The sequence below is a fragment of the Carica papaya genome, chromosome 6, assembly GCF_054855325.1.
Source record: "Carica papaya isolate Zhongbai chromosome 6, ASM5485532v1, whole genome shotgun sequence".
NCBI classification, from domain to species: Eukaryota; Viridiplantae; Streptophyta; class Magnoliopsida; order Brassicales; family Caricaceae; genus Carica; species Carica papaya.
Window position 1 is genome coordinate 22385134 of NC_142314.1, and position 72089 is coordinate 22457222.

Below are 72089 nucleotides of genomic sequence, written 5' to 3' on the forward strand. Positions count from 1 at the left end.
AGGAGTCCTGTGCTCCAGCAAGCTAGCTTGGAGTGCAACGACCGGACACTGCGACCTCAGGTAGTGCATCGTCGTCACCTCTGGCGACGAGCTGCTATCGTCGGTATATGAGGCCCCCCTCCCTCATTTTTCATGTCGAGCATATTTTTTTCCTCTCTCTTCACCGAATTTCACGACTTGGCCTAAATTTGACAATTCTAAAATTCTATGAATAGGTCTTCCCCTCTCATTCTTCCCCACACTTCCATTCTTCCATTTTTCAAGACTTAGAGAGAGAAAAAAGAGAGAGTAATCTAGTGAGAGGAGGAAAAGAAAAGAAGAATGGTGAAAGAGAAAACATCAAGGTTTCAGTGAGAAATTTAATATTTCTTTCGACATCTTAAGGGATTTTTTAGATAAAATAAAATTATTAAACATAATGATTGTGACTTTTCTTATTTTGTATGCTTTTGTGTTTATAGTTCAGATAAGTCGAATTGTTCTTATTTTGAAGCATGCTATGTGAATTATAGACACTTGATGATTTGCATGTAATAAATTATAATATGAAATCGACATTGTTACCTGTATTGACATGCATATTGCATCAAATGTCTCATTAAACTTTATATCTCTGAGGGGTATCTATTCTCCTAGCCCTTCGGGGTATCTATTTTTCCCTCCCCTATCTAGTCTGAAAAGACATAAGAGTACTACTCCTAGTGAATGGCAGTGTACCCTCTGACAAGAGTGGTAATGCGAATATTTGTTAGGGGTCACTTTTGGCTATGTACTATCGTGACTGTAGATATCTTATAGGGCCACTATGGTTGGTACGGTCGTGGTCGTAGATCATACCATCGTTTGGCCAACTTAAAATGGGCTTGAGCAAATTGTCGTATCTGTATCTGATCTGATCATCCCACTTGGGTAGTTAAAAATCTATATCTATCTTCAAAGATGGAAGTTGTAACGACTTTGCGAAGCATGACACAAAAATCTGAACATTTCTTGATTTATTTGATTTTCTCTATTATCTGGCATGATGTATATTTGTTCTTGTTGTACTAACGTGATGTTTTTTCTAATAAATAAATTATTTTCATAAGGTAAGATAGGTCTATAAAGTGACCAAATGGTAAGTATTTATGCTAGAATAATTCACTTTTAAAAACCTTACAAACCGTACCTACACTGGAAGGTGATCTTTGGAATATCTTTTTCATTGACTTTCAGCTGATGATATCCCGTCCTGAGGTCAATCTTTGAAAAGACTGTGGCTCCTTGCAATTGATCAAAGAGGTCGTCAATCCAAGGTAAGGGGTACTTGCTTTTAACTGTTACTCGGTTGAGTTTCTAGTAATCCACGCAGAGTCTGAGGGAACAATCCTTCTTTCTCACGAACAATACTAGAGCGCCCCAAAGAGAATGACGAGGGTAGATAAACTTCCAGGTAATTAGTTCATAAGTTAACTTTCTAGCTCTGCAAGCTCAGCACAACTTATACGACAGGTGAGCTTCGAGATTGGCTGGGTTTCAGGCAGCAATTCAATTAGGAACTCCACTACTCATGGAGGAGGCAAACCGAAAAGTTCGATGGGAAAGACATCTGGAAAGTTTCAAACAATTGGTATGGAACACACAACAGGATCAACACCCATGTTCTTATTTATTCAATTGTTAGGAAAAATAATAACAATAATTTTATTCCTTTTTTGGGGACTGTAAGGTTAAAATTTTACTTTCACAATCGATTATTACTCTATACTTTTCTAACCAGTCCATTCCTAATATTACACCAAATCCTAAAAAATATAACAGTATTAGATTCACAAATACTTCTATTTCTAAATCTTTTATTTTACAATCTTTATATACACAGTGAGCTTCTAATAATCTCCTAGAGGGAGTTTTTACCGTTAATGTTTTTGCTAAAGGTTCTGGCCTAAAATCAAGATTACAAGCAAATGCACAAGAAATAAAAGAATGAGAAACACTTGTATCGATCAAAGCATTGACAGAAGTATCATAGATAGAACTATCATGAATGACACAGGTAGTACACGCGACCTTAAGCTGCAGGCCTAGCCACATCTTTTGGTCGCTGGGGGTAGTTTTTATAAGATATTGGGTGCTTCCGCACTGATAGCAGGCATGATTGATATGTCGACAAGGTAGGTCACAATGCGAGTGACCATAATCCTGACAAGGTTGGTTAGGTTAGGCGGTTGAACGATAGGTGGAGGCAAGACAGGGGGAAGAGCAACTCTAGTTCATTTATCAGGGTGGCTACTTACTGGATTGGGCAATCTCCTCCTAAGTTGTTGGGGTTGTTGTTGGGTACGAACTTGGACAATGCGTTGGTGTTTGGCTGAGATAAGGTCTTCGAAAAACTCGGTATGTTTTAGCACCTCTGCATATGAGCTGGGTCTTAATATCGCGACCTGGTCATAGATGTCAGCACGAAGCCTCTTTAGAAACTTTTTAGTTATTCGGCTTTTAAGGGTGACCATTAGAGGGGCAAACCTATATAGTTGGACAAAATGAGCTGCATACTGAAAAACCGTTAGATTTCCTTAACGGAGGTCCTGAAATTCCTCCTCCTTTTCTCGGACATAGATAGGGAAAAAGTTATTAAAGAATGCATCCATGAAAACTTTCTAGGTGCTAGGGTTAGGTAGGACTTCCTTCTTAAGTAGCCACCAGTGTTCAACTTCATCGTTGAGCATAAAAGCTACTAGGAGAACCTTCTATTCCTCAGTCAGTTCTAAGATAGAGAAAAATTTATCTATCTGTAGGATCCATGCTTTGGCTACTAAGGGGTCAAGACCACCTTCAAAATGTGGCGGGTTAAACTTCTTAAACTTTGTTATGTTATGAGAAATGGACCTCTTGGCTATTTGGTATTTGGGGGCAGGAGGTGGATAAGGGTTGGCTTGATTTTGTCCTACAGCTGCAATCAATCCTTGGATGGCTCAGATGAGTTTGGCAACTTAAACCCTGGTCGGGTGATCCAGGGCTTCAGGTCGCTCAATACGCTCTACGAATGGTCTTCCATACGTCATTCCTATAAAAGAAAGGAAGAGATGAGTTAGTCATTTAATTTTTTTTATAAGAGGACTTATTCTTTCTAAGAACATCTAAGGATCTTTCTACCTAAGCCTTAGTGTAAGTGATTTGATCTGCGTTATTCTGCTCTAATATCATTTGTGATATCCCAAATGCTAATTAAGGCAAATGGGTGTTAGATGCAGAAATAGAGTAATAAGTGCATGATAAAATTTTATGCAACGAGACAAATTAATACAAATCCCTTATAAATATATTTGAGTTTCAATTATATACATATAACTGAGGCAAAGTGGCTACAAAATACAAAATCAAAATGCAAAAGAAGGAAACTTCTTTCATTATGCTATTGGACTAATAAGAGTGCAGGAACAATCATGCACTCAAGTTTTGTGGATCTAAGGGATCCTCATAGACTTCAATTGGCAGGTCAGTTTACAGTTCCTCATTTTCTTCCTCATCTGAGGGGCATAGAAAAAGTGAGGTCTATATACTCAATAAGAAAAACAGTATTTAATAATATTGTAAGGTTTTAAAAGTGAATTATTTTAACAAAAATACTTACCAAACAAACATACATATGCCAGATAATAGAGAAAATCAAATAAATCATGAAATACTCATATTTTTGTGTCATGTTTCACGAAATCATTACAACTTTTATCTCTAAAGGCATATATAGATTTCGAACTACCCATGTGGAATGACAAGATCAGATACAGATAACGATAATTTGTCCAGCCACAATTTCGGCTGGCCGAACCATGGTACAATCTACGACCACGACCGTACCAACCATAATGGTCCTATCAAATATTACAGTCAAATAATAGTTAACCAAAGGTGACCCTTATCAGATATTCGCATCACTACTCTTGTCAAAGGGTACATTGTCATCCACAAGGAGCGATCCTCTTACGTCTTTCCAGACTAGATGGAGAAGGGGGATACAGATAACCTAGATGGGGTTAGGGGAATAAATAACCCAGATGGGGTTAGGGGAACAGATACCCTGGATGGGGTGAGGGGAATAGATACCACACAGAGATAAAAAGCCTAATGGGACACTTGATACATTATGCATGTCAATGCAGATACATACTTCGGACCATTCATTCTTCATTCAACTTTCTTTTTTTTTCTTTTTTTTTCTAGTTAACAATACCGAGTTCATATTATTTTTATTACATGCAAAACATCAAGTGTTTATAAATCATATGGCATGCTTGAAACAAGAACAATTCAGCTTATTAGACCTACAAACATAAAAGCATGCAAAACAGGCAAGATTACAATTATCATATTTAATGATTTTTCTTTTATCTAAAACTACTCCTTAAGACATTGAAAGAAATACAAAATTCCTTACCAAAACCTTGATATTTTTTCCTTCACCATTCTTCTTTTCTTTCCCTCCTTCTCTCTCTAGATCACTGTCTCTCTCTTTTTCTCTCTCTAATTCTTGAAAAATGGAAGAATGGAAGTGTGGGGAGGAATAGGAAGGGAATACCAATTTATAGAAAGTAAGAACTGTCGAATCTGTGCCAAGTGGTAAAATTCGGTGAAGAGAGAGATGAAAAAGATGATCTGCACAAAAAAACAAGGGAAGAAGGTCTCTTCCGCCGACAACGGTGGTGCACTGCCCAAGGCGACAATGGCATGCCTGGCACACTGGAGGCTATCCTGCACACGCAAAGGCCTCCTGCCGCGCATATAGGGGCTAGAGTATACACATGTAAGCCCTAGGCGCTTGGGCCTACTTCGCGCAAGTTCTAGGCACACAGGGGCCTATTCGTGCAGGCCAACTGTGCAGATGGCGCGCACACAGTGTGTGGCACCTATCCGCGCAGGAGGTGACGTGCGGACAGCCCGCATGAGAGAGACAGGACGCGTACAGGATCTGACCCTGCGCTGTGCGCACAGATGGGACATTCGAGCTATGCGCACGTCCTGCACTAGCTCTGTGCACGTCCGTGTGCACAGTAAGCAAGCATCCCGCATTAGTAGCTCCCCTTCCCAGTAGGATTTTTCTGCGGGATTTTTCCCATTTTGCTATTTTTTTTTGCGAAATTTTATTTTTCATTTTTTTGTACTGAAATAAAATAAATAAAATTAACAAAATTAACTTAGAATTAAATTAAATTAAATTAATTATAAATAAAAAAATCACGAATTATGATAAATAATATGCAAAGTAAATTAAATGAGTTCAATACGACCTAAAGACCTGAATAAATAGGTTTCCAAATTAGTTAAGCACAGTGATGGGCAGGGTGTTACAGCTCCTATCAGATATTTTATAGTCACAACAGTACTTAGCCAAAGATGACCCCTAATAAATATTTGCGTCACCACTCTCGTCAGAGGGTACGCCGTCATCCACAGGGAGCAATCCTCTTACGTCTTTCCAAACCAGATGGGGGATGGAAAAAATAGATACCCCAAATGGGATTAGGGGAACAGATACCCCTTAGAGATAAAAAGTCTAACAAGACACTTAATGCATTATACATGTCAATACAGATACATAATCAGACCATTCATGCTTCATTCCACATTTCTCTTTTTTGTCTTGTTTTTTTTATTTTTCAGGTAACCTTACCAATTTTATATTATTTTAATAACATGCAAATCATCAAGTGTCTATAAATCACATAACATGCTTGAAATTGAGAACAATTCAACTTATTAAACCTATAAACACAAAAGCGTGCAAAATAAACAAAATCACAAATTATCAATTTAATCCTTTTTTATCTAAAAATACCCCTTAAGACGTTTAAAAAAAACTAGATTCCTTACCGAAATCTTGATAATTTCTTCTACACCATTCTACTTTTCTTCATTTCCTTCTCCCTCTAGATCACTCTATTTCTCTCTCTCTAATTCTTTAAAGGTGGAAGAATGGAAGTGTTGAAAAAATGAGAAGGAAGGGCCCGTATTTATAGAAATTGGGAGCCGTTGGATTTGCACCAAGTGGCAAAATCCAATGAAGAAATAGAGAAAAAGATGATCGGCATGAAAAATAAAGGAAAAAATCTCTTCCACTGGCAAGGGCATCGCACTGCCCAAGGCGGCAATGGCCCACCTAGGACTACAGGGTAGCCTAAAGGCGTACAACCCACCCTGCCATGCGCACAGGGCCTTGGCACGCTAAACACTGTGCGCGCGAGCCACAAGCGTACAGGGGCCTGTCTGCGCAAACCTGCTACGGGGACGGTGTGTGCACAGTATATGGCGCCTGTTCGCACGCGAGGTGATGTGGGGACGGCCTGCTTGCGTGCGACATGACGCGCGCAAGGTCAACCCCACGCCACATGTGCGGATGGGATGTGCAGACTGTGCGCACGTCCTGCGCCTGCTGTGCGCACGTGTGCCCCTACAGTCCACGGGCGCCTACGAGGCCAGCCCTTTCCCACGAGATTTTCTCCCGTTTTTCTATTTTTCTAAAATTTATTTCAAAAAAATAATTAGACTAAAATAAAATTAATTAAAATTAACTAAAATTATATAAAATCAAAATAAATAAATATGGCATAATTAAAGAATTACAATAATAATTTGTGGAGTAAATTAAATTAGTTCAAAATGGCCTAAAGGCCCGAATAAATAGAATTTTCCAAATAAATTAAGCACAATGATGGGCAGGGTGTTACACTTTTACTTAAGAAAATTAGTTTTGCTAATTTTGTGAAAGTTCTTCAAGTTCTTCATGATAGAGAGTTTTTGAAGTCTTATTGAGCTAGAGAATCAAGGATCAACTTATCAGGTAAGCCATGACGTCTCTCATTTTTATTTTTATTTTCTTAATTATCTAGTTTTTGAATTCCTTATTAATGGGTATAGAATCAAGTAAGGAGGCTGAATTAGGTGGTAAAACTTTTTGATTTTTTGTGGTATGAGGTTTTGGAATTATTACAATCCTTTCAAGTCCCTCTCCCATCATCTAAAACACATACTTTAGTTCCAACATGTAATTTTATTCAAATTTTTATCTAAAATTTCCACAAAATTATTAAATTAAGTCTCACAAAATGATCAAATTCTTTCAACATCCTTTTTTTTTCATAATTTCTCCCAAAAATATTTTTAAAATTTGTTTCCAAATTTTGGGGTGTTACACAAGTTAGTTTATGTTATTGGAAACATGTATTGTATATCTTTTTTCTCTTGGGTCAAGTGGAATTATAATAGGAGAAACAGATAAAACTTGGCCTTGAATTCCAATTACAAGGTTATTTGGTCAATTTATGAGGGTGATAAGTCTTTATCACATATTGGTTTGAAATGAATAACATAATTTATGTTTCAGACTAAAATAGCTATTTGGGGTAGCGTAATACCCTGAAACCTTTGTGCTTAAATATATTATATAAAACCTCTATTTATTCAGGCACTAAAGCAGTTAGGCAGTTAAATATATGTTTTAAATTTCTGTATAATTTTAGGTTCATTTAAAAATTATTTTATTTACATAATATTTTGATTTTGTTAACTAATTTTTAAAGTTTAAGAAAATAGAGAAAAAATGGCAAAAAAATCCCACGAAAAAATTGCGAGAAAACTTTCCCCAACTGTGTCGGTCCCGCAAGCCGTCCACACGCGTCCATGCGGACAGCCAAACGTGCGCCTGCGCGCACAACCTGTATACAGAGGGCATGAAGAGCGCAGTCTGCGCACATGACACTGTGCACCTATGTGTGCAGGCACCACAGCAAGCACGCACAATAGGCGCTGCTAGCGCATAGCAGGCCTTGGGCGGTGTGCCCCACCCCTTGGAGGTATACACCGCCGTTCAGTCAGCATGACGCTGTCATTTGGGAGGTGTGCACCGTCCTTTGGTCAGCGTGCCCTCAGCCTTTATGTCGTCATCACATCACCATCATCTCATCGACCGTCCATCAGTCGTTGCATCGGGTTGATCAACTCTTTCCCTCCCTTTCTCCTCATGGATTTGCACCACTTGGCAAAAATCCAACGATCCACTTTTCCTATAAATATGGACCCCTTTCCCACGCTTTCCTCACCACTTTTTCTTCATCTTCACTCACCAAAGTAGTTTAAAGAGAGAGAGAGAAGAAAAGCAAAGATAAAGAGGAATGTAGGAAAGCTACAAGCTTTCATTAAGGAAAATTCGGTATTTATTTAGATGTTCTAAGGAGTTTTTTTATATTAACAAATGAAATATTGTATGAATGTGAAATGTCATGATGCCTGCTTATTTTTTGCTAAAACTTAAAAATACACATGTGCAAATTCGATATTTATTTGGATGTTCTAAGGAGTTTTTTTTTATATTAACGAATGAAATATTGTATTAATGTGAAATGGCATGATGCCTGCTTATTTTTTGCTAAAACTTAAAAATACACATGTATAAATTCTATGAAATTTGCATGATTAGTAACCATTGCTTGAAAATAAATGACATGATTATAATGATATGTTAGTAAATGATACGTTATGATTCTTATTTGAGAAGTATGATATTATCTGACAAAATGTGTGAAATTGTACATTGAAATATCTATGTATGAAATTTAAATTAATATGATCCGTTAGGCTTTTTATCTTTGAAGGGTTTTGTTTCTCTCCTATCAAGTTTGAAAAGATGTGAGAATACCGCTCTTTATGGATGATGGTGTACCCTCTAACGAGAGTGGTTACGCAATATGATTGTAAGGGTCACTATGGCAATGTATAGTCATGACTATCCTCTATATGTAGGACCAATGTGGTTGGCACTACCCTGGTCATAGAACGTGCCATGGTTTGGCTAGCCATAAATATGCTATAGTTTAGTAAGTCATAAATGTGTTGAAAATGAAATGAACTTTGTAATTCCATAGTGGTAGTTAGGAATCCGTATTGCCCTCAATAGATATAAGTCGAAACGACTTCACACGTAGAATAAGAAAAAGGTGAAAAGAAGTCATAACATGATTTGTTTGATTTTCTTTATTTGATATATGATGTAATTCATGAGTAGAATGTTTTGATGTTAATGTTTTTATACTTAAAACCAAAATGTTTTCTCAATATTGAAATGAACTCACATGTTATGACCTTCAACAGTAAGTGATTAATGATACGTTCTTCTTATTTTAATGCACCTTTAAAATCTTAGCGATATTGTTTAAATACTTCTCCCTTTATTGAGTTTATAGAACTCACTCCTTTGCATGCCTTCCCCAAATGATGACAATAGTGAGGAACCACTCGTTGACTTACTTATTGAAACATTTGAGGATCCTGTGGATTCATGAACTGTTACGAGTGAATGTTTTATCCTGCACTCTGATGAGTCCATTCTTGGAGAGGCTTGTATTTATTTTTATTTTGCCTCAGTATTATGAGATTTGGAACTCAAATTTTATTTTATAAGGGATTGTAATATTTATTCCACTACATATAACTATTTTAAATGTGCTTGTAATATGTTTCTGTATTTGGCACCCTTATGCCACAATTAGTATTTGGGTGTCACAAATGGTATCAAAGCAGTTACACAGAATAATCTCTTATACTAAGGCTATGGTCTAGTAAAAACTACTTTAGATACTTAGAAGATTTCTTTTCCTAAAAACTAGACCACCAACTCGCTGTCTCCTTTTTCTTTTATAGGACCAATGAATCAAGGAGACCATCTGTAGAAAGAATTGAGAAACCCAAGGCCTAGGATCCTCCAACCAAAGCTGCATTTATCGAGTTCTTTCAAGCCATTCAAGGTCTAACCATAGTAGTAGGTCAAAATGAAGCCAACAACTACCAACATATTCCACCCCATGACTATCACCTTGCTGATCGTTCTATCTCCCATAACATTGCCGAGTTTAGAAAACTGAACCCACCCCATTTCGAAGGAGAACCCGGCCCTTGGCCGCATAAGCTTGAATCCCGCAAATAAAAAAGTTTTTCTCTATCCTAGACCTAATCGAAGAACAAAAGGTTCCCCTTTCCGCCTTTATGTTGACAAGTGAAGCTGAACACTGGTGATGACTTAAGAAGGATGTTCTACCCTCCCCTACCACTTGAGAAGTTTTTATGGATGCCTTCTTTGAGAACTTCTTCCCTATATACATTCGAAAGAAAAAATAGAAAAATTTTCGTACCTCTTCTAGGAAAATATGACCATCACCCAATATGCAGCCTGGTTTACCTAGTTGTCTAGGTCTACCCTTTTAATGGTTGCGTAGAGAGTCACAAGGCTAGGAAAGTTTATTAATGGTCTTCGTGTGGATATCTATGATCGAGTAGTGATGTTTAGACCCACCTCGTATATTGAGGTACTTGAACATGCTCAGTTGGCTGAAAACCTTATCTTAGCCTGGCACCAACGCATTGCTCAAATCCACACTCAACAGCATCATCAGCCACAACAGCAAAGAAGATGGCTACCTGATCTTGGCAACAATCGTCCCAATGAGAGACCATAATTTGTTCCTCCCACTACTATGCCCCCACCTAGAGGAAATACTGCCCAACCATGTTAGCCTTGTGGATGCTTATATAGTGATCAACCATGCCGGCGTGTGAACAACTCTTATTATAAGTGCAGAAGCACTCAACACTTTATGAAGGATTGCTCTCAAAGGCCAAAGGATATTACCAGACCTGTAGCATAGGGATGTGTCTACCATCTCGACGAGCTTGGTGCCCTTACCACTCCCGTCATTATTCAGGATATGCCTTCTATTCACAATACCACTACTTGAGCCTCGATTGATACAAGTGTTACTTACTCATTTATATCTTGCTCTTTTACTTGTAATTTAGATATTAAACCTGAATCCATCGAATGAAATGTTAGCAGTATAGACACCCTTTAGGAGACTTTTAAAATCTCATTGTGGGTATAGAAACTAAAAAATAAAAGCCTCAAGAACAGAACTATTTATAGATCTCATACTCCTAGATTTCTCAAGATTTGACATAATCCTAAGTATGAATTGGTTAGAAAAATATAGAGAAATTATTAACTATAAAAGTAAAGTTATAACCATTCACTCAACTAAAAAAAATAAAAACTCATCTTGTAGATATTTAAACTTAACAAAAGTTTTATGTATATATACTTTGTTTGCTTTTCCTAACCTTTTAATGAACAGGAACGTAGACACTGATCTAACAATTTATATAATCCCTGTAGTTTGTAACTTTCTAGAAGAATTGCCTAATCTACCTCCCCCTCAAGAGATAGAATATTCCATCAACCTATTTCTAGGATCTCAGCCTATTTCGAAGCTTACGTACCATATGAGTCGTTCTGAACCTAGTGAACTTAAATGATAGCTCTCTGAACTTCTGGGGCAAAAGCTCATCTGCCCCAGTCATTCCTTGTAGGGTGCCCTGCTGCTATTTGTGAAGAAGAAGGACGGTTCCCTCAGACTTTGTATAGACTGCATAGAGATTAATTAAGTGATGATAAAGAGTAAGTACCCTTTGCCTTGCATTGATGGCCTTTTTGGTCAATTACAAGGTACTATAGTTTTTTTCAAGATCGATCTCTAATCGAGGTACTATCAGCTAAGAGTGAAGGAAGAAAACATATTTAAGACATCATTCCCTTGCCAGTATGGTCAATTTGAATTCAAGGTTATGCCTTTTGAATTGATTAATGCCCCTGCCACCTTCATGGATCTAATGAATAGGGTCTTCTGGCATGCACTAGATCAATACCTCATCATTTTCATTGATGCCATCCAAGTGTACTCAAAGAATCATGAAGAACATGCTGACCATCTATTTTTTGTATTGGAGACCATCCGTCACATCACTTAGATGCAAAATTAAATAAGTGTTCATTTTTGTTGGACTGAATCTCTTTCCTTAGTCATGTGATTTCTTGTGAAGGAATTTCTGTCGACCCCTCCAAGGTCTAGGTTGTATATAATTATAGCCGACCAACCAATATCATCAAAGTTCACAGTTTTTTGGGTTTGGCTAACTACTACTAGTGTTTCATTGATAGGTTCTTTAAAACTGCAATTTCATTTACTCGCCTTACCAAGAAGGGTGTAGCATTTGTTTGGGATGATGACTGTGCGAACAGTTTTGATAAGTTGAAGCATTGTCTTATTATTGCTCCGATATTAATCCGCCCTAATAATACTGGATGATTTTAAGTTTTATGTGATGTGTCTCACGTAGGTATGGGATGTGTTCTCATGCAGCATGGTTGGGTAGTTGCTTATAGTTCCAGACAATTGAAACCCCATGAATGCAACTACCCCATTCATGACCTGGAGTTGGCTGCCATTATTTTTGCCTTAAAAATATGGCATCACTATTTGTATGGTTAGACCTTCGAGATTTACACTAATCATAAAAGCTTGAAATATTTATTTTCTTATAGAGAACTTAACATGAGGCAGAGACATTGGATGGACCTTTTGAAGAACTATAATTGTGAGATCCTCTGCCACCCCAGTAAGGGTAATGCAGTCGTTGATAATTTGAGTCAAAAGGAATCTGCTATGTTGGCCCAGCTGATGACTTCTAGTTATAAACTAGTTGATGTTATGTAAGCACTTTGCCTAAATCACTATGACAATGGAGAGCTCTACCTGACCATTTCATGAAGATTTGGGAAGCCAAGTCCACCAACCTCGAGATAACTCAAAACTCGGTAAGTTTACTTCTGACAAATTCTCTGAATTTAGGATCACTGATGATGTTTATGTCAATTTCAAGATTGTATCTAGATACTTGTTGCAGTCAAGATGGACATCCTAAAGGTAGCCCATGCATTTAAGTTGTCCATCCACCTCAGAAGCACCAAGATGTATCATGATTTTAGGCGCTAGTATTGGTGGCTTGGAATGAAAAAAGATATTGTTGATTTTGTCTCCTGGTACCTTACCTGTCAGAGAGTGAAGGCCGAACACCAAAAGCTTGGTGGGTTATTACAAGGCCTCCCCATCCCAAAGTGGAAATGGGAGCATGTGACTATGGATTTCATCACTTGTTTACCCAGAAGTAGCTCCAGCCGCAATGCAATATGGGTCGATAGACAGGTTGACCAAGACCGCTCATTTTCTTGCGAAAAAGACAACAAATTCCTCCATCAAATTAGCCCACTGGTACATCAACGAGATTGTCCAACTCTACGGCATTCCCTCTTCCATTGTTTCTCATAGATACCCCTGGTTCACTTCCCATTTTTGAGATAATCTCCAAGAAGCTATTGGTTCAGGTTTGTTCTTTAGCACTGCCTATCACTCCCAAATTGATGGACAGTCTGAGTTTACCATTTAGACATTAGAATTTATGCTGTGCACCTGTGTTCTTGACTTTGGTGACAATTGAAATGAGCTTCTTCCTCTATTAGTTTGCTTACAACAATAGTTATCATTCCAGCATTAGCATGGCTCTACATGAAGCTCTGTATGGTAGGCCTTGTCATTCCCCAACTTACTGGAATGAGATCATCAACATGCATCACTTGGGACCAAATTAAATCCAAAAAACTATCGAAAAAGTCTCCATTATTCGCAAGAATCTTATCACTGCCCAAAGTCATCAAAACAGCTATGCTAACAACTATCAGAGACCCCTAGAGTTTGTTGTTGGCGACCATGTCTTCCTCAAAATCCTTCCTTATAAAGGTAAAATGCGGTTTTGTGAGAAGGAAAAACTAAGCCCTTGATTTATGGGAACTTTTATGATCATGGAACATATTGGACCAGTGGCGTACCATCTTGTTCTACCTCTAGAGTTCACGGGTTTGTGTAATATTTTTCATGTCTTCATGCTTAAAAAGTACCACCATGACCCTTCTCACATTATTCCACATCAAGAAACATAGGTTCAAATAGATATGACTTATGAGGAGTTTTCAATCATGATCATTGATTAGACTGAGAACGTCTTGCACAACAAAAGGATCCCCATAATGAAAGTACAGCAGAACCACCACATTTTCTAGGAGGAGACGTGGGAGCTAGAAGAAGAAATACGAAAGAAATTTCCACAATTGTTTGTAACAAATTTGGAGGACCAAATTTTTTAAAGGTGGGGGGAATGTAACCCCCCAGAACCTTTGTGCTTAAATATATTGTGTAAAACCTCTATTTATTAGGGCCCTAAGGCTGTTAACTACTTAAATTTATGTTTTTGATTTCTATATAATTTTGGGTTCATTTAAAAATTATTTTATTTACATAATATTTTGATTTTTATTCACTAATTTTTAAATTTTAGGAAAATAGAGAAAAAAATAGCAAAAAAATCCTACAGGAAAACTTTCCCGCCCATGCTGGTCCTGCTCGACGTGCAAACGTGTGCTTGCAGCCAGCCAAGAGCACGATCTGTCCGCACGGGCCACAAGGCACACAATCTATGCACGCAGGCACCTCAACTAGTCCGTGTTGTAGGCACTACTAGTGTGCAACATGCCTTGGGCGGTGTTCGCTGCCCCTTGGGGGGTATACCGCTGCCATTTGGGAGGTATGCACCATCCCTTGGCCGATGTGCCCATGGCCATTGTGCCACCATCGTATCACCATCGTCTAGTCAGCTATCCATCAATCACATTTATCAGTTGTCTTGTCGCGTCAGTTAACTTTTTTCCTCCCTCTCTCTTCATGGATTTGCACCACTTGATGATAATCAATGGTCTAATTTTTCTATAAATATGGACCCTCTTTCCACCCTTGGCTCACCACTTCTTCTTTATTTTCACTCACTAAAGTTGTTTAAAGAGAGAGATAGAGTTAGAGAGACAAAAGGAAAGAAAAGAAGAAAAGAACATAGGAAAACAACAACCTTTCAATAAGGAAATTTGATATTTATTCATATGATTTAAGGAGTATTTTTATATTAACGAATGAAATATTATATGAATATGAAATGGCATGATGCATGCTTTGTTTTTGCTAAAATTTAAAACTACACATGTGCATAAATTCTATGACATTTGAATGATTAGTAACATACCATTGCTTGAAAATAAATGAATAAATGATATGATTATAATGATATGTTAGGAAATGATACTTTATGATTTTTATTCGAGAAGTATAATATTATCTAACAAAATGTGTGAAATTGTGCATTGAAATATCTATACATGGCATTTAAATTAATATGATCCATTAGGCTTTTTATCTTTGAAGCGTTCTGTTTTTCCCTCATCTGGTCTGAAAAGACGTGAGAGGATCGCTTTTTATAGATGATAGTGTACTCTCTAACGAGAGTGGTTATGTGATATGATTGTACATGGTCACTGTGGCGACATACGACCATGACTATGATCTACATGTAGGACCACTATGTTTGGCACGATCGTGTTCATAGAACGTTTAATGTTTTGATAAGCTGTAAATATGTTATTGACTTAATCCCAGGAGGGCGTTCTAGTTACCCAGGAGATAACCATTAGCATTCATGCCAATACAGAAACAAGGTCTGGGGCAAGCCTAAACTAAGGAAACGGAGTTGAGATTCGATGACAAGGCCCAATCCCAAGAAGCTCAAGGATCCAATTTGTGCAAGCTTAGAGCGGGTAAGATGGATCATCGATGCCATTAAGACTGAGAAGCCTTATGGGCTATTGAGACAACTGGCCCAAGAAAGCATCAACGACGATGAGTTGTGGGCCTTCGAATTGATCCTAGAAGACCACAGTGGTGTGTCCAAGATGACGCACGAAGGACAAATACCTATAGGCAGGCGACCCAAGTCACCCAGCCCGCCACTCAGCCCACTAGGCCTAACCAATGGCCTAGCAAGCCACGCACCCGAGAAGCACATTCGGTTCATACTGCATGCCCCTACAGGTGGCCAACTGAGGCCCATTGGGAAGACCTAAGGACCGAGCCTCACCCTGAGCCCGATCCAGCAAACCTGGACCTAAGAGAGAAGGAGTTGGGCCAAACAATTGGCCTAATAGCCCAGCCCAACAACAATCATGGGCCTAGCCAAGGAGGAACCTGTATTGGCCACAGACCCGTGAGGCCCAAAGCTCAAGCGCGCAAGCCCGACTCAAGCCGCGTGCACATGCGAGCTCCCCTAGCCAGTACGGATGGGATTTGTGTGGTGGTGAGTTTTTTTGGGATTTTTTTAAATGGCCCATGCGATTTTTTTTTAGCCCAAAATTTTCAAAATTCACATGGTAATTATCCCTTTAATATTTTATTATTATTTTTAAATTAAGGATTAACTATATAATATTTTAATCTTGGGATTATTGTAAGCTATTATTTTATTATATTTTTAATCTTTGTTATTTATCATAATTATTTTAATGTGATTTCCACATGTGATTTATATGGATTTCACATGGGATAAATATGGGCTTATTTTATATATTAAATTAAATATTATGTAAGTCTATCCCTTAGAATTATTAAATTAATTTATTTGAGATAAAATAATTATTTTATTTTGTAATTATCCTAGATAAAGATTGAATTTTATTTAGGATATTAGTTTATTAATTATCTCAAGATTTTTGTACTCATCCAGATTGCCCGAAAAATACTATAAATAGACATTTGCCCCTAGGATGTAAAACACATATTTGAGAATAAATTTGAGAGAATTCTTGAGAGTTTCGACTTGTCTTTCTTTTAGTATTTTTGCTAAAATTAGCTTCTTCAAGTTCTTGGAGAAGCAGGAGTCTTTAGAAGTCTTATTGAGCCAAAGAGCAGGGATCAACTTATCAATAAGTCTTTGACATTTTTCATTTCCTTGTTTTATTTTCCTAGTCTTTGTTTTTTCTTTCCTTTTAGGATTGTGGATTTAATTAGAGAGAGGGGTTCTATTTTAGGTGGTTATTGTTTCGGTATTACATACCTTGAGTGGGTTTCAAGAGTAGATTTGATCTTCCCTATACCCTCCAGCATCATCTGGTATCAAAGCTTTGGCTCTAGAAACCTAAATCTATCTTTATTTGCTTTAGCATTTTGTTCATTAACAATTAAAATTAATTTTTTTTTATTTCTTTGTATTGCATCCTACTTGAATTCATATCTATCTGTTTAATTCAAGTACTTCATGTTATTATTAAAAAAAATCATATATTCAAAATATAAAAATATCTCAATTGCACACTATAAGACAATTGGTACGTTGTTTGCATCTTGCATGACAAAAGTAGAGTAAACGCTTATTAGATTGTCGAAAAACCATCGAAAGGAAAAGCAAATCATCTCGTAGGTGCAAGTGAAAACTTTTGTGATCTTTCATTATGTCTGCATCATTCATACTATATTGCACATTCCATTAGTGCTTTCACAGTTTGGGAATCTAGAGTTTGTTAGGAACTTTTCTTTGTGTCCATTTTTTACCTAACTTGCAAGGACTCGATTAAGAGGATCCCAACTCCAACACTCAACTTGACTAAGAGAGCAAGTGTGGTAGTAGATACGAGTGTAGTAGGACAACATGAATTTTGGCATCGAGACATTAGTGCAGTTCCACATGCGTATGTTCCACCAGACCCCGGTACCATCCTAACACCTTCCACTACTTTTTAGCTTCCTTGTTGTACCTAGAATTGCTACGTAGTAGTGAGATGGATTTGAGGATTAATCTTTTTAAAGAAGGGGGAATGATGTGCCCCAGGAGGGCGTTCCAGTTACCTAGGAGGCAACCATCAGATTTCGTGCCAATACAGAAATAAGGCCTGGGAAAAGCCTGGACCAAGAAAATAGAGTCGAGATTCAACGACAAGACCCAATCCCAAAGATCTAGTTATGCAAGCTTAGACTGGGTAAGATGGATCATCGACGCCATCAAGACCGAGAAGCCTTATGGGCTATCGAGACAACCGACCCAAAGAAGCATCAATGACGACGAGTTGTGGGCTTTTGGATTGATCCTAGAAGATGACAATGGCATGTCCGAGAGGATGCACGAAGAGGAGATTTTCGCTGGAAGGTGACCAAAGTCACACAGCCCAGCACTCGGCCCGCCAAGCCTAACCTACAGACTACTAAGTCGCGCACCCGAGAAGCACATGCGGCCCATGCCGCATGCCCCTGCAAGTGGGCTGACTCGAGGATTGACCCTCACCCCGAGGCCCGATCCAGCAGACCCACATCCAAGAGAGAAAAAATCGGGCCAAACACCCGACCTAGTAGCCTGGCCAAGCAGCCCAGCCCAGCAGTAGGCGTGGGCTCAGTTGAGGAGGAACCCACGCGAGCTGAGGACCCGTGAGGCATAAAGGCCGCGCGCGCAGGCCCGACCCAAGTCGTGCACAAGTGCGAGCTCCCCTAGTCCGTATGGATGGGGATTTGTGTGGTGTTGAGGTTTTTTGGGATTTTTTTAAATGGCCCATGTGATTCTTTTTTCAGCCCAAAATTTTCAAAAATTCACATGGTAATTATCCCTTTAATATTTTATTATTATTTTTAAATTAAAAATTAACTATATAATATTTTAATCTTGGGATTATTGTAAGCTATTATTTTATTATATTCTTAATCTTTGTTATTTATCATAATTATTTTAATGTGATTTCCACATGTGATTTATATGAATTTCACATGGGATAAATATGGGTTTATTTTATATATTAAATTAAATATTATGTAAGTTTATCCCTTAGAATTATTTAATTAATTTATTTGAGATTGAATAATTATTCTGTTTTGTAATTATCCTAAAAAAAGATAGAATTTTATCTAGGATATTATTTTATTAATTATCTCAAAATTTTTGTACTCATTCAGATTGCCCAAAAAATACTATAAATAAACCTTTGCCCCTAGGATGTAAAACACACAATTGAGAATAAATTTGAGAGAATTCTTGAGAGTTTGGACTTCTCTTTCTTTTAGCATTTTTGCTAAAATTAGCTTCTTCAAGTTTTTAGAGAAGCAGTAGTCTTCAGAAGTCTTATTGAGCCAAGGAACGGGGATCAACTTATCGATAAGTCTGTGGCATTTTTCATTTCCTTGTGCCCTAGTCTTTGTTTTTGCTTTTCTTTTAGGATTGTAGATTTAATTAAAGAGCCTTATTCTAGGTGGTTATTGTTTGGTATTGCATACGTTGAGTAGGTTTCAAGAGTAGATTCGATCCTCCCCATACTCTTCCATGTTAGTTATGGTTTACCAAGCCATAAATGTTATACCCTAAATGCTAATTAAGGCATAAGGGTGAAAGATATGGAAACAGATTACGAGTGTATGATAAATAATTGTATGCAGCATAGCAAATTATTACAAATTCCCTACCAAAATATATGAGTTCCAATTATACATATAACTGAGGCCAGAAGTGGCAACAAAATACAAAATATCAAAATACAAAAATGGCCACTTTATTTACTTTGTGAATGGACTCATCAGAGTGCAGGACAAGTCATGCACTCAAGGTTTGTGGATTCATAGGATCCTCATTGACTTCAAGGGATAGATCAGTGACCAATTCTTCACTATCTTCCTCATCTCGGGGCATAAAAATTGGTGAGTTCTATATACTCAGTAAGAAAAATATTTAAATAACATTGTAAGATTTTAAAAGTGAATAATTATGTCATCAACACTTATCATCAAGGATCATGTTAGAGTCTTTTCTTACTTTATGAAAATAATTTATTTATTAAAGAAAACAGCAAATCCATCATATCATAGTCATAAAAATCAAATCGATCATGCTAATAATAAAGTAAATCAAATAAATCATGGAATGCTCAGATTTTCATGTCATGTTTTGTGAAATTGTTCCAACTTTCATCTACAAAGGGCATATACAGATTTCTGATTACTCATGTGAAATGACCAGATCAGATATATAACGATAATTTGCTCAAGGCACATTTCTAGCTTGCCAAACCATGACATGATCTATGACCACAGCCATGTCAACCATAGTGGTCCTATAAGATATTATATAGCTAGGATAATACTTAGCCAAATGTGACCCCTAACAGATAATTCGCGTCACCACTTTTGTCACAAAGTACGCCACCATCCACAAGGAGTTGTGCTCTCACATCTTTCCAAACCAGATGGGGGAAGGGGCAACAAAAATTCCTTAGAAATAAAATGTCTAACGAGACACTTGATGCATTATATATGTCAATACAGATACATGTTTTTCATACCATTTCATGTTCAATCTCCTTTCTGTATTTCAGAAAATTATCACTAAAACAATGTCGTTTAGATCACATGCAGATCACCAAGTGCCTATATAATCTTATAACATGTTTTATCAAGTAAAATTCACTTTATTTGAACAATTAAACATAAAACATGCAATTCATAAATTTCAAGATTCTTAGTTTTAACTTCTAAAAATACTCCTTAAGATGTCCAAGAAAATACTAAGTTCCTTACCGAAACTTTGAAGTTTTCCTATAACTTTCTTCTTCTTCTCCTCTCTTTCTCTCTCTAGATCACTCCATCTCTCTCTAAACTCTTGGAGGATGGAGAATGAAATGGAAGTGATGAGAAAAATGGAAGAGATGGGTCTCTACTTATAGAAAATGGGGACCGTTAGATTTGTTCCAAATAGCAAAATCTAGTGAGGAGAGAGAAAATTGAGTGAAAAAAGAGTGATGTGCCGCGACGCGACAATGGCACAAAAAATAGAGGAAAAATCTCCCAACCAGCGATGACGCATGGTACTCAAGGGCTAGTAGCACATCGCCCAAGGCAGCACACAACGCTCAAGGGGCGGTGGCACACTGCCCAAGGCAGCAGCGCACCTCCCCAAGTCAGCCGCGCATTGCAGACCTAGCTTGTAGGCGCACTGGCCTATTATGCTGCGTGCAAGACGGTGGGTGCAGGCCTACTACTCAGATGGCACGTGCACAAGGCACCCAATGCTTGGCCTGTCCGTGCACGATGTGACGTATGCTGGATTGGCCTGTTTGTGCGCATAGACTGGCCTCGCGCTCCGTACAGACGGGGGTGTGCACAGTGAACACATCATATGCTAGTCGCGCGCAAGCACGTGCACACAACGTGCGAGGCCCGTGTAAACAAGGTTTTCCCGCAGGTTTTTCGCCCCTTATTCCGTTTTTTCTCCCGAAATTTATTTTTTGACAAAAATAACAAAAATAATAAAATTAAAAAAAATAATGAAATTATAATTTTCATAATAAAATTAAAATCATGAATTAAATTTACAAAATACGATATAAAATTACGAGATAAATTTAAAAGAGTTTATGTGGCCTTAAATCTCGAATAAGTAGGGGTTTCTATATACAAATTTAGAGCGAAAGTTAGCAAGGTGTTACAATAAATGTGCTGAAAATACAATGAACTTTGTCATTCCATAGTGGTAATCGGGAATCCGTATTGCCCTCAATAGATATAAGTCGGAATGATTTCGCGCAAAGAATAAGAAAAAGGTGAAACAAAGTCATAACATGATTTGTTTGGTTTTCTTTAGTTGAATATGATGTAATCCATGATTAGATTGTTTTGATGTTGATGTTTTTATACTTAAAACCAAAATGTTTTCTCAATATTGAAATGAATGCACATGCTATGACCTTCAACAATAAATGATTAACGATGCATTCTTCTTATTTTAATGCACATTTAAAATCTTAGCGACGTTGTTTACTTCTTACTGAGTTTGTGGAACTCACCCATTTCTATTCCTTCCCAGATGATGACAATAATGAGAAATCGCTCCTTGACTTACCTATTAAAACCTTCAAGGATCTCGTGGATCCATGAACTGTTACGAGTGCATGTTTTGTCCCGCACTCTTCTGAGTCCATTTTTGGAGAGACTTGTATTTATTTTTATTTTGCTTCAGTATTGTAAAATTTAGAACTCAAATTTTATTTTATAAGGAATTATAATATATTTAATCCGCTGCATATAACTATTTTAAATGCTCTCATAATTCGTTTCTGTATCTTGTACCCTTATGCTATAATTAGTATTTGGGATGTCACAAGCAGATGGGTGAAATAAAAATGCTCCCTTTAATGGGAAACAAGATGTGAGCATTAACATTTTTGACTTGTAACAATGCCATATCTTGTGATGACAAGCGCAAATTTTGAGGTCACTATATGGAGCGTAAGATAAATTTATTACAAATTGTAATTAAGATTGATACAATATGAAATTTACGAGATGAATAATACTAAACAGAATTGAGCTCTTTAAACCTATCGTTATCTTTTTTACTATCCATAATCTCAGTTAAGATTGACATAGTATGAAATTTACGAGATAAATAAAATTTTACTCTGCTTTTTAAAATTCTCTTACCTCCTAGAGAATCATAGAAACCCAAAATGATCTCATTATTTTGAAGAAAAATGGAAACAATATGCTCACAAACAAGAATTTTGTTCATCTTTTCTTTTTTAGGAAAGCTTAAAAATTCATATGTCAAAACTTATCACTCTATTTGGAACCATATCCTTTTTTAAAATGTTCTAAGTTAAAATTTTCAAATGCTCTAATTCCATTTTTTACAATCATTTACTTTTTTTATGTAAATCGTCTTCTTTTTTCAGTAGTTTATAATTCTATCCCATGCAATACTTCTTTGTTACTTCAAATTTTTGATCTCTTTTTTTCTTTTTTGAAATTTGTGTGTAAAAGGAATGATATGGTTTAAAAAAAAAAAGTCAAGGCCTTATGATAACCATCCATGAGAGAAATTTCTAACAAAAGGTTGTAAAGAGATTATAAACTTTTTTCTGATAAAAATTTCAAAGTGGTTTTCTGAAAACATTGTTTTCATTCTTGAAAAACTCCAAAAAAATTTTCTTCCTTTTTTATTTATATTTTTTTCATTTTTTAGAAAAAAGGTTCCTCCGTATTTGATTTGTTTTTTTATACACTTCAAAATTTTCATGAACAAGTCTTTAGTAAACTTTTCAACATAAATCCCAAGCAATTAATCTTGTAATAACTACTCATGAAAATACTTTATTTTTATTTAAAAATGTCAAAAGCCTAAAAAATAGGATTTTTTGGCTTGATAGAATTTTTCAAAGCAATTTGTTTGTTTTCCTTGAAAACATTTAATCTTGATTAATAAAGCAATTTTTTCGAGTCATCACAGATTCTCCTAATCATGTCATTTGTATTTTATGTGGTTGATTGGGACAAACATCACTTAACACTTGCTTTTAGAATGTCCCTTATTGAAACTACTTTGGTATGTTTCTCCTTATGGCATCAAGATTACACAGTTACCCTTATGCACCACTAAAGACTAAACATCTTTTTACTAATATACCAACAATCTAAATCTAAAAAATAGACATAAAAATTTAAAGATATTTTCCCTTACGCATCCATAAAGGCAGATCTACTCTATTACTGGTAGAATCAAAACAAACATGCACATATAATAATTAATCATCTATAGTGCATTTAGAAACTGCGAGCTACATATTTGTATGTAAGATCTAAGCAACAGACATATCAAGCATGCATGTATTGTTAACCGACCATGGTGAGTTACACTGCATCAATTTCTTTCATTTTTTCTTTGATTTGCATGTATTTTTTTTATTTTTTCTTTGATTTGCATGTATTTCTTTCTGTAATAGCTTATATATGTGAGTGAGGGTGAGATAAACGGTTGTGACGTGGAGTTGGGATATTTATAAAAGGGGGTGTCAGGTAGAGAGAGGGGGGGAGGAGGAGAAAGAAAAGAGAGAGAAAACAGAGAATGCGAAGTGAGAGAGGGAGGCAATTGCGAGAGAGGCAGTAATCGAAGGTGAGCATGGAAGGAGAACTGCTCGGAAGTGCGAGAAGAAGGTAAGGTCGTGGCAGCTTTGAGTGGTTACACCATCTACTGCATCACTCCAATGCTTTGGGTACTACAAACCCTCTACCATCCATTGAAGCAAAGCCATTTTATTTTTGGGGGGCTAAGTGCAATTCTTTGAATCAAACGTTGAATGAAATCGATTCATTTTTAGATATCAAAATAGAAATCAGATAGGATAGATGGATGGATCTATCTTTCAATTTATATATATTACTATATAAAATGGATTTTTATAGTTAAGTAGCGTAGCAAGAAGCCCAAAATCCTTGATTTGGCTAGGAAAGACTACACTACTTTGGGCCCAGGAGATAGAGAAGGTTTGAGAAAGGAGAGGGCGTAAGCTGTAGAGAGGGCTGTACGTGTGGGCAGTCGGTTGTGTGAGGCAGAGGAATGAATGAGAGGTGGCGTGAAGACAGGAACGGAGCTTGTGGATGATGAGTTGTGTGTAACCGAGGGGTGAGATAACTGTGAGAGTGTGATGCATTATTGTATAGGTATCAGTATAGGCAGCGAGTGATTGGTGGCAAGTGTAGGTTCAGTTGTGTGCGTGTATGACTACTTGCTGAGGGTGAAACCTTTTGTTGTGCATGGATAGTGGCTCGTGGGCCGTATGTGTGAAGCTGTAGATGGAGTGGGGTTTACGTGATATAGTGGGGACGTTGAGCACTCTGTGGTGTGTGTATGTATAGGTATTTAGGTGTGGGAGGCCTCTTGGCTGGTGTTTGTGGATTATGGTATACTAGTGTAGACATCAGTGGCATGCTGTGTGTGCATGTGTGTGTGTGTGTGTGTGTGTGTTGTGTGTGTGTAAGGCCTTTGTAGATGCTTACAAACATGGATGTGTCGATATGATAAGTAGTGGCATGTTGTATTTATCGCCACTCAGTGGTCGATGTGGCACTCCCCTGGTCAGGTGTGTGGGAGGTCGTTTGGTCGACGTTGGTGGAGTTCGGTGGGGCTATTCAGTGGTCGTTATCGCGGGAATAACGGTGTGTATTTGACGTTGTGGTGTGGTAGTACATGGGGCCATGTAACCGTTGATGGGAGGATTGTGTTTGCTATTGGGGTGGGGCCCCGGGAGGTAGCGAGGATGTCCGTGTGTGGTCTTGGTGGACCGGTGTTTGTTGAGAGGGTGTATGGGTGTGCTGTAGGGACTACTGAAATGGTGTCGAGTTGGTAAGGTGTTGTAGTTAAAACAAAAGGGGTAGAGTGCGGGTCTGTTATATGGTTGGGAGAGCGAGGAGCTAACGGTAAGGAGTTAGGTGGGATTAAGAGGGAGTAGTGTTGTTATTTAATAGTTATCAAGGGAGGAAAACCAAATGATAGAAATAAGGGAAATGATAGTAAGGAATGAGGTCATTTAATTATCATTCATTAGTTTTAGTTCCAAATTTCATCTTATTGAAGCTATAATTTGCATATGAGGGTTATGTGAACTCTGTTAACATAGAATGAGGACAAATAAATATAACTAGAAATTTATTCCCCAAACAGGCGAAAGTGTGTGTTGATTAAAATGTATGCTCTGACCAGGAATAATTAAACTCATTGTTTTTTTTTTTATTTCAAGCATTTGGTATCGTTTCTGTTCATACATTAGATAAGAAATATAGATATTTTGAGACGTGTAGTTATTTTACTATGCCAGTTTATCATACTTCATGGGCTAGTAGTTCAGAAAAGGCACAAGATAAATTATAGGCTTACTCATGAATTAAGACTAGAGGGAGAGAAAACTCAAGATAAACTTATGCAAAATTTGTTATCAAGTGATTTTTGTCGTCATATAATTAGGATGAGAGTTTCATATTTTATGAATTTATGTCATTTACTAGTTATAGATGGTGGACTTAGGCATACCGTTCATGCAACTGTAGAGGAACAAGTATTTAAGACACTTTACTTATTAGGACACAATGAGAGAAATCGAGTCATATCTTGGATTTTTCAACGATCCGGAGAGACGACAAGTCGTTATTTTCACAATGTGCTACGATGTATAGTACATATGGCCGATAAATTTATTAATCAGCCAAATGGATCACAAGTGCCTCCGAAAATAACCAACAATTCCATATTCTTTCCATTTTTTAAGGTATATCTATAAGTTATATACGTTTAATTAATTATTTTAACATAAGTGCACGTTTAATTAATTAGTTAATAATTAATTTCAGGATTGTATTTGTGCGATTGACGGAACACATATACGTGTTAAAGTGTCTAGAAAAGATGCTTCACGGTTTTGTGGGAGAAAAGATTTCCCCACCCAAAACCTGTTAGCAACTTATATATTTGATTTGAAATTTTCGTACATCTTAGCTGGGTGGGAGGGGACCGCTTCAGATTCAAGAATAATAAAAGATGTGTTAAACAGAAATGATGATCCTCTAGTAATTCCCGAAGATAATTAAAATATATTTAACTTCGATATGTAATTTATATTTTTGAAGAAAAATGTTATAACTTAATTTGTTTTTTGCTTATAGGTAAGTTTTACCTTGTTGATACTAGATTCATGTTGTGGGGTAGACTAATTACACCATATAAAGAAGAACACTACCATTTAAGTGAATACTCTAGGAATCCACCACGCAATACTCGTGAGCTATTTAATCTACGACATGCTTCATTGTGTAATACGATTGAATGTGCCTTTGGAGTTCTAAAGAAACATTTTCCAATTATCTAAACCTCGACTGAACCTCATTATGAGATTAAGACTGCTAATACTATTATATTTGCTTGTTGCATTTTGCATAATTATTTATGGGGAGAGGATCAAACTGATGAAATTCTTCTAGAGGTTGATGAAGAACTTTGAAATTTTTATCTAGACGAACGAAGTATTTGTAACTCTAGGGACAGTATTGAAAAAATGAGAAAAGGCAAAGCAATTAGGGATGCAATAGCAACGATATGTGGGCTGATTACATTCTGTGTAATTTATGATATTTATATAGTTTATGATGTTTGTATGGTATATGACATTTGTATGACTTATGATGTCTGTGTAACTTAAATATTTTAATTAAATGCTACAATTTGGAATTATTTTGTTGTAATCATATTATATTTTTTTGTATATGATTATATTTGATATTTTCATATGTGTTTTAGATAATGACTAAGAGGAACAAGAATGCAGACACAAGAAATAAATGATCCATTGGTCAGATCATATGGATGACGTCCTAGTAAACTCATTTTACGATCAACATTTGTGTGGTTGTAGATCGGGTGGGACATTCACATTATAAGCTATTGATTGTGCATGTGAAGAAGTGAAGAATGCATTTCCAGAGCTGGACATTGATAAAGAGCATATATACAACCGCATAAAAAATTTGAAAAGGCAATTCTCAAAATATTATGATGTTTTTAACCGTGGAATGAGTGGTTTTGCCTGGTATCCAATAAAATTCGAAGCAAAAAAGGAAGTTTAGGAGCAACTAATAAAGGTAAATCTCTTACTTTATCATATTTTGTTTGCCATTTTTTATATTGTTCAAATATTAATATAGTTATTCATGCTAGGCTCAACCTGAAGCATCGGAATTGAAAAACAAATGTGTGCGAAATTACGAGGAAATATTAGAAATGTATGGAAGGAATAGAGCTAGTGGGTCTACAAGTGAGACATCCTTAAACCCTCGAAGCCAAAGGAAGAGGAGTGGTGATGAACATGGTCTGGATGCTAGAAAACGGTATGTTAATACAGACAACCACATATACATCATGCCAGATAAAAGAAAAAATCAAATAAATCATGAAATGCTCATATTTTTATGTCATACTTCACGAAGTCGTTACAACTTCCATCTCTAAACACAGATACAACTTTCCAACTACGCAAGTAGAATGAACAGATTAGATATAGATATGACAATTTGTTCATACCCATTTTCAGCTGGCCAAACTATGGTACGATCTATGACCACAGTTATACTAGCCATAGTGATCCTAATAAATATCTACAGTCATAAAATTATTTTGTTAGGGGTGACCCCTACAGATAGTGTGATACCACTTTCGTTAGAGGGTACGTCGTCATCCACTGGGAGTGGTCCTCTTATGTCTTTCCAGACCAGATAGGGGAAGGGAAAATAGATACCCCTCAGAGATAAAAAGTTTAACGAGACACTTGATGCAATATGCATGTTAATACAGATACACTTCGGACCATACATGTTTCATTCTACTTTTCTCTTTTTCTTTTCTTTTATACTTTTTACTTTTACCGATTACATATTATATTTCGTACATGCAAATTCATCAAGTGTCTGCAATTTACATAGCATGCTTGAAAACAAGAATAATTCGACTAATCTAAACACAAAAGCATACAAAACAAGCAAAATCACAATCATATTAAATTAGTATATCTAAAAATATTTCTTAAGACATCAAAAGAAATACTAGATTCCTTACCAAAACCTAGATATTTTCTCCTTCACCGTTCTCCTTGTTTTCTCTTCTTCTCTCACTAGACACTATCTCTCTCTCTCTCTCTAAATCTTTGAAAATTGGAAGAATGGAAGTGTGGAGAGGAATAGAAGGGGAAGGGCAATCTATAGAGTTTTGGAACCATCGGATTTGTGCCAAGTTGAAAAATCTGATTAAGAGAAGGGAGAAAAAGATGTTCGACGTGAAAAACTAGAGAGGAGAGCATCCTCCACCGGTGGCGGCGCACTGCCTGAGGTGGCAATCCCCCGACCGGCGCATTGCAAGCTAGCCTGTAGGCGCACATGCCTCCTACCATGTGTGCAGGGGCTAGCCTACACATGTGTAGGGTCTAGGCCCGCTGGGCGCCACGCACAAGCCCCAGGCACACAAGGCCTGTCCGCGCAAGCCTGTCGCACGAACGGTGCGCGCACAATGTGCGACGCCTGTCCACGCGGGTGGTGAGGCGCAGACGGCCTGTCTGCGTGCGACAGGACACGTGCATGTTCTAACCCCATGCTGTGTATGCGGATGACATGTGCACGTGGTGCACATGTCCCGTGCGTGCATGTGTACAGATGGGACGTGCGCGCTGTGCATGCGGCACAGTGCCCAGCACCCGTGCGAGCAACTTGTCTCCCTGCGGGATTTTCCCCGCGGGATTTTCTTCCCGATTTGCTGTTTTTTGAATTTTTCTCAGTGTTTTTATAATTAATTTAAATAAGCTAAATAAAAAATAAATAATAAAATTTAAAATAAAATAAATAAATTTAAATAAAAGCAAATTAAATAAAAATTAACTAGATTTACTAGCTGAGTAAATTAATTTTAACATGGCCAAAGACCCGAACAAATAGGGTCTCCAAATCATTTAAGCATAATGATGGGCGGGGTATTATAAGAACTGCTCCCTATGGGTAACAGTGTACCCTCTAACGAGAGTGGTGACGTGAACATCTATTAGGGGTCACCTTTAGCTAAGTACTATCATGGTTGTAGATATTTGATAGGACCATTATAGTTAGTATGGTCGTGGTCGTAGATCATACCATAGTTCAAAGCCAGCCAAAATTGTGCCTAAATAAATTGCTGTTATCTATATCTAATCTGGTCATTCCACATGGATAGTTAGAAATCTGTATCTGCCTTCAAAGATGGAAGTTATAACGATTTTGCGAAGCATGACATGAAAATACGAGCATTTTATAATTTATTTTATTTTCTCTATTATTTAGTTTGATATGTGTCTGTTTTGATTATGTTAACGTGCTGTTTTTTTAGTAAATAAATTATTTTTATAATGTAAGATAGGTCACGAAGTAGTCAAATTGTAAGTATTTTTGTTAGAATAATTCACCTTTAAAACCTTACAATGTTATTTAAATATTATTTTTCTTACTAAGTATATAAAACTCACTCTTTCCATGCTTCCTCCCCCTCCCCCCCCCAGATGATAAAAAAAATGAGGAATCATAGGCTGACTTACCCTTGGAAGTCTATGAGGATCTCGTGGATCCACAAAACTTGAGTGCATGACTGTTCCCGCACTCTGATGAGTCCAATAGTATACTGAAAGAAGTGGCATTCCTTTATGTTTTAATTTTGTAATTGTAGCCACTTCTGACCTCAGTTATATGTATATAATTAGAACTCATATATATTTGTAAGAGATTTGCATTAATTGGTTTTGCTACATAAACTTTTATCATGCACTCGTTCTTCTGTTTCTGTATCTGACACTCATTTGCCTTTATTAGCACTTGGAATGTCATACAGGCTTTGCCAACACGTAAGAAGATATGCTTGTGTGGAAAGGGAATCTTGCACACGCAGTAGACTACATCATAGGAAAGCTTGAGTGCACACGGAGAGCCGTTGCCATATGTGTGCTTGTGCAACTTAAGCAGGCCACACATGCAGACTAGCTGCCCATGGGAATGCCGCACACGCACATAAGCTGTGCGTATGCGAGTAGCCATATCTGCACAGGTGAGGCATGCGGGATTGAATTTGATGCCGAGAAGGAGTCTTGTTGATCCTTTTTTCACATGTGATTTTTATGGTAGATTCACCAAAAAGAATTCTTCATCAACTTGAAGTCTACAAAGAGATTAAAGACATGAAAAAATGGTAAAAATGATGTGTCTTATCTACTTAATTGTTATATTAATATTTAACTATTATTTTATTGTTAATTTTTTTCCTTACAATTATTTTATTATTAATATAGTTTTGGAATTTAAATAAAGTATAGATTTGGGTAAGAGTTTTAATTAAATTATAGTATTTGTTTTTAGATAGAATTTATCAAGTGAAGGCTTATAAAAAGGCATCACCTTTAGTTGTAATTTACTATAGATTATAAAATTATTTAGTTGCTCCTAAATTATATTTGTTAATTTTGAGTGAATGTTCTTTAAGGGAGGTTGTTTTAACCATCTTGTTTGAGACAAGAAATCTTGAATCGACTTATCGGATAAGTCGTTGCATTTTTTCAATTCCTTTTTATTTTTTTAGTTATCTTGATATCTTTTACCTTATTGATTATGAATCAAGTAGAGAGATTTTATTAGGAAAATTTAGTTTTTACATGTTAAATCTAATGGGTTCATGATTAAGGTATTTTTTATCATGGAGCTCCCTGCACTAATATATTTCAGAATTATCAATCAAAATAGTGTTTGTTGTTAGAAAAGTAGTTTTCAGAGGAATCTCCTTCTAAAAGTTGACTGCCATTTTAAGAATAAGTTGTTAGTATTTCAGAACACGTCTCAGAATTTCTCGCACATTATGAGTAACACTCTGCAACATCTTTTTAGAGGTCAAACCGAATTCAAATTATTGGTAACGACTTTTTTGACCTCCCTACATAAAGATACATGCCTCCAATAGATTTTAGAGGGGCAAACTTTGAGTAAAAATGTGAAATTCAAAAGAAAAATCTTCTTCATTCTCTTGAACCTTCATAGAGCCCTAAAGTGAGGTTTTTATTTCCAAAATCTACTATTTGAAAGAAAAAACTATAAACTCTTCATCTTTATTCTCTTGAGCTTTATCAGAAAGTTTTATGGAAACCTTTAAGAAGCTTTGTATTGGGGACACACAAATGACAGATGAATTTGACACCTTAATATACAAGCTGCAGTGTTCAATGGACACTAGTAAAAGGTGAACTATTATTAGTGAACTTCTAATTTATTAGTATATTTATTTGGATTGTATAAATATTTGTGAAGCATAACCTTGAGGAAAATGAAAAATAACTTTTTTAATATATATTTCTGACAAATACATATTTGTAATATAAAGATTTATATTACTTTTTTCATTACTTGTCTCAACATGATATCTATTTCAATAAATATTTTTCAAACCTAATACTTTTTCTAGATAACAATGTTTATTATAAAAATATTTGTTGGCACATATAGTAATATATTAGCTTTTCATGAGTCATCAATAATTATTATTCCACTATATATCTTCTTAATTTTAACTTCACCTATTATTAGATGAGAAAAATAATTTGTCTTATAATATGGTATGCATTGTTACACTTTCAATAAGAGATATATCTCAATTCTTAACCTTTGGTTCAATTGAAGTTTGAGAAATATTTATTTTTTATTCATTAAAATAAAACAAACGCATTGTAAAATAATTTTAAAACCAAAAAAAGGTTTATTGAGTATATAAAAAATCCAAATCCTAATAATAATTGACTAAAATAAAATAATAAGATTATACTTGAAGTAACTAGTTAATTTTGGCATTTCCATTTACAAAGAAGTCTTCAACTCCCCATTTATGATCTTTAAAAGATCATATAGAAATGTGTCATTCACAGTATCTTGATTGAAATGAGATTTCTATAATTCTCTTGTTCTTTAAGTGAATCTTTGTAAAGATCAACTAAATATTTCAATAGGTGACATGTATGAGATCAATTCACCTTATTTGACATGTGACATCATTTGATTAGATATTTTTTAATATCAAATGTCACATGACATGTAACGTGTCGAAATAATTTAAAATTTTAATTATTTTTAATAACAAATTAAAATTAAAAAATATAAAATAAAAAAATCCTTCTGCAACTCTCCCATAATTCTTAAAGCTCTATCTCTCCCATGACATGAAGGTTTGGGTGCAGGAATTATAGAGGTGTTTAGGTTTTGAAATCTGATAGTAGCATAACAACACCCTAAGTAAATGAGGATCAAGTGTTAAACAAGATTAGAATTGCGGCTCTTAACCATATTGATAGCAAGAGGAGGCATGACAAGTTTAAGGCTACTGATTCTCCCTTCCTAATAATTTCATTTCCCATTGACGAAATGTTTTTTCTTAAGTTATATTTTGTAATTGAGAAAATTTTACAAGAGCTAAGGAATTTATCTCATCAACTATTAGTATCTATACCACCTATGATTTATACAACGTTGATATATTATAATGTTAAAGAAGAATACCTAGCGTGCATAACTAGGATTGGGATTAGGGAAGCATGAGCCATGAGAGAGAAGGAGAGAAAAGGAGAGAGATGGGCACGGAGACATGGGAGGAAGGAGGGAGCTTGAATGATCTCATTTTTTCAAAAAAAAATATGTTCTTACTTTTTAATTTTTTATTAAAACTATTAAAAATTAAATAATTTTTCACAGTCAAATATCACGTAATATATAAACATCAACAATTATGAATTGGATTAGTAACATATGATAAATAATATCATGGAGATGGACTAATAAATATAAAATTTTTGAAAATATTAGGATTAAAATTTAAAAAAAAAAAATTAATAGTACAGAGATCAAAAAGATATTTACATCGATGCCACATATCAAATTTAATTATATGTTACAAATATATTAAGAATATCGATAGAAATTAATGAAAATGAACTAATATGAACAATTTTTGAAAGTATAATAACTAAAAATGTATAAAAAAATGTACATAGACCAAATAAAAAAAAATAGTAAATGAAAAACTTAAGCCCAAAAAGTTCAGAAAACGCAATTCACCTCTCCTTGGGTTGCCTTAGTTATTTGGGTTAATATATTTATATAAAATATTGTGAAAATATGCTCACTTGTAATTTAAAATATTATAATTATAATGAATTTTTGGATGAATTTAACTAAATAAACAAAATAATCTAATAAATACAAACATATAATCCAATTAATATAAATTGGAAAAACTTTAATTAGTAAAAAAAAAAAAAGATTTATGTAAAAGTAATACAAATATTAATAATAGTATTGTGAACTTAAAAAAATGTAGTAAATAAACTAAGTAAATATATAGATTATATGCGAGCAGATCTTTCCATTTTAAAAGGAAAAAAAATGTAGAAAAAAAAAATGATCAAAATGATTTGTCCAAATTACCCTACTCTCAAAACTACTTGCACGAAGTAGTGAATTACATATGAAAAAAATTATAAATATGTAATGGAAGAGAAAGATATGTATTCATCCATAAATTATAAAAAAAAAAATCGAAAGCCGGCAATAATATTAAAAATACTTTTTTAAAAATATGTTTAATAGAATTTTTATTAAAAACTAAAACTATCTTATTTGTAATACAATTTTACTGCTAATAATGTGTAACAAACTTACAACATTACATCAATATGTATAATAAAAATACGACCCAAAAGGTTATGCATGCACAAAAGTAGTTATTAAAGGGGTACATAAATTTATACTTTTTTACATCAAATTTAAAATTTGAAAATTAATTTAATATAATAATATATTATATTACAATTTTGAAAAGTTTAGTAGAACTATATATTTTTGGGGTATTAAAAATGATAATAATTATAATTATATTTGAAAGAGGAAAGAATTAAAAAGCGTAATAAGTGATGTTGAATAAAATATAAATTACGAAAAATGATTTATAATAGCTTTTCTTTCCGTGTTATTTTAAATGTGGATGGAGATGGCTTAAAGCGCAAGAAAGTACCGGACTCAGACTCAGGTGGGTTTGGTAAGAAAAAATAAATAAATAAAATTAAAATTAAAAAACAAGAAGAATGAAGAAAGAAAGAGTTGGTTATGAGTCATCTCCGTAAAACTTGTATTTTGATCGAAATTCAGAGAGAAGAATGGCATACAGGAGACGACAGGGAATCACAAGGGCTACTACCTTCAAGGAAGAGATTAATCACGATGACAACAATGTCGACAATCCATCTTTCAAATCTTATTCATTTTGCTCTTCTAATTCTTCGCTTGCCGCTCAGGCCATCCGTGCATCCGCTCTTCATCGCGATTCTTCCGGTGACTCTGCTTTTGAGCAATCTAGCTCTAAGGTTATCTGCTTTATTTTTTTCTTTGTCAGCCATGGATGATGGATCTCTGTTTTTTGCTCTTACTTTCTCTTCTTTATCCCACGTTTACCATTTTCTCTTATACTCCATTTCTGTTTTCACATTGCCCTTGCGAAAAATCTTCCTTTTTTGACATACTATTAATTATTATGCTTCTGATTAATTAAAATGGAGATAGAATCCAATAATGTTTGATATCTGGATTGCAAATCATCCGGTTCTGTATTGAAATCATTTTATTTTGGCTTGTCTCACTGCGCGTCAATTCGTACTCCTAAGATAAGGAGAAAAACAGGATTTAAAATCAATGTTTATCTCTTTCCTTTGAATAATCTCATTCTGTTTGGTCTAAAGTTTCATTCTCATGGGAACCATAATGGCTTGTGTTTACCTTCTGTTTATTGGAAATTTAGGGCTTCACTGCCTATGAGGATGCCTCAAAATACGAATCCAAGGGTTTCTGGGGTGTCCTTGCTCAGAAAGCTAAAGCTATTCTTGAGGATGATAATGTGTCCCAACAATTTGCTACATCAACTGAGTCTTCAGGGGCTACCCAGGTGATTTGCTTAAATGTGTTTTCTTCCTCGTATTGTGCTAGAAGAGGCCATATTCTCAACTTAATTCTTTTCCCTTGTTTCATTTTCCATCCGAATGCAGTTTCAACACCCAAACCCACAAAACGAGGGCGTCAGGAAAATGGATAATCCTACATTACGAAGAGGCTTGGATAAACTGACATCCTCCCTCAATCATATTGGTGATACCTTTGAAAAGGCCTTTGAGGTATAAAAAGAAAAAAAAGTACTGAGACTTTATGTTTACCTTCTTCACTTCCTCTTTTTAATCATATTTGTCCCTTCTGTCTACTCTCAACTTTCTTTTGCTTCCTTGTTGCATACTAGGAAGGTAAGACAATTGTGGAAAATAAGACTGCAGATATCATTCAAGAAACTCGGAAACTTCAAATTAGACGAAAAGGAGCTGATCCCAATGCCCAAAATCAAGTTTCTGGAGTGAATAGCTCATGGCAGCAATACGGAATGCAATCAACACACCAAAATCAGACCAACCATGAAACCCAACTCAAGGCATCTCGCGACGTAAGGTGGCAACTATGTAATTGTGTGACACAATTGAAACATTACTTGAAAATGGTTAATATTGTCTGGATTTAGTTATCTCGTTGAAAGGATATTAGATATAGAGCCATTTATAATTTTATTAATGGGATGAGTTAAGAAAATAGAAGAAATAAATTATTTAGTTTCAATCTAGGTTGCTTGTGTGACAGATTTCGCAGGCTGCACCTAGTCTCATTAAGCTTAAGATGTCTGGAAACCTGGAACGGCTGTGCATGTGGTCAGAAGAAATTTATTTAAATATAATCATGGAATACGGGATTTATTATTGTTGACCTGGTAGCATAATGACAGAAAACAATTAGGAATGAATTTTCTTGTATGTATCAGGTGAAATGCATGATTGGCATTCTGTTTTGAGTCACAGGTTGCCATGGCAACGGCTGCAAAGGCAAAACTTCTACTCCGTGAGCTGAAAACAGTTAAAGCAGATCTGGCATTTGCAAAGGAACGATGCGCCCAACTTGAGGAGGAGAATAAGCGGCTTAGGGAGAGTCGTGAGAAAGGGAGCAACCCTGCAGACGATGATCTGGTACATGAGCTTTTTCTGGATATATATTTAAGTTATGAGGGATTTATTTGTTTGATCAGCTTTTACATTGATGACAATGCTGATTTTTCGGATTCATGAGTTCCTTGTTAAATTTAGTATGCAATTTTTTAAGGAACTGTTAGTAAGCAATTTGGCAGTAGATACTTAGGGGGTTTGGTAACCAATTGGATATGTGGTAGTAATGTGCATTAATGTGGTGACAGATTCGGCTGCAACTGGAAACTCTCCTAGCAGAGAAAGCTCGATTAGCACATGAAAATTCAATATATGCAAGAGAGAATCGGTTCTTAAGGGAGATAGTGGAATATCACCAACTGACAATGCAGGATGTCGTGTACATAGATGAAGGGATTGAAGAAGTTACAGAAGTTAATCCTGCAATAAGTAGGACGCTCTCTGTAACTCCACCCTCACCTCTCTCCCCCACATCATCATCTGAGATTACCCCATTGCCTGGCCTACTCATAACCGAAGAACTTTATCCTCTCTATGACTCACCACTAGAGGAACATGATGTTTCAGGAGCTGATGTTTTACCAACTCCCCAACCTGAAGAAAACAATGCAAATAAACCTGCACTCTCTTCTGCTTAGATTGTCTTTGCTCACTTTTTTTTTTTTTTTTTTCATTTTATTCTTTGTTAGGGGAAATTTGGGTAATTATTCAAAAAACAACCAAAAAAAAGAAATGTTTTGCGATGATTGTACTCCTTGTTTTTGTTTCTTCTCTCTTTTAGATGTTTTTAAGAGAGAACAGCACGGGGGAGGGAGATATTTTATTTTCTTCTTCCGAGCTGATAGTTTATTCTTTCTGTATGTAATTGTGGAAGTGGGTTTTTTTATTTTTTGGCTTCATTAATAAACCAGATGAAATTTCATATGTATTTTTTTCCTTTTCTTCTCGCTTGTAAAATTGCAGTAAACTTCATGTTACAGATTTCAACCGTCACACCCGGGAAGAACGCTACTAAAATACCTGTAGAAATTGCACTTGCTGCTGCATATGTAAAGGCATATTTTACCGTATTTATCAAATCAATTTAATTTTTTGGCCAAGTTTGTTGTCCGTTAAATATAAATTATCTTTTATTGTATTTATCCATAAAGAAAAAGACAAAAAAAGACAGAAAAAAAATAATTTGGACAAATTACGCCTGGAACTTTATTAGATAAAAAAAATATTATAAGAATTAAACAAATAAATATTTCACATATTTATTATTCGAATATGCATTCAATGCATTCGTCTGTCCATACATTGCGATGATTGTTTCAGTTAAAATATTAGAGGCAACTGTTTTGTCAAGTTCTCTTTTAAACTCATATCCATGTCAGCCACCACCTTAGTTTATAAAAATTATTACTCTTATCTTCTGTGTTTCTCCTATAAAAAAATTAAAAATAATTTCAATCATTTTCATGCGGAAAAAAAAAAAAATTGTTCTCATGAGAAACCTTCATTATTTTTTGTTGCGACATTTCAAGCTAGTAATGATAGGTAATGCATGAAATGCAAAGGCATCTTCAAACAAGGCACTATTTACAAATATGTAATACACCTATGGTCATCAGGGACAACAAACAATAGGGGAAAAGGTGGGAAAAATCTTTTATATATGGTAAATTCACAATGAAATACTGTTAGCCCCTTTCCAACTTTTTCTCTAGTTCCAAGGGCTCACTAGATACATTTAGCATTCTCAATTAAAGTACATGAAGAGACAGGCTGTTCACTTCTACTAGTTGCCTCTTTAGTTGATGTTCTTGGGTAATCCATGAAAAGCAAAAAGAAAGAGAAAAGTCAACTACAGTCAACTTTTACATCTGTAGATGACCATCAGGAGAAACCCCCTTTGAGTATATTTAGAACTTCAATGCAGAAAAAGATTCGTGGATTATACAGTAATGATTTTAGAACATCTGGAGAAACAAGCTAGTTGATCCGTCCCCAAACGACCTCAGATCTGCAGGTTTAACCAAAGCCCTGCATAACGGACACGTCCTCTCCCGCTCAAACCTGAAACACACAATTATAAACACGAAGTCACCAATATATTTTCTTCAAATAACAGACAACATCATTCCATTGACAATTATGGCTTGAGAGTGCAGAATTTATGTTCTTGAAAGGGATTGAAGCCAAAAGTCCAATCAAAGGGAGATTGAAAGAAATAATAAAATGAAATAAGGAGGCAATTATAACAAACCACTCTGAGACACAATCTTCACAAAATATGTGCTTGCAACGAAGTAGGATAGGAGCATGCATCTTTTCCTGGCAAATGGCACACAGATCTCCAGCTGCATTAACCTGCATATACCACTGAATTAAGCATTTGGAACCCTCAAGTAGATAGGGGCATAAATCTTTCCCTTCCAAGTGAAATGATATCGCCTATTGGTTTGGAAGTTTAGCCTGCTTAAAGAATGGTCATAAAAAAATGCAAATTGCATGATTTTTGCATATTATATTTGAAAATGTAACTGTCAGGAGGACCAAGGATGCCTATCCAAAAAGCCTCTGTGTAATATCTATAATAGCAGCATATATTGTGTAAAATCTGACACAGCTCAAGAAACCGGATCTAGACCATTATCATCAGTAGCTGTTCTAGCCACTACATTTCAGTCATAAAAACTTTTGCAAAAGCCGAAGTATTTTAAATTAGGAATTTTCTTTTGGTAAAACTCCATATCTGAATGAAGCAGCGATATTTTATTAATTTATTTTCATTCTTCTAGAAATTATTGCAGTTACCAATTCATTTAACTATCGGATCCTTGGAGTTATCTTTTTAACCATAGGCTCTGTGTGGGCTAAGCTAAGATAGAGATGCATGGCAGAATGAAATTGATTTGGCCAATCCAGTTGGTAAGGACAAGGATTTACAAATGGAATCACTTGCAATGAATTTTTTTATTTGAGTAAGTGTAGGAAAAATGATGCCCAATGCTTGCTAAGTTTGGAGTTTATGAATCAATCATTTCTTTCTTCTATACCTACAGAAGCAAATCTTGCCCAGTAACACAAGCTAAAGGGCAACACAAAAACACTCCAAATTTTAAGCAAGAATCATTCAACAAATCTCTAGCTGAAAGCTCACAAGAAATAAACCAGATTAAGACTCTTTTTGTTCAACAAGGAAATACGCCTAGAAAGTTGTTCCAAATGGACAAAGTCAAATTTACTATCAAATCTGTCAAAATCATCCATGTGCACACAAACAATTAGTTACTTCTCACTGAAACTCGAGAAGATCCTCATTAAAGTAATCCTAATAGTATAGTTTCCATATAGGCTCCTAGAAAAATTCAAAAACATCAATTCCCAATTGTCAAAATCATCCATGATCAATCACAATAATCTTGGATCTCTTGATCTCTTAGACAAGTTGAAAAACAATTTTATAAGGGAGATAAAGACCTACCTGCTCTGACGTCGCATATGCTCCATAATGTACCTCTTTACGTGATAAGGCTTTCAATGCAGCAAAGAAGGATTGCACCTGATGAGAAAAAAGAGTGGAATAAGAAAACTGAAAGACACAATCAATCTATAGAAAAATATATTTATTAAAACTTGTACCTTCTCAACTATAGAAGTGACTTTGAAAGTTAAGTACAAGCCTGTCATCAGTGACGAAAAGAGGCTTCCGTATTCTTTGTTTAAGAAGAAACGATACCAGACTGGAGTTGGCAATAAGGCACGGTATAAAAGCATGAGATACTCGACCAGAGTTAGCATTTGGCCCTGTAAGATTACAATTGTAGTCAGAAGATGAAGTCATATAAAATATAAATAAAGCAGACTGCATTAGTGACGTACTGTATTTCTTAGAGGCAATAGGAATGCTTCCCTCAAGGCCCAAGAAAATATAGAATTAATATAAGAGGGTAACCAGATTGCTTTAGCCATTAACCACATACCCTTTTTCTCATGATAATAAGAATGATTCGCCCAACTCCAACAAAATAAAATACAAAGGAAGGTAGTTAAATGGTGATTTTCATTTCATTTACCTGCTTACGATAATTCCGGCCTCTACTGTTCTTGTAATACATTAACAGGAAACATTTCAGCACCATTGCAGTCTGCCGGACCAAAGTATCTGGATAACCAGTTTAAAACATTTCCACAGGGATCAACACAGAATTGAGTATTTAAGAAAAACAATCTCCATAAGAAACAAGAAACAGAACTGGAGCTTCTGACATTTAAGTTTAAACTAGCTATATCAAAGGAAAACAAATCATTCAAATTATGCTTACAGGAAGACTTTACTACAAATAGAAACAACTATCTTTTGAGGAAAAGTAGGCAGCAAATCACAGCAATCTCATTGTTGAACAGCTAATAAAGTTCTGTCGCAAATAGAATTCCCAGATGTTAACAATTCTCTAATTCTTTCTCCATTACAGTAAAAGATGAGAATCAAAGAAGATGAAGTGGACGACAGTGATAAGTATAGTTGAAAAAATTCTGTTATCATTCAGGTGAATAAATATAAAATGTTAAGTTAATTTAACACAGTAAGCTATAAAGAATACTTTTGCTACATTAAGTACACACCGTTCACCATGATGATAAAAACCGCATGCCAAAATGGTGGTATAGACTTGGGAGGAAGCATGACTAATGGATACAAAAGATCATCATTCCGATACCACCAGTAAATGCCAATAACATGGATTGTGAATGCTAGAGAAATGCCAATCAAAATAGATATCTTCCTCTCTCCCTGGAACCATCAACGATTGCATGTGAGTACTTAGAAATTTCTTATGCTGTGGCATTAATATATTAATATATTACAGCACCTTCAAGGCTGTTTGTTTTCGTAGAATATCATTAGACTTGAACATGACAGCAGCAATCCAAATTGTGACAAAGAAACCTGCAAGTCCTCACAAGTCAAAACTCCTAAGTCAAAAGAAGACAGTATCTTGAAAGCTCTCATGCCTAGTAGTAAGAAAATCAACTCTACAAGTAGCAAACTTGATTAGATACTTAGAAACCAGATGTCAGCGCATTTGGGTGAGAGGGGAGAAGACATAATGGGCAGAGCATAACTGACTAAAAAATGCCCATCACTTCATTATATAAACTGAAATAATTAATGAGAAGTAGCATAAATTATACTAAGGCTGAGATAAAAATATAACTAATCAACTAAGTGAAACTCAGGTGCTGAAAAGGACATCTATTTTAATTGTTTCCAGTCTTTGAATTTATTCAAATGGCTTATAGAAAAGCTACATTTACCTATGAAACTCTGAAATGATGGGGTTTTAGAGTTAGATGACAGTAATGAAGTTATGGAAACAATTCAAACACCTAATATCCATTGAGAGGAATGCAACTACTCCTCCCAGGGATTGCCTTTAAGAACCTACTCTACATACCCAGAATGGTTCAGATATTTTTTTCATCACATTAAAAAAAGAAGAAGCTAAAAAAGAACCTTGCAAATGCTGGCGGATGAAGACGACCAACAGAAGCAAAGAAAATGGTAACACTTGCTCAATCCACCTAGCTGCTTGCTGGATATCATATCTCTGGTAAGATGAATCCCTAGTATTAGGGCCAGCCCCATCGCCAGCTTCTGCATCAGCTGCTGAGTTTGAAGAAGGCTGTGAAACACCTTCGCCCATACCCAGGGAACGATCACCAAAAGAATCTCCCTGGACATCAGATACCAAGCCTGCCATCGGCTGGACAGATACCTCACTCTGTCCACTTGGATCCCTAACCTGACCAACCACCAACCCAGGGCTCTCCCTCTCGGTCTCCTGCTCCCCTGCGCCAATTATCCTGATGGAAACCTCCCCGTTGCTAGCCGTCGGAGCAGAGTCATCGAGACGACCTTGATTGTGAAGATGATTATGAATTCCACCGCTGATCAAGCTCTCCGTCTCTTGATGAGTCCCGGACCTCGTCCGCAGAAGACCCGAATACTCTAACAAGGTGGAAATCGGAGCTTGGATGAGACTCGAAGCGGAAAACACGCCGTATCTTCTAGAGTTAGGGTTGCTAGAAGAGCCTCTGAAGGCGTCGGGATTTGGACCGGAAGGCTCCATTTCCGTTGATGCCCTAACCCTAACAATTACACAGAACAATCGCAACGATCAAATCCACAACAACTTTTCTTTTCTGAAACTGTAAACATAATGAGGAGGGAACATAGCCGTGCAAACGAAGAAAGCGCATAAAAGCCAAAAAGGGCTGGGTTATCGTTAGTACTATTACAAAAAGAAGCAGGGTGGAAAAATTTAACGATACCTTCGAAGGCGAAACTCCGTTGAGGACCTGGCTTGAATTAAAGACGACGATGAAATCTTGGGCGGCAAACCCCAACCCTAAAACCGCGTGAAAGAAAAGGAGGAAAACGGGAAAGAAAGAAAGAAAGAAAGAAAGAAAGTCAATTAAAAGGGAGCTTCAGCGAAATTGACTGAAGAGAAATTACATGGCTGCCATCATCAGCTGAAATTGAATCCTAATCCCTTGAAGATCACCATAATATCAAGTGTTACCGGTGGAGACAGAGGTGGGAGTTTCGTTGTTCTTGATTTGTGTTTATTCTTTTTCTAATTGTCGTAGTTAATATTTTCCTCTCTTCTTTCTCGCTCTATCTCAACGAAGAAGAGGAGGAAATGAGAGAGAGAAAGAGAGAGAATTGGGAAGAAAATAACTGCATCACTGATTACTGTTTAATTTTAATTAAACGGCCCCATTTTCGTTTATTAAATTATTATTATTATTATTATCAATTTAATTTATTTTAAGAATTAATTTATAGGCTTGATTCTATTTTAGATCATTTAGTGCTGCTTTGACTGTCCATGATTGCCCAACTCCATAAATTCAAGTACTTTTATTCCGAATTTAATTTAAATAAATTCAATAATTTTCATATAAATAATATTGGAGTAATTTGGGTTTGTTGTGAACCGAATATAAAATGTAATTTTATAAAATCATGATTCACAAACTTGCATAACTTTTCATTATTTATATTTTGTTTTCTATTTTTTTATGAGCTTACAATATAAAATTTAGTATTAAATCTCAAATTTCAATCATACTAAATCTAAAATTTTATGTCAGCATAACTTTTTCGTATAATTCACCCAAATTGTAACGATATGTCTATAGAATGATCTTATTAAGAGAAGATAGACACTAAAATTATTTTAATAAGAGATCTACTGAGAAAGTTATTTTTATACATAGATAAGTTAATAAAATTTAGAAAACTAGATATCTACGAAAATCTTTTTTTGATATTATTTCTTAGACATCATTATCTTAGTCAAATATATGTGCAAAAAAATATGATGCTTCGAAATTTATTCTTTAATTTAAAATGCAAAAATTTCATAAAAAGAAAACTAAAATTTTGAAAGCTCAATAACTCCCTAAAAATGGTTTATAACAGCACAATAAAAGGAAGAGATTTTAAAATTTACACTAAATGTTAACCATTCATCTAAAAAGGAGCATGAACACCAAAATAAGTTTATAAAATGATCGAAAACTTAAGCACCTTAAAGCAATAAATTAAGTAGCAAATTAACTAAAGACGTGAAAGTTCATCAACAATGTGTAACTACAATGAATAAATTAATAAAAAGAGGAAAAATGTAAACTTAATTTATAAAAGTTCAATTACATTCTCGTACATATATCCTCTACTCAAGCAACCAACTTGAGATTTTCTTTATATCTTTAAACATATAATTATTAGTATAATTCAATGCTAGCTAACAATATAAGTGATTTTTTCATAAGTCAAGGAGTATATCTACTCTTTTATATACTCTTTTATAATCCCTTAAAGGAAGATGAAAATAAAAAAAGATTTATTCTATTAGTGATGCAGAGCCTAGGATCAACTAATGTGATAAAAAATCTCATAACATACAATTTAGTGTAAAAACTTAATCTCTAAATAAATAATTTTTTAATTCACAATCAACCTGTGATTAAAAACTAAGTTAATTGCAAAAATTAATAAAATTTGATAAAATATCACGAGATGGCATCGTTGAGTAAAACCAATTATCCACTCAACAAAATAGTTGAAGAACTCTCTCAAAAAGCACTCACAATAATTGAAAGTCAAACAAAAAAAACTTGTAATTTTATTGATGATTTGAATTGATGTGTTACAACATAAGCAATGAGGTCTTTATATCGTCATAGACCTTAATAATCCGAGTAAAAATAGGGAACCAAATCCTAGAAAAACCCTAAATACAATCTTATCTAGAATTCTAATTAAAAAGTAAATTAAATACTCTTAAACATAAAAGAAATAAAACTCTTCTCTCTTGAATAGTGTAGGATTTCTTCAAGGATTGTGGTTGTCTTGTCTAGACTAGATCGAGACTTTATTATTTAATAAATTTTTTATGTAGACTTTATGTTGACGATGAATAAAATTTCAACCATATTTGAGTAGGAGAAAATAAACTCCTTTTCCTTGTGGGAATTAACCATGAAGGGGAATCGTTATCCCTTTGAAATTTCATATTTTAAACATGATTCTAACTCCTTTAGAATATTAATTTATGAAGCGAAAACCGATTAGAACTCTTGCAAGATTGATTTCAAATTCTTTAAGGAAATTTATACATAAATCCTACTTAAAGACTCATAAAACCAATTCCTACCATGAGATGAAGAAGAGTATAATTTTGGTCAAGACTAGTAATAATAGGATTATTCATCTCTTATCGTGACAAGAACTGTAACGACTTGGGAACAATAATTATTTTAGAGTCTAAAATTGAAAAGTATGTACAGATTTTGCAGATATTTTAATAAAAATAATTTTCAAAGTTGTCCCAAAATAAACTGTGATGTTTAAGAATGTCGAGAATTAGTTTTTGTAAAAATACTAATTTAATATTAATTTAATTTAACCTTGCAAAATATAAATCCCTCAAAAAATTGTTTTAAAAAAATTTCAAAAATTAAGAAAAATTAAAGAAATTCTCATAAGGGTCAAATCGAAAAAGATTTAAGAAAATTGGAGAAATTCTGTAATTTAAAATGGGCCTAAATGAAGAAGAATTTTAAAATAAGGGGGAAATCCATAATCTTCAAAAGTTCTGACAACTTAGAAGGTGAGGTGCCCACGCAAGCCAACCAAAAAGGGCCACCTAACTGACCAAATAAACTCGCACAAGGGGGCGGAAATGGATGTCTCTAATAGAGCCATAGAGGATTAGAAAAGATAATCAAATAAGTGAAATTCAAACAGGGATAAACGACCCTGATATAGGCACAGAAGCACAAGAAGGGGGCAATCAAATGGCCCAATTGTCACACAAGTTCAGTGGAAACTAACAACCATGATTCCATCACACAGGAGGGAACAGATGGTGGAGATTTAATCTTACCAAAGGACCTTATGGAATTATTAAAATACCCTTAATAAAGCTCTAGATTGAACGACCAAAAATCAACCCCTACATTCAACAAACTAAAATCCACCCCACTCAGTATAAATCCCTTGTGTTTGCTTGAAATAAAATATATTGAGAGGAAGTGAGTGATGAAAGAAAAAAGAGAGAAAGAGGCTGAGGGGGGGTCGGTCATCGGGGAGATAAAGGTGGCGTGTGAGAGCGAGTGAGATAGAGATTGAGGTGAATGAGTTTGAGGGGACACTGAAGATGCTGGGGAGATTTGGGTGTCTTAAATGCATGTCGGTCACGACGAAGGAATAAGCCCTAACACCATCCTATCACCTAAATTGAGACCAGGGGGTAAGAACAACATAGTTTTTCTAACCTTGTAGATATGTTTTTATTTTGATAAATGTTTTTTAAACACGAGTTCATTGTAATAAGAGTAGTTTGTTTGTTGTCTCATGTTTTAGTTACGTATTTTTTTAGTTTAGAGTCCAGTGATTTTTTGATGTTCAAGTTGGATGCTTAGGATATAATCTAATGTAAACCTGTACATAAGGGGAAGTACCTTCCTAGAAGGCCGAGAGAAAAGCACTCGCGAGCAGTAAGAAGAATCCTGTACCCACGAGATCATCTGCACGAGAAAAGATACTTGTACGCATGAGATAACATGGGATGCCATCTGTGTGCACAGGGAGACAGCATGTGCACGAAGACAGCACGTGCATGCGTAGCGCGCGTGTATGCTTAGCACATGGAGGACATGCCTTGCGCATATGGGAACACTTAAACTCATGGGTTCGTAGATTTCTTCCCCAAGGTGGATTCCCCAAAAGCTTGGCACCAAGTAAAAAAACATCTAAAAACTAGAATTAATTCCCAAGTCTTTCTAGAACCAAGAAAAGTATAAGATTCATCAAGATGCTAGATTTAGAGAGCTAAATAAAAAGATCTAAGTACCACAAGGCTCCATCACCTCGAGCAAGAGCCAAGAATTTCTAGATAGCCTTCATCGTGCTTGTTCAAAAAATGGATCACTTAAAAAACAGAAGTGGAGGTGCAAGAAACGACAAGAAAAGGTTCAAAAAAGTAAGAAAAGGCTCAACCATGCATGATCTTGGCCTTGGAGGCCCATGGCCGAGAGGGTGGAGAGGATTTCCAACCCGCCCATACAGGTTACTCACCTAGCTAAGAGACCATAACTTTGTTCTCTTCGAAAGGACTTGGAGACTTCTCATCAGACTCAAGAAAACCTATAAAAAGAAGATGTAGCTCGACTTCAATCAAGAGAAACTATAACATCTTAGATACTTGGTGAGGTAAAAGAGAGCCTAATAATAGAACAAATATGAGTGCAAGTTGATATATATATATATATATGCAGCGAAAAATAGAATCCCTACAATAAAATTAAAAGTTCATTTTACACCTGAAGCCAGAAGATGGCTACTAAAATATGAATACATAAAAATAGACACTTTAATAATTACAAAAGGTGTCATCAAAGCATGGACAAAATAAAACACTCGTAATTATCTTAAGGATCCAAGAAAGGATCCAAACAAGCTTCAAGGGCAACTCAACGAGCAGATCATCACTTCCCATCTGAAAGGGGGCATGGATTGGAGTGAGTTCCATATAATTTAGCAAAGGAAAAAATATTTAAACTACACAACTAAGGTTTACAAAGGTAATTAACTTTAGTTTAAAACATTATTCTCAAATAAATAACTTACCTCAAAAGTTCGTCCAGGATGAACTTAGTTTTAAATGTTTAGAAAAGACCTTTATATTTCCTTAAGAAAAATTTATTTAAACATTATTAACATAATAAATAGTTAAAATAGAGAAGAAAAACAGTAAAATCAAAATCAAGTATTGAAATTGAAACTAGTTGAACCAATAAAAAGTATAATAAGATCAAGATAAAATAGAAAAACCGTCATATAAAATCATCGTGGAGTACCAACAACTATCTTAGTCATATTTGGTCTTTCACCGACCTTTATGCGAAACCGTTCCAACATATATTTACTGAGGGCAGAGGAGATTCTCAACTACCATGGTGAATGACCAATCAATTCCATTTTAATACTGGGTATAATCTATGATCACGGTCGTATGTCGCTACTGTGGCCCTACATATCGCCTCGCAAATCCAGTCTCGTTAAAAGGAATGCCAATCTCATTCACAGGGAGTAGTTCACCAATATTTCAGACTCAGAATAGGGAGAGACAAAAACCCCTTAAAGATAATAGTTATACGAATTTTCATTCTTTTCGCTTTCTTATTTTGTGTCCATTCATAATAGTCATATATTTAGAAACCGATGGGGGATCTAATTACAAATATCTGGCCCAAGGCCTATTTTACTTGGACTTAACTTTCGAGTCATCCTAGTGAACCAAGGCTCACCAGAATAACCATCTTCACCATTACCGAAGATAAGAAAAATTGCCAAACCCACATGCATTTCCAATCATCATGTTTTTATGCATTATGCTCAACATTTTATATTTCATATTCGAATAAACAATAAAAATTAAAATTTATTCTTGGGGAAATCGTACTCAATATGATTAAAAGTAGTTTCAAAAGAAAGTAAACATAAAATTATATATCGAAATTGTGTAAAAAACAAAAGACAAAATGAACCCATTAGAGGCCATGAGCACTCTTAAACAAAAGGTTCACATAAAGTGAAAATTTAAAAAGAGGTAGCGGTAAATGGGTTAAGTGAAATACTAGAAGTAATATTTAGGTAAACAAGATTTCAAATAACATCATATTAGGAAAAAATGATGAATAATCAATTAGTAACGTAAATGAGAGAGTTTGAAGAAAATAAACCTATAAGGGAAGTAACTTACAGTAAATTCTTGAAGAAGTAGTAAAACTCATTGGAAAATTTAAGCTAGGAGAAATTTAATTAAGATAAAAAATTTAAGATAATCAAAGGAAAAGAAAACTGAATCAGATAAAATAAAAGTAAACGCTACCTATTCTAATGAGTATTAGTATAAGATGAAGAAAAAGAAATCGTAGACACCATGATTTAGAAAGAGTATTGTCAAATGCAACAACATAAAAAAGCATAACTAGGTAACTTGAATAAATAAAAGGAATGGAACAAATTTCACAAGTAACAAAAAGGTATACCCCATATAATAAGCAACAAAATGGAGAACTAATTAGAATATGACAATACGAAAATGTAAATTGCAAATTATGTGGAAACAAGTCTAAAAGTTAAGAGTCCAAGTGTAAAAATGTTAAAATCCATCTGACCATATATCATAAACAGGAGTGTGTGTGCATGACTGAAATTCGTCGGGATAAGTGTTGGTGAACCCTATTATGTGGACAAATGATCAAGTGTTAGTGTTAAATGGCCACCTTGGCGAAGAACTATCGTGGCAAGTGTTATCATATCAGTGTTAAGTGCATAAGTGTTTAGTGTTAAGTGTATAATTTTTATCACATTAATGTTAAGTGTACAAGTGTTATTGTATGAGTGTTAAGTATACGTATGTTATCGTGTCAGTGTTAAGTGTACACCTATCCATGTTGATAGTGGGGATCTTTAATACCCTCCTTGAAAATGGTTAAAGTGTCATCGTACAAAAAAATCTCATGGTTTAAGTGTTACAGTGTAATGTGTAAATATTAAAGTGTAATGTAGAAGTGTTAAAGTATAACATACAAGTGTTAAAGTGTAACGTACAAGTGTTAAAGTGTTTAAATGTTAAGTGTACCATGTTAAGTAGGAAGTGTTAATGTAACACCCCGAAAACCTTTGCCCTTAATTGTTGTGTAAAACCTTTATTTATTCGAGCCCTAAATCCATTAACTCTTTGAAGTTTGTTTTATTTTGAATTTTGGATGAAAACAAATTTAAAAATGTTAATTTTATATTTTACAAACAAATTTAATTTTTACGCATTTATTTTGCCTATGCACATATTTGTTTTTATCATTTATTAATTTTAAATTTTTTAGGAAACATGGAGAAGAAAAACGACGAAAAAATCCCGCGGAAAGGGCCATGAGAAAGTTTTTCCCCATACACGTGGGATGTGCACCTGTGCGCATGTCCCATCTGTGCTAGATGCGAGGCGCGCAGTTTTTGCGCATCACATTGTGTCGAGATGGGTGCGCGGCGCCGCGTGCCTTGTGCATGAGCGGTAAGTGCCGCCTGTGCTAGTAGTAGGCTTGGGCAATGCGCACTGCCCTTGGGAGTGTGCGACACCCTTGGGCGATGTGCGCTGCCCCTTGGGGGGGTGCACCGTCGTTCGGATAGTAGGCCGTCACCATGCCCTCAGGTTCACACCAGCATTGTGTTGCGGTCATCGTGTTGGCCACCCATCATCGCGTCCGTTAGTTATTACGTCACATTTCATCAAGTCACTTTTCCCTCCCTCTCTCTTCACAAGATTTTGCCACTTTGTGAAAATTCAACGGTCCCCATTTTCTATAAATATGGACCATTTTTCTACCATTTTTTCATCACTCTAACTTCATTCTTCTATCCACCAAAGAAATTCTAGAGAGAAAGATAAGAGGAAGGAATGGAAGAAGGAAAGACATAGGAAAAACTTCGAGTTTTTAGTAAGGAATTTGGTATTTATCTTTACATTCTAAGGAGCATTTTTAGAATTAATTAATAGAATATTAATGGATATAAACCAACTTTGCTTAATTTATTGTTATGGTTTAAATATTACTCATACATATATATATGTTAAATACATGTTTATATTATACATAAATAAAGTGTATATGACAATATGATAAAATGATGAAGCATGATGTTGTATTATAAACATGAGAAATAGTTATCGATATTGGCATGCATGGTTTATAAATGACATGATTCGTTAGGCTTTTTATCTTTGAGGAGTTTTGTTTCTTTCCTCATCTGGTCTGAAAAGACGTGAAAGGACTGCTCCCTGTGGATGACGACGTACCCTTTGATGAGAGTGGTGATGTGATATGATTGTAGGGGTCTTCTTTGGTGATGTATGACTGTGACTATAGTTTATATGTAGGACGACTGTGGTTGGCACGACCGTGGTCATATATCGCATCATTGTTTGGCAAGTCATAAATGTGCCGATGGTTTAGTAAGCCGCAAATTGCTGATATGATATGAAATGAATTAATCATTCCACATGGATAGTCGAGAATCTATATTGCCCTCAGTAAATGGAAGTCGGAACGACTTCTCATGAAGAATAAAATGAAAATAAGACAAAAGCATGACACAATTTGTTTGATTTTCTCTATTTAAAATTTGACATGACTGATATGATTAACATGGTATGATTGATAGGATTTGATATGATTATGACATGATTTTACATGATTGACTTAATATTGATGTTTTTCTTTAAGTAAAATAAACTGTTTTCATAATTATTGAAATGGACCTCCGATATGATTTTTGATGGTAAGTAAGTAAGGTACCCTTTTTAAGTTTAATTACTTTTAAAATCTTACTGATGTTATTTAAATACTATTTTTCTTACTGAGTATGTGGAACTCATCCCTTTCTATGACCCCCCTCTCATCTGAGGATGATAGTGAGAAATCGATCATTGACCTACTTATTAAAGCTTTTGAGGATCCCGTGGATCCGTGAACCTTTATGAGTGCATGTTTTGTTTCGCATTCTGATGAGTCCAACTTTTATAGAGATTTATATTTAATTTTGTTTCGTCTCTGAATTATTAGATTTGGAACTCTATTATTATTATTTTGTAAGGGATTGTAATATTTTATTCCGCTACATATAATTATCTTAAATGCATTCGTATATATTTCTGTATCTGACACCCTTATACTTTAATTAGTATTTGGGATGTCACAATTAAGATGTAAAATATAAAATGACAAGTGACAAATATAAAATGTTTCATGTGTTAAGCACAAGTGGTAAGCAGAATTCACAACACCCCTGAATATGGAAAACTTGAAACGTGTATGAAAAATGTGTAAAGTGTAAAAGATTAACATAATGTGAAATAACAAACCCCAAAAGCTAAAATGTAAAACTTGTCACATAATTAATGACTATGTAAAATCGTTTTAAAATTTATTAATTAAGGAATACACATTTAAAAGTTACTTCTAAATCGAGGAAAATAGAAGGAATTGAGTGTAAAGTGCATGAAAGATTTTAGTAACTGGGTTCGAAGAAAAAGTTTCACACATAGTTTTAAGTGTATTTGATAATGTGCATAAATAAAATCTTTGTTACTTATTTTGAATGCGTAGTTGAGCTACTTATTACTTAATATAAATGGTTTTGTCTGTTTTGGTGTAGGTCAAAAGGATAAACTCAAATCCAAAAAAGTAGCCCAACAGAAGCAGATTTTGTGCAGAAGCTATCATTAGTTCCGATATAAGCCTCAGGCAAGGCTTATACCCTCGCAAAGGTGACAGGTCTAAGTTCACAAGCCTCAAGCAAGGCTTGTATTTTTATGGCAGTAGGAAGCATTGGTCCAGGCACAGATAACCCTAGGTTAAAGATAACGCCCTGGCAGCCATAGAAAATACAAAGTCATATGTGGATAAGCCGTGACCGAAGGTTAGGCTCTAGCAGTAGTAGACTGGAAAACCCAACGCGCTTTTAATTGTAAAAATCCCATTACGACTGGGAGGCGGGAAATTAGAATCAAGGAAAAAATATTTTTAGAAAGCAAAGAGAAAGTCAAAATTACCGTGAATACCCTATCTTCACCAAACGGATGCCTGGATCATCTTTACCTTTAAATAGAAAAAGAAGGGGAGGAGAAAAGAGGCCACTGAAGGTAGCAACAAGCTTCAGTTTTTCATATCTTTCTTTCTTTCTTTCTATAAACACTAAAAACAATATTATGTGTATCTAGCTCATCATGAGTAGCTGAGTAAACATTTTTTTCAATTACAGATTTAGTTAAAGTTCTAGTTTTGTATTGTGAGATCCAATTGTTTTATTCCCGTTCTTATTTAAGTTTCAGTATTTGCATACATCTCTATGCATATTATTATTGTTGTCCATCAATCGTTTAAAAGGGCCCGTTAAGCATGCAACACAGTAATATATTGCCATTCAAAAATCTCGAATTTGTAATTATTTGGGTTGTTACGATGCTTAGTGGTGAATTAATTTTTATACTAAGGAAATATGCAATCTAGTTGAATGGGTCATGCAGTTGAATTCATTAACTAGAATTAGATCCTTCTAACTCTTAAAGCTATTGGTAAATTAAATTATAGGATTATTTCTAGGATTGTTTATTAAAAAAATTAATCAATGAACGTTTCTCGATTGATTTAGGATTAAAGAAGGATTGGTTATGAGTACGTTACCGATAACTAGAATTAGTTTACTAAGGTTTAATCTATCAATCATTGCATCAATGATCAATTTCATAGCTGAAATATAACTACCTCTTTAACTAGAATCACTTCATATCTACTTGTTGCTTTAATTATTTTTGGATAACACTTTCTATTTTTTTATTTAAAGTCTAGTTTATTGATTTATTCCTTGTATTGATTTAGAGTAAAAGCCCCCTAACTTTTACTATTTATTCATTAGCCATAGAAGAAAAGTGGTTCTCAATTCTATGAGGATTCGACCCTATTCACCACTACTACAAATTCAGTTCGTTAATAGAATTAAAAAATTATTTTTGGTGGATTCGACACTCATCAAATTTTGGCGCCGTTGTTGGAAAATTGAAACAACTAACTGTGTTTTTCTCTTTTCATGATCAGGTTTGATCGTGGAGAACCCCTCATCTACATTATGGAGATAGAGAAAACCAGAAAAGGCTTGAAAAAAGTAGACCAAGCTAAGAAGGAGAACGTATCAACAGGACACGAGTTTTGAAGAAAACAATGCAGGAGAAGCTGAACAGATAGTGCAGGAGTGTACTTTGAAAGAGTTGGTTGCACCATCTATGAATCAAAAGCCTCTCTACATCCTTGCCCATATCTAAACATTGCTTTCGAGCTAAAATCTAATTTGATTCACCTATTACCAAAGTTTATAGGCCTAAAAAATGAGAACCTGCATAAACACCTTAAAGAGTTCCATGTAGTGTGCTCGAGTATGAATATGCAAGGGGTATCATAGATTAAGCTAAGAGTGTTCCCCTTTCCTTAGATGATGTAGCCAAAGATTAGCTATTCTACTTACCTGCTAGCTCGATTACAACCTGGATAGACATTGTGAAGTCTTTTTTGGATAGGTCTTTTCCTATTTCCTGAGTTATTGGGATAAGATAAGAGATATGTGGGATCAGACAAAAGAATTTGTAGAGCCTTCATGACTACTGAGAGAGTTTTAAATGACTAAGTGCAAGTTGCCTACAACATGATATATCATAATAGTCCCTCATCCACTATTTTTATGAAGGGCTACATCCCTTATAAAGGAGAATGTTGGATGCAGCTAATGATGGTGCAATAGTAAACAAGACACTGCGAGGAGCCAGGGAGTTAATAACTATCATGATAGCTACATTGCAGCAATTCGACACCACACAGGACACCTCGAGGAGGGTAAACGAGGGAAGTATTTCCTCCATCAAGTCTCAAACTTCCCAACTAACCCATTTAGTTCAAAACATAGTTGTAAAGGATACCCTGCAGCAAGAGTCTATGGAATATGTGCTCATGCAGGGCATCCTATGGATATGTGTCCTACACTCCAAGAAGATGACCAGCAACACATTAATGCAGTGAGAGGATTCCCAAATCAGCTACATGGGAGATACGACCCATTCTCCAACACATACAATCCCAGATGAAAAGATCACCCAAACTTTAGTTGTGGGCCAAAACAGCAGAACTTTCAGTAATATCAGCCGAGGTTGTCTTAGCAGCAACAACCGTCACCTCTGAAGTAAGTTATGTCTCTTGAGGAAATAGTTGAATCCCTTACCACTAACACCCAATAATTTCAACAGGATTCAAGGGCTAACATCCAAAATTTAGAGACCTAGATGAGCTAAATGGTGACGTCCATGAGCAAACTGGAATACCAAGGTAAACTATCCTCACACAGAAGTAAATCTAAGACCTAATGTAAGTGTAGTCAAATTGAAAAGTGATAGAGAACAGTAGAAAAATCCACATCGTGTAAGCCTTGGGCAAGGCTTATAAAAGGGCGTAGAGCCAGAAGCCTTAGGCAATGCATTCGAAGTTGCAGTTAATGACAATACTTGACAAATAAAACCAGATCTTGATCAGCTAACACCTTTCATAGCCAGTCTACCTGTCCAAAAAAGATTTTTTCAAAAACAAGAAAGAGAAGGAGGACAAAAAAATTCTAGAAACTTTTTGCAAGGTCGTGGTAAACATTATTTTGATGCGATTAAACAACTACCTTCATGTGCCAAGTGTATGAAGGAGCTATTTACTAATAAAAAAACCATAACTATAACAAAAAGTAAGTGTGGGGGAAAACATCTTGGCCTTATACAAAAGAAGTTGCCTCTTAAGTGCAAAGAATAAGATATGTTTGCTATCTCATGCAAAATAGGTACCTTAGGCATAAGAAAGGTTATGTGATCTAGGGGCTTCCATAAATATAATGCCACTATCCATCTACTATAAACTAAACACTAGACCATTAAAGGAGGCTGACGTCATTATTTAGCTAGTTGACATATCAATTATTTATCCCAAGAGAGTTTTAGAAGATGTACTAGTTCAGGTAGACAAGCTTATTTTTCCCCCTGATTTTTATGTACTAGATATGGAGGATGACAATTCCTTGAGCTCATAAGATCTTTTGTTAGGTAAACCCTTCCTCAACATTGTTAAGACCAAAATAGACTTATAGGATGGGACCCTCACCATGGAATTTGATGGAGAGGTAATAAAATTCAATGTTTATGATACCATGAAATACCCTATTGATTTGTCTTATGTATATAATCTGGACATTATAGATTCCTTAAATCAGAAATATTTTGATTTATGCTATGGTGATGAGTTGAAATTTTGTTATGTAATGGTTTAAATGTTTACAGCTTAAGGGCTCTAGAGGAAGACTGTGTTGCTGACAGGAATCTGTAGGAGGCTGTGTTTGAACTAGAATCACTTAAAAAGCTAAAAGTTAATGCCCTGCACATTGATCTTCCTATTTCTCACAGAGACATCCACTTTTTATTTTGTGGGCACCCAAACTGAAGCTGAAGCCATTACTTGGAGAAGGAGAAACTCTTCTAGTAATAATCTCCGATAAGTTAAGGAAAATAGAAGAAGATAGGTTAATCAGGGTGCTCCAAGAATAGAAGAAAGTAGTAAGGTGGACTATTATTGACACTAAAGGGATATCACCTTCTACTTATATGCATAGAATACTAATGGAGGAAGAAATCGAGCCTAGCAGACAGGTGCATATGAGTTTGAACCCACCAATGATGATGTTATGAACAAAGAGGTCTTGAAGCTTCTTGAAGCCAAAGTCATCTACCTGATTTTAGATAGCAAATGGGTGAGTCCAGTACAAGTGGTAGAAAACTAAGATGGTGAGAAGGTATCAACCATGATACAAAATGGATGGGGGGTTTGCATCGATTACCAGAAGCTGAATGCTTGCATTAGGAAGGACAACTTTTCCCTCTATTTTATCGATTAAATGTTGGAATGGTTGGTCGGACGAATGCATTACTACTACTTAAATGGTTATTTAAGCTTTTATCAAATCCTAGTTGCTCCTAAAGATCAAGAGAATATCACCTTCATATGCCCCTTTGGTACCTTTGCTTATAGGAGAATGTATTTTAGACTCTGTAACGCCTTGACTACATTTTAGAGATGCATGGTCAACATCTTTTTTAATTTTTGGAGTGGATAATAAAAGTCTTCATGGATGAATTTACAGTTCACGATGATTCCTTTGATGAATGTCTCGTTAACTTTACAAAGGTGCTAAAATGATTCCTTGAGATCAACCTAGTCTTGAACTATGAAAAAGGTTATTTCATGGTCAATCAAGGGTTGATCTTAGGACATGTGGTGTCTTCAAAAGGAATAGAGGTGGATAAGGCAAAAGTCAATGTGATTAAATCCCTGCCTTACCCCACGAGTGTGCAAGAAGTGCAATCTTTCCTCGAGCATACCGGGTTCTACAAGAGGTTTATCAAGGACTTTTCCAAGATCACCCAGCCTCTATGTAGACTACTGCAAAAGGAAGTAGACTTTGAATTTGATGCATTTGATGAGCTTAAGGAAAAACTAGTAACAACACCTATCATGCAACCATCGAATTGAGAACTACCATTTGAAATCATATGTGATGCTAGCAATCAGGCCATAGTTGTAGGTCATGAGAAAATGATAGACAGAGACCCATATGTGATCTATTATGCCTCAAGGACCCTCAACAATGCTTAAGTCAATTACTCAACCATAGAAAAGGAGCTACTGGTTGTCCCCTTGGAGAAATGTCGCTCCTATTTGCTGGGCACTAAGGTCATTGTGTTGTCGGACCATGCAGCATTGAAGTATTTACTGAAAAAAAAGAAACAAAATCGAGGCTGATCTAGTGGATACTCCTACTACAAGAATTTGATCTAAAAATACGAGAAAAAGGGTATGAGAAATCTAGTTGCTGATTACCTTAGTCTACTACCACTTAATGAGAAGCCTTTACCATTGAAGGATGAATTCCCAGATGAACATCTTTTCTTAGTTTGGCAATCAACACCATGGTATGCTGATATTGTCAATTATTTAGTCACTAATACACTACTAAGTGATTTGTCCAGAGCGAAGAGGGATAAGATAAAAAAAGAAGCTAGACAACATGTGTGGGGCAATCCCTATTTATGGAAATACAGTGCAGATTAGATCATTATTGATGCATCCCTGAAGTAGAAGTTCCTTCCATTCTAAACTTCTGTCATTCTCATGTATACGGGGGATATTTCAGCCCTAAGCGAACAGCTCGCAAGGTGTTGGAATGTAGCTTGTTTTAGCATCCCTTTTTCATGATGCATGTGCCTACTGCAAAACATGTGAGAATTGCCAATAGACAGGAAATTTAGTTCGTAAGGACCAAATTCCATTGGCAGCCATCCTTATTTGGGAAATCTTCAATATATGGCGACTATTCCCATCCTCTTTTGGCAACTCCTACATTTTGCTTACAATAGACTATGTCTCCAAGTGGGTGAAAGCTAAGGCCACCAAAATCAAAGATGCTAAATGTGACATCCCAAATGCTAATTAAGGCATGATAATATCAGATACAGAAACAGATTACGAGTGCATAATAGATATGGGTATGCAGCAAAACAAATAATTTACACGTTCCTTACAAAATACATGAGTTCCCAATTACATATATATATGAGGTAAAAAGTGGTGATAAAAAGCAAAATAATAAAAAAATACAAAAAGGGCTACTTCTATCATTTTGTAAATGGACATAAAAATTTATGGATCCACAGGATCCTCAAATACTTCATGGGGTAGGTCAGCAATCAGTGCCTCACTATCTTCCTCATCTGGAGGGGGGCATGGAAAGAGGTGAGTTTCATATACTTAGTAAGGAAAATAATATTTAAATAACATTATAAGATTTTAAAAATAATTAAATATACTATTGTCACTTACCATCAAGAGTCATATCAGGGTTCATTATTAGTTATAAAAAAATTATTTTGTTATTGAAAATAATTTATTTTATCAGTGAGCAGTGTGCAGAGCCCGCATGGGCGGGATCCTTCCCGTAGGCGTTCCTGCAGGATTTCTGCCCTATTCTCCATTTTTCCTTAAAATCTTTTAAAATAATAAATAAAATGGAAATTTCCTACGATAAAATAAAGTAATTAATTTTAAGAATTATTTAATCGAATAAAATAGGAAATTAAAATACAAAATATGATATTCATCTGGAAAATTAAAACTACAAAATATTAAAGAATTTTAAATGGCCTTAGGACCCGAATCAATGGGGGTTTACATTACAAATTAAGTGCAAAGATTTTCAGGGTGTTACACTAAAACTGTTGTCAACTTCATTAAAAATCATATCTTCGTCAAGTTCGGGGTGCCTCACATGATAATAAGTTACCGGGGAGCATATTTTTGCAATTAGGTTGTAGAAATCCTCTTTAAAAAGTATCGTGTAACATCCCAAATGCCTAATGGGTAGAAGGGAGCCAACGACCAAGCAATTACTAGTGCTAAAAACAACTTTAACATTGAAGCAGAAATTTAGAAATCCCTTATAAACATTCTAAGTTTAATACTTACATAAGGGACCATAAATTGGCAATCCTAAATATTAAATACAAAAGGTAGACTCTATATAAGATATTACATCAGAATGTGGAATAAATTATTATACTCGAATGATATCTTAAAGAATTACCAAGGATATCTGAATGGGTCTAATCAAACTTCAAGGGACAACTCAAGGAAGAAATCATCAACTTCCACATCATCTGTGGGGGCACAAATTAGGGGTGAGTTCCATATAAACTCAGTAAGAAAAAATAGTATTTAAACCACATGGCTAAGGTTTTAAAAGTAAATAATCTGAGCAATATTTTTATATAAACCTCTTACCTTAGAGGTGGCTGTTGTAGGATGAATATATTCATATACCTAGAAAACGTTTGTCTTTCTTTAGGAAAATCTAGTGAACTAGTTGTATAACCAAGTAAAGAGTACATTTAATCAACATCATAAGCAAGCACATTGTATCACATAAGGCATATCCAAGCATGTCAAATATTCAATAGATATTAGATAAGCAGCATACCTAATAATATCAAGATAAGTAGAAGAACCATCATACAAAAACATCATAGAGTCTCATATAGTATTCTTAATCATATATATGTTTTGTTAAGTCTTTTACTGACCTCCGTGCAAAACTGTTACAACATATATCCATTGAGGGTAGTGGGGATCCCTGACTATCACTGTGGATCACCAACCACTTTCTAGGCCAATTTTATTTTCCCATCTAAACAATGACCACGGTTGTACATTGCCATTGTTTTGTTAAGTCTTTTACTCACCTTTACACAAAGTTGTTACAACATATATCCACTAAGGGCAAAGGGGATCCCCAGCTACCACTGTGAATCACCAACCCTTTCCCGAGCCAATTTTATTTTTTCATCAAAACTATGATCATGGTCGCATGTCACCAATGTGGCCCTACCTATTCTTAATGCGTATCCACTCTCATTAGAGGGAATGTCGATTATCACTAGGAGCAGTTCACCAACATTTATTTAGAGGGGGGGAGAAATAGAAACCCCTTAGAGATAACAATCGAATGGATTTTTTCATTCTTTTCACTTGTTTATTCCATGTTAACAATAAATTGATTATTTTTTTCTTTGCATTTTTCGTGTTCAACACAACTATTTCCATATTCTGGATCTAGTGGGGATCCAACAACATATCCAGCCAGAAGGCCCATTTCACATATCCAGCTAGAAGGCCCATTTCAAATATCCAGCCAGAAGGCCCATTTCACATATCCAACTGGAAGGCCCATTTCACATATCTAGTATGGAGGCCCATGTTTACCCAGTCTTAGCTTTCAAGTCATCTTCTTGGGTCAATGCCCACTATAATAATCCTCTTCACCATAACCAAGGTAAGGTGAAGGGGCAAACCCACATGCAATTACCAATAATCTTGTTTTTCATACATAATGCTCCATATCTCCCTAATAAACAATAATCTATTACCTAAGGATGTATGCATCAAATCATTATACTCAATAATATCATGTCACTTATCTATTTAAACAAGCATCAATCTTTCTAGAAATTCATACATTATAGTCATTTCATCATATGGTACAACCATCATGCATCATATCTCAGAAATTCATATCCAAATAATAGTCACCAAAAAAACATAGAAATCCATTCATAAATCATCAATATTACAATTTAGTTTAACTAAAACGTGCACTTAGAAATGTAAGAGAAAATATCAAAGAGTCCTGTACCGAAACTGAAGTCAAATTAGTCTTTAAGAAAGGAAAGGAAGGACTAGTCATCCTCTTTAGACAACTCCTCAAACTTCTTGTAGCACTGCACTCATCACTGCGATAAAATTTGTATCTAAAAACCCCTATTTGTTCGGGCTTTAAGGCCACTTGAACTCATTTAAATTTATCTCGCAGTTTATATCATATTTCTTAATTTAAATTTGTAATTTTAATTTATTCAGATTTTTTTATTTTATTTTTGTTGCATTTTTATTTTAAAATAATTTTTAGGAGAAAAATGGGAAAATAGGGTGAAATCCCGCGAAAAAATGCTCGTGGGAAAGGCTCACTTGTGTAGGCATAGGACCCCGTGCACATGCGCGCATGTGTGGCCAACGCAAGACGTGCGCACGTCCCATCTGTGCGGGGCCATACTTTGCGCGTGTCCCATTGTGCACAGATAGGCCAGTTTGCATGCGAGTCACATTGGGCACGGACAGGGCAAGGGGCTGTGCGCCCTGTGCGCACATTGTCTGTGCTGTTGGCTTGTGCGGATAGGCCTACAATGCGTGGTCGGCCTGATGAGGCGCACTGCAGCCTCAGGCAGTGTGCCACCGCCCCTTGGGCTCTGTGCGCCGCCTTGGGGCGTAGTACTGCTGCCCCTTGGGCACCGTGCGCTGCCTTTGTTGGAGAGCTGCCGCCGGTGGAGGCTTTTTCCTCTATTTTTTGTGCTACTATGCGTCGTGTTAAATCACTCATCTTTTTCTCTCCTAACTGGATTTTTCCACGTGGCACAAATCCAATGGTCCCCATTTTCTTTAAATGGGGTCCCCTTTCTTCTATTTTCCTCATCACTTTTATTTCATTCTTCCATCTTCCAAGTGCTTAGAGAGAGAGGGATTGATCTAGAGAGATAATGAGAGGAGAAGAAGAAGAAATATGTAGGAAAATTTCATGGTTTTGGTAAGGAATTTAGTATTTCCTTAAACATCTTAAGGAGCTTTTCTAGAAAATTAAAATTATGAAGTTTATGTTTTGTGTTTTGCATATTTCATGTTTAGTAGTTCCAATAAAGTGATTTGTTCTTGATTTCAAGCATGTTATGTGATTTTATAAGTACTTGATCATTTATATGTAAATTAAATAACATAAATCTAGTGATAATCTTCTAAATATATATTAAAAAAATGAAAGAAAGAGAAGGGGAATAAGCCTGAATGGTCTGAAAAATATATGTATCTGTATTGACATAGATAATGCATCAAGTGTCTCGTTAGACTTTTTAATCTATGAGGGTTTTTGTTCTCCCTCCCCCATCTGGTCTGGAAAAAACATGAAAGGACCGCACCCTGTAGATGATGGTGTATCCTCTAACGAGAGTGGTGACACAAATATCTGTTAGAGGTTACCTTTGGCTAAGTACTGTTGTGGCTATAAAATATCTGACAGGACCAATGTGGTTGGTACGGTCGTGGTCATAGATCGTACCATGGTTTGGCAAGCCAGAAATATGTTTGAGAAACTTGTTGTTATATATATTTGATCTAGTCATTCCACATGAGTTGTAAAAAATCTGTATATGCCCTAAGAGATGGAAGTTGGAACGACTTCGCGAAGCATGACACGAAAATTTGAGTATTTTATGATTTATTTTATTTTTTATATTGTTAATTGATTTGATTGTTGTGACTATGATTTGATTGATATGATGTTTTTCTTTAATAAATAAATTATTTTCATAAAGTAAGAAAGAATCTCGACGTGACCTGTTGGTAAGTATTAATGACATAATTATTCACTTTTAAAATCTTACGATGTTATTTAAATACTAATTTTCTTACTGAGTATATGGAACTCACCATTTTCATGCCTCCTTAGACGAGGAAGATAGTGAGGAACTGATCATTGACCTACCCCTTGAAGTCTAAATAATAGAGTTTTGACCATATACTAAAGCACAAAGATTTAGGCCCAAATAATTTGGTCGTTCATATTTGAAAAAGTTTTTAAAATAATTTGGGAAACTAGTCCAACATTTCTTCTTTTCTAACTCACCTAAGGTATAATTGATAGGAGGGTGTCTTTCAAAAATTAATAGTTAGGGATTGTTTTTTTAAGAATATTTGACCTAGCAAAAGGGATACCATCTTGAACTATCATGCTCTTCAATATTCCTTATAGTCTAATGTCTTCCCATCTATATTGTATCTTGTTATCATGATTAACTCACATGCTTGAGAATGTAATTCTTATTTTATCTATCATTTTAAGAATCTCTCAACAATAGGTATCATATCTTAACTTCACAACAAGGATAAATTTCAATTTCCTAAGGAACCTTAATGACATAGTATGTTTACAGTCTCCCAAAATTTCATGTGTCTAATTAAATTATTGATTTTTCATCTTCTATAAATTAATACGTAACTAATTGGAATATACTATATGTCCTTTAATAAAATCACTAATTACCATATAGGACTATTATTAACCTCAAAATGCATCAAGGCTTAGAGTTTAACCGTCATATTATATATGATTGTTATCTCTATCTGACATGACTTGGGAACATCATCAAAAGAATTTCTCAGTGACCGTATATATCATATCTTAGATTCATCCCGATGATAAATTCTTAATTATCTAAGTAGCCGAAATGCTATAGTACATTTTCAATCTCTTAATAACATATGTCATGTCCTTTATTTTCCCATAACCATTATACTTAGTTACCTAAACAACCTCAATGTCATGATAAATTCAAGGTCTCCTAAACTTCATGCATCTAAATTATTAATTTACTTTCTAACTTTCAAGGATTAGTATAGGATTATGTGGAACATGTTTCCTTTATACTTTTGAATTACACCAATATACACGTTGTCTTTAAAGGTTTAGAATTCAGAACTATGTTTGGTGTGTTAATGTTTTGACCCCAACTATTATCTATGGACTTGACACGATATATCTATAAAGGTTTTCAAGACTCTTTTTACTTTTCTTAGTTGAGTCAATATCCTACCAGGTCTCTTATAACTAAGTCATGTTGTCCCTATAATTTCACCAAGATTTAAATAATCTCTGAAGTACCTCAATCCTTAATTTAGCTTTCCCAAAGATCTTGTGAAATTTCCATCACAAGTTATGGAGTCTACAATTTATATTAGTAATTCTTCGGGATTTATATTTCTTACTAATGACTTTTAGGGGTCCTTGATCAAAAGGTCAAATAATAACCTGATTAGGGTTGATTATATTCTCTACCTATTTCAATCTTTCTAGGGCTAAGTATTATATCCTTTGCCTCACAAGGGTTCGAGTGACTTATCCTTAGGCATGACCCTAAGATATAATTCATGAGTTTGTCGTATTATTATTTTGTGCTGGTCAATTTGAAGAAGCATTCTTTATGTATTTAATTGTAATTGTGTCTACTTAGAGGAGCTGTCTTGATTTATTTGTATAACATGTACTTTTACATTCCAACTTGAGACTAAGGAAAAGATATGCACAGGTTATCACACCAAAGGCCTTGTTGTTAGAAAATATTGCCAGGAATACTCTCATTAAGTATTTAATTTAGGAGTAGTAAGGTCCTTTTGTAGAGAATATTAGTCAGGTATTCTTATTTCTTCATAACTTCGATTATGAGTTGTTAATGGTAGTACTTGTGTTTTAGAATTTTATTTTTAGGGAGGTTGGTTTATGGTACCCTAATAGTTGATCTTCTTGGATATTGGATCTAAGATTGTATTATTTCTTTTATCAATACATTTTTCCAAGCATGGTTGAATAGATCTCGAACATATTGTTTTAATGCTTGGGAAAAATTTAAGGTCTTTCTTGAATGAGAAAATGAGGATGCTTCCAAAGTGGGTAATCTCTTTTCTATCTCTAAAGGAGGATGGATTTATTTTGAATTTGTCTAAACTCATTATCATAATATAGTACTAACCTCGAATATAATGGTTATTTATCTCCCACATGTATCATCACAACTCCTTGCTTTTTCTTGGAGGTCCAATCTCATGCTTATATTCTCCTATGATTCATAAGTTCCACTAGATTGGTTACTATGACATCTCAGATACTAATTAAGGCATGTGGGTGTCAGATACAGAAATAAAATTACGAGTTCATGATAAGAATTATATGTAGCGGAACAAATTAATACAAATTCCTTACAAATATATGAGTTCCAATTATATATATAACTGAAGCAGAGCTGACTGCAAAATATAATGACAAAATGCAAAAGAGGGCCACTTCTTTCATTATACTATTGGACTCATCAGAGTGTAGGGATGATTATGCACTCAAGTTTTGTGGATCCACGGGATCCTCATAAACTTCAATCGGTAGGTCAGTTGATGGTTCTCATTATCTTCCTCATCTGGGGGCGCATGGAAATAGTGAGTTCCATATGCTCAGTAAGAAAAACAGTGTTTAGATAACATCGTAAGGTTTTAAAAGGTGAATTATTATAAAATAAACACTTACCATTAGATTACACCATAGACCTATCTTACCTTATCAAAATAATTTATTTATTAAAGAAAAACATCACGTTATAGCCAACAATAAAAAATAAAAAACATAGCATACTAAACAATAGAGAAAAACAAATAAATCATGAAATACTCAAAATTTTGTGTCATGCTTCGCGAAGTTGTTACAACTTCTATCTCTGAAGGAAGATACAGAATTCTGACTACCCATGTGGAATGAGCATATTAAATATAGATAATGACAATTTGCTAAGGTACATTTTCAGCTTGCCAAACCATAGCACGATTTATGACCACGGCCATACCAACTATACTTGTCCTATAAGATATTCTATGATCATGACAATACTTAGCCAAAGGTGACCCCTAACAGATGTTCACGTCACCACTCTCGTCAGAGGGTACGCCATCATCCACAAGGTGTGGTCATCTTACGTCTTTCTAGACCATATAAGGGAGGGAAAAAATAGATATCCCAGATGGGGATAGGGGCACAGATACCCCTCAGAGAAAAAAGTCTAATAAGACACTTGATGTGTTATGCATGTCAATACATATATATACTTCGGACCATTCATGCTTCATTCTACTTTTTTTTTTATTTTCTAGATAACCTTATCGGTTTCATATTATTTTAATTACATACAAATCATCAAGTGTCTATCACTCACATAACATGCTTGAAATCAAGAACAATTCAACTTATTAAGCCTACAAACACAAAGCATGCAAATCTAGCAAAATCATAGAATTATTAATTTAATCTTTTCTTTTTGTCTAAAAATTGCCCTTAAGACGTTTAAAAAAATAATAAATTCCTTACCGAAACCTTGATAATTTATTCTACACCATTCTTCTTTTTTCTCTCTCCTTCTCTCTCTTTCTCTCTTACTCTTGAAAGGTGGAAGAATAGAAGTGAAGAGAAAATAAGAGCCATTGGACTTCCACCAAATAGCGAAATTCAGTGAAGACAAAAAAGATGTTTGGCCTGAAAAACGAAGGAGAGAAACCTCCTCAATTGGCGGTGGCACCACCAGGTAGTACGTCGCTCGAGGTGACAGTGGCCTTAACTGCCCGGCACGCGCGCTGCAAGCCTAGCTTGTAGGCGCTACCTAGCCGCAAGCAAGAGCTGGCTTGCGCGCACGTAGGGCCTAGGTACGCTGGTGCGCCGTGCACAGGCCTAGTGTACATAGGGCCCAGTCGTACAGGCCTATCCGTATAGGCCTGTTGCACGGACGGCACATGCACAGTGTGTGGCACTTGTCTGTTTGCACGCATAGTGTGTGGCGCTTGCTTGTCTGCGCGCGATGTGACGCGTGTGAACTGGTCCTGCCTGAATGCGATAGGACACATGTGCATGCCTGTTCTCCGCACCGCGTGCGATGGGACGTGTGTTCTGCACGCACGTTCGGTGCTTGTCGTGCGTGCGTACGTGAGCATTCATGCGCACAGGCGCCCACACAAGTATCCCATTCCTGCAGGATTTTTCTCGTGGGATTTTTCCCCATATTTTCTTTTTTCCTAAAATTGTCCATTTTAAAAATAAAAATCAAATAATTAAATCAAAATAAAACTAAATAAAATTAATAAAATCAAGATAAATAAAAATCGGTATAATCTATAAATTACGATAATAAGCTGTAGAATAAAATAAATGAGTTCAGTGTTGCCTTAAGGCCTGAACTATTACAGTTTTTCAAATACAAATTAAGCACAATGGTGAGTGGGGTGTTACATCCCCTACACCTTAGAAAAATTTGGTCCCCAAATTTGTCTTGAACAAGTCCGAAAACTTTTTCCTCATCTCGTTTCCAGCTCCCATGTTGCCTCTTTTGGTGTATGATGTTGCCTTTTCACCTCCACCATGGGAATCATTTTGTTGTGCAAGACCTGTTCGGTCCATCTAAGAATCTCCATGGGAAATTCCACATAAGTCTATCGGCTTGTACTTGTGTCTCATCATGAGGAATGATATGAGAAGGGTCAGGGTGGTATCTTTTGATCATCGAGACATGAAAAATATCATGTAAAAGCCATAAACTGTCGGGGTAGAGTAAGGTGGTACACCACGGGTCCAATGCATTCAATGATCCAAAAAGGTCCCACATACCGAGGGCTTAACTTCCCTCTTTTCCCAAACCACATTTTTCCCTTATAAGGCAAAACATTAAGGAAGACCTGGTCTGGGGTCGCCTATGATTATCAGTGTAACTCTTTTGACAACTTTGGGCGATAACAAAGTTCTTACAAATGATCGCGACCTTCTCAACAGTCTCTTGGATGAAGTCCGGTCCCAAATGATGCTGGTTTCCGACTTTGCTATAACAAGTGGGAGAACGATAAGGTATACCATACAGGGCTTCATATAGAGCCATGTAAATGTTGGAATGATAACTATTATTGTTAAAAAATTCACATAGGGGAAGATATTCATACCAGTTATCGCCAAAGTCAAGAACGCAAGCACATAACATATCTTCTAACGTCTGGATTGTACATTCTGACTGGCCATCTGTTTGGGGATGATAACTGATGTTGAAGTATAATTTAGACCCTAGAGCTTCCTAAAAGCTGTCCTAAAATTTGGAGGTAAACCGAGGATCTTGATTGGACATAATGGATGAGGGAACGCCATGAAGTTGAACAATCTCAACAAAATAAAGACGAGTCAATTTGCTGGTGGAGTCAGTGATCCTGATGGGAAAAAATGGGCGGTCTTGATTAGTCTATCAACAATGAACCAAATAGCATTTTGACCAGAATAGGTCCTGGGTCCAATGACAATATCAATGGTACATGTTCCCACTTCCATTCTGGAATCATGAGGCCTTGTAATAAACCACTGGGTCTCTGATGTTCTGCCTTAATCCTTTGGCATATAAGGCATTAGGAGACGTAGTTGACTATGTCCTTTTTCATTCTTGGCACCAGTTTTGGAACTTTAAGTCTCAGTACACCTTGGTACTCCCAAGGTGGATAGATAACTTGGAGGCATGGGCAGTTTTGAGACCATCCGCCCTTATAGCAATGGGAACCCAAATTCAATTCCAAAATCTAAATAGTCCATCATATGAAATCCTGAAATCATAAAATTTGTTAGAAGAGAACTTCCTAGATTCTTGGTGAGTTCCTGATCCATGGAATGAGCTTCTGAAATTTTCATGAAGAAATCCAACAGAGCTCGGATATGAGCGAGGTAGGTAATTTTACCATAGTAGTTGAGGCGGAGCGACTACATAACATCTATTAACTTCCAACTGGAGGCCATGGTTTGGGCCAACACTGCAGACTCCTTTCGGCTTAGTGTATCAGTGACTATATTTTCTCTACGGGGGTGATAGATGATCTTGCAGTCATAGTCCTTTAGGAGATTAGTCCATGTCTTTGTCTCATATTTAACTCCCTCTGAGAGAAAATTTACTTCAAACTCTTGTGGTTAGTATAAATCTTGAATGTTTGACCAAACAAGTAATGAAGCCATATTTTCAGGGCAAAAATAATGGTCACCAATTCCAGGTCATGAGTAGGGTAGTTTCACTCACGCAGTTTTAACTGTCAGGATCCATAAGCGACCACTCTACCATGCTACATCAAAATGCACCCCAAGCCAATATGAGATGCATCACAGTAAATCTAAAACCTTCCAGTGTTGTTAGGGAGGATCAACACCAGAGCAGAGCTAAGACGACAGTTCAATTCTATAAAGCTTTCACCACATTCGTAATTCTAAACAAATGGCATGCCCTTTCGGGTGAGTTGGGTCAATGGAGCAAAAATTTTAGAAAATTCATTGATGAATCGCTGATAGTAACCTGTCAAGCCAAAGATATAGAACCTCCTTCTCTTAAAATTACATGGCCGAAGAAGGAAACTTGATCCAACTAGAAGGTACATTTGCTAAGTTTAGCATACAATTGGTTTTGGCAGGGTCTCCAACACTTTAGACAAGTGTACTACATATTCCTCCAGGCTTTTGAAGTACACTAAGATGTCGTCAATAAATACGATGACGTACTGATTTAGTGTGTGCCAAAAAACTCCATTCATGAGGTCTATGAAGGCTGCAGGGGAATTGGTTAACCTGAACAACATTACTCTAAATTCGTACAAACTGTACCTACGTATAAAAATGGTCTTCAGAATATCTTCCTCTTTGACTCTCAGCTGGTGATATCCTATTATGAGATCGATCTTGGAGAAGATCGTGGCTCCTTATAATTGGTCAAAGAGGTCATCGATTCGAGGTAAGGGGTACTTGTTTTTAACCATTACTTAGTAAGTTTCCAGTAGTCCATGCAGAGTCTGAGGGAACGATCCTTCTTTTTAACAAATAATACTGGAGTGCCCCAAGGAGAATGACTAGGGTGGACAAACGATCCTTCTTTTTCTAGCTCTGCTAGCTCAGCACGACTCATACGATAGGTGAGCTTCGAGATTGGTTGGGTTCTAAGTAGTTGTTCAATTAGAAATTCCACCTATTGTGGGGGAGGTAGACCAGAAAGTTTGATGGGAAAGAGTTCTAAAAAGTTGGAAACAATTAGTATAGAACACACAATAGGATCCACACCCATATTCCTATTTATTCAATTATTAAGATAAATAATAACAATAGATTTTATTCTCTTTTTGGGGATCGCAAGGTTACAACTTTACTGTCACAATCAATTATTGCTCTATATTTTTCTAACCAGTCCATTCGTAATATCACACCAAATCTTGAGAAATCTAATAGTATCAAGTTCACAAATACTTCTATCTTTGAAGCCTATATCTTGCAATCCTTATATATATAGTGAGCTTCTGATAGTCTCTTAGAGGTAGTCTCTACCATTAATATCTTCGCTAAAGGTTTTGGCCTAATAACAAGTTTACAAGCAAATGCACATGAAATAAAAGAGTGAGTAGCACCTGTATCGATCAAAGCTTTGGCAAACATGTCATGAATAGAAAACATACTCTAGATAAGAACGGAAATGGGGGAGAACATTAGGTTCATCTAATTGGTACACACGACCTAATGCTACAGGCCTGGCCACGTCTTTCGATTATTGGAGGTAGTCCTTTGTAAAATGTTGGCTACTTCCGCACCAATAACAAAGCGTAATTGATACGTCGATAGGGTAGGTCGCCATGCAAGCGACCTCAATACTGACAAGGCTAGGTAGGTCAGGTAGGCTATCCAGTTGGTGGAGGCAAGGTAGGAGGAAGGACAACTCTAGTTCATTTATCGAGGTGGCTACTTGCTAGGTCAGGCAATCTTCTTCAAGGTTATTGGGGTTATTGTTGTTGGGTACAAACTCAGGCAATGCGTTGGTGCCTGATCGAGATGATGTATTCGACTAACTGGGCATGTTCTAACTCCGTATACGAGCTTGGTCTCAGCATCGCATCGCAACACGTAGGCCTTTTAAAAACTTCCTAACATTACGACTATTGGAGGTGACTATTAAAGGGGCGAACCTAGATAGTAGGATAAAATAGGCTGCATAATGGGCAACCGTTAAGTTTCCTTAGTGGAGATCTTGAAATTCCTCCTCCTTTTTTCGATCATAGGCAAGGAAAAAGTTGCCAAATAATGCATCCATGAAAACTTCCCAGGTGGTAGGGATAGGTAGGACTTCCTTCTTTAGTCGCCACCAGTGTTCCACTTCACCGTTTAACATAAAGGCTACTAGAGGAACCTTTTGTTCCTCAATTAGGTCTAGGATAGAGAAAAGTTTCTCTATCTGGAGGATCCAAACTTCGGCTACTAAGGGGTCAGGGCCACCTTCAAAATGTGGCGGGTTAAGCTTCTTAAACTCTGCTATGTTATGAGAAATAGACCTCTCAACTGTTCAGTATTCTGGGGTAGGAGATAGACAAGAGTTGGCTTGATTTTTTTCCTACGGCTGCAATTAATCTTTGGATGACTCAGAAGAGTTCGGCAAAGTCAACCCTGATTGGAGGATCTTGGGCTTCTAGTCTCTCAGTACGCTCTACGGATGGTCTTTCTCATGTCATTACTATAAAAGAAAGGAAGACACCAGTTAGTAGTCTAATTTGGAAAAGAGGACTTATTCTTCCTAGGTATTCTAAGGGTCTTTCTACCTACGACCTCAGTTATAAGGGATTTGGTTTGTGTAATATGCTCTGATACCATCTGTGACATCCCATATGCTAATTAAGGCATGTGGGTGTTAGAGACAGAAATAAAATTATGAGTGCATGATAAAAATTATATGCAGCAGAGCAAATTAATATAAATCCCTAACAAATATATGAGTTCCAATTACATACATAATTAAGTTCAGAAGTGGCTGCAAAATACAATGAAAAAATACAAATTAGGGCCACTTCTTTCATTATACTATTGGACTCATGAGAGTGCGGGGACGATCATGTACTAAGTATTGCGGATCCATGGGATCCTCATAAACGTTAATGGGTAGGTCAGCTAATGGTTTCTCATTATCTTCCTCATTTGGGGTAGGGGCATAGAAAGAGTGAGTTCCATATGCTCAATAAGGAAAATAGTATTTTGATAACATCGTAAGGTTTTAAAAGGTGAATTATTTTAACATAAATACTTACTATTTGGTTACGCCGTAGACCTATCTTATCTTATGAAAACAAGTTATTTATAAAGAAAACATCATGTTATAGCCAACAATTAAAAATAAAACACACAGCATACCAAACAATAGAGAAAATCAAATAAATCATGAAATGCTCGAATTTTTGTGTCATGCTTCGCGTCATTACAACTTTTATTTTTGAAGGTAGATACAGAATTCCGACTATCCATGTGAAATGACCAGATCAGATATAGGTAATGGCAATTTGCTTAGGCACATTTTCAGCTTGCCAAACCATGGCATGATATATGACTACGGTTGTACAAACCATAGTGGTCCTATAAGATATTCTATGGTCACGACAGTTGTGATATCCTAAGTGTTAATTAAGGTAAATG

General features: G+C 35.6%; 2 protein-coding genes across 2 annotated transcripts; one reads left to right on the forward strand and one right to left on the reverse strand.

Annotated features, from left to right (window-relative positions):
• Positions 1 to 34181: 34181 nt before the first annotated feature.
• LOC110824357 (heat-inducible transcription repressor) lies at positions 34182 to 37130 on the forward strand. Its single transcript, XM_022054954.2, has 6 exons — positions 34182 to 34537; positions 34969 to 35112; positions 35213 to 35338; positions 35458 to 35655; positions 36062 to 36226; positions 36451 to 37130. The coding sequence occupies exons 1-6, from the start codon at positions 34331 to 34333 to the stop codon at positions 36838 to 36840; spliced, it is 1230 nt and encodes a 409-aa protein (XP_021910646.1). The 5' UTR covers positions 34182 to 34330; the 3' UTR covers positions 36841 to 37130.
• Positions 37131 to 37831: 701 nt separating this feature from the next.
• Positions 37832 to 42668, reverse strand: LOC110824337 (RING/U-box superfamily protein). Its single transcript, XM_022054931.2, has 9 exons — positions 42527 to 42668; positions 41709 to 42343; positions 41065 to 41141; positions 40817 to 40985; positions 40267 to 40355; positions 39833 to 39997; positions 39675 to 39752; positions 38454 to 38557; positions 37832 to 38263 (listed from the first exon to the last, which is right to left on the reverse strand). Exons 2-9 carry the CDS (start codon positions 42322 to 42324, stop codon positions 38158 to 38160), a joined length of 1404 nt encoding a protein of 467 aa, XP_021910623.2. The 5' UTR covers positions 42325 to 42343; positions 42527 to 42668; the 3' UTR covers positions 37832 to 38157.
• Between the last annotated feature and the right edge of the window lie 29421 nt (positions 42669 to 72089).

Excerpts from the sequence above, each read along its gene's own strand:
- LOC110824337 (XM_022054931.2), bottom strand. The coding sequence starts at position 42,324 with ATGGAGCCTTCCGGTCCAAATCCCGACGCCTTCAGAGGCTCTTCTAGC. Across the intron at positions 41,142-41,708 it reads CATCCGCCAGCATTTGCAAG|GTTTCTTTGTCACAATTTGG; the intron begins GTTCTTTTTTAG and ends GAGGACTTGCAG. Across the intron at positions 38,264-38,453 it reads GAAGATTGTGTCTCAGAGTG|GTTTGAGCGGGAGAGGACGT; the intron begins GTTTGTTATAAT and ends TGTGTGTTTCAG.
- LOC110824357 (XM_022054954.2), top strand. The coding sequence starts at position 34,331 with ATGGCATACAGGAGACGACAGGGAATCACAAGGGCTACTACCTTCAAG. Across the intron at positions 34,538-34,968 it reads TTGAGCAATCTAGCTCTAAG|GGCTTCACTGCCTATGAGGA; the intron begins GTTATCTGCTTT and ends TTGGAAATTTAG. Across the intron at positions 35,339-35,457 it reads CCTTTGAAAAGGCCTTTGAG|GAAGGTAAGACAATTGTGGA; the intron begins GTATAAAAAGAA and ends GTTGCATACTAG.